General features: G+C 27.3%; 6 protein-coding genes across 8 annotated transcripts in view; 4 read left to right on the top strand and 2 right to left on the bottom strand.

The window, feature by feature from the left end:
* The window catches only part of LOC112692097 (cytoplasmic polyadenylation element-binding protein 1), a 2,854-nt gene extending 1,773 nt beyond the window's left edge, over positions 1-1,081 (bottom strand). Inside the window, exons 1-4 of the mRNA XM_025566649.1 lie at positions 895-1,081; positions 622-751; positions 438-553; positions 1-238 (exon numbers count right to left, since the gene is read on the bottom strand). The exon at positions 1-238 is cut by the window's left edge and continues 89 nt beyond it. Of these exons, the coding sequence (XP_025422434.1) occupies positions 1-238; positions 438-553; positions 622-751; positions 895-912 (502 nt within the window). The 5' untranslated portion in view covers positions 913-1,081. The remainder of the gene's footprint in view (positions 239-437; positions 554-621; positions 752-894) is intronic.
* A 2,272-nt stretch (positions 1,082-3,353) lies between these two features.
* Positions 3,354-8,705, top strand: LOC112692144 (ras suppressor protein 1). Its single transcript, XM_025566709.1, has 7 exons — positions 3,354-3,548; positions 5,230-5,280; positions 5,699-5,819; positions 6,309-6,427; positions 6,531-6,613; positions 7,286-7,533; positions 8,126-8,705. Exons 1-7 carry the CDS (start codon positions 3,380-3,382, stop codon positions 8,217-8,219), a joined length of 885 nt encoding a protein of 294 aa, XP_025422494.1. The 5' UTR covers positions 3,354-3,379; the 3' UTR covers positions 8,220-8,705.
* Positions 8,706-14,409: 5,704 nt separating this feature from the next.
* Positions 14,410-14,776, top strand: LOC112692112 (SRA stem-loop-interacting RNA-binding protein, mitochondrial-like). Its single transcript, XM_025566667.1, has one exon. The coding sequence runs from the start codon at positions 14,515-14,517 to the stop codon at positions 14,764-14,766; it is 252 nt and encodes an 83-aa protein (XP_025422452.1). The 5' UTR covers positions 14,410-14,514; the 3' UTR covers positions 14,767-14,776.
* Positions 14,777-14,818: 42 nt separating this feature from the next.
* On the top strand, positions 14,819-15,552 carry LOC112692111 (acyl-CoA-binding domain-containing protein 4). The gene has a single exon (XM_025566666.1). The coding sequence runs from the start codon at positions 14,843-14,845 to the stop codon at positions 15,524-15,526; it is 684 nt and encodes a 227-aa protein (XP_025422451.1). The 5' UTR covers positions 14,819-14,842; the 3' UTR covers positions 15,527-15,552.
* Positions 15,553-51,306: 35,754 nt separating this feature from the next.
* Positions 51,307-72,089, bottom strand: part of LOC112692088 (prominin-like protein) — a 21,727-nt gene continuing 944 nt past the window's right edge. Inside the window, exons 2-19 of one of the 2 annotated variants that reach the window (XM_025566634.1) lie at positions 58,693-58,963; positions 58,157-58,277; positions 58,024-58,090; positions 57,671-57,835; positions 57,443-57,567; positions 57,327-57,350; positions 56,723-57,015; positions 56,494-56,646; positions 56,178-56,420; positions 55,865-56,102; positions 55,706-55,795; positions 55,408-55,635; positions 54,813-54,971; positions 52,723-52,844; positions 52,603-52,653; positions 52,078-52,335; positions 51,666-51,776; positions 51,307-51,604 (exon numbers count right to left, since the gene is read on the bottom strand). In XM_025566634.1, the coding sequence (XP_025422419.1) occupies positions 51,577-51,604; positions 51,666-51,776; positions 52,078-52,335; positions 52,603-52,653; positions 52,723-52,844; positions 54,813-54,971; positions 55,408-55,635; positions 55,706-55,795; positions 55,865-56,102; positions 56,178-56,420; positions 56,494-56,646; positions 56,723-57,015; positions 57,327-57,350; positions 57,443-57,567; positions 57,671-57,835; positions 58,024-58,090; positions 58,157-58,277; positions 58,693-58,963 (2,747 nt within the window). In that variant the 3' untranslated portion in view covers positions 51,307-51,576. The remainder of the gene's footprint in view (positions 51,605-51,665; positions 51,777-52,077; positions 52,336-52,602; positions 52,654-52,722; positions 52,845-54,812; positions 54,972-55,407; positions 55,636-55,705; positions 55,796-55,864; positions 56,103-56,177; positions 56,421-56,493; positions 56,647-56,722; positions 57,016-57,326; positions 57,351-57,442; positions 57,568-57,670; positions 57,836-58,023; positions 58,091-58,156; positions 58,278-58,692; positions 58,964-72,089) is intronic. The other variant, XM_025566635.1, reaches the window with a different exon arrangement.
* Positions 66,927-68,879, top strand: LOC112692089 (glycerol kinase 3-like). 2 transcript variants are annotated; one of them, XM_025566638.1, is made up of 2 exons: positions 67,342-67,434; positions 67,506-68,879. In XM_025566638.1, exons 1-2 carry the CDS (start codon positions 67,391-67,393, stop codon positions 68,854-68,856), a joined length of 1,395 nt encoding a protein of 464 aa, XP_025422423.1. In that variant the 5' UTR covers positions 67,342-67,390; the 3' UTR covers positions 68,857-68,879. The 2 variants fall into 2 exon arrangements, with proteins under 2 accessions (XP_025422421.1, XP_025422423.1); XM_025566636.1 differs by having other exon boundaries at positions 66,927-68,879.

Below are 72,089 nucleotides of genomic sequence, written 5' to 3' on the forward strand. Positions count from 1 at the left end.
TTAAAGGATCACTACCATCACTGTATGTAGGAGATACACGATACTGTTGTTGTGGGCTCTGATAACCATAAGACGTAAATGACAAATCTAATTTAGGTCGTCGCAAATTTTTATTCCCAATGTCACTAGCACCATCTTTGGTTTGACTTAAGTTTCCAAAATCAGTCATATTAGTAATGTTTCGGTCCGCGAGGTATGGAAAATGGAGAGAATTTCGTCTTATATTACCTAATTGTTCCTAGAAAAATGTCAATGACATATTTATAAACAAATATGGTAAATCAAAAATTACAAAACAATGTATAGATCAGAAAATTTCGAGAAAAAATGAATGTACGTTGTTAACATAGCAATTATCAGATTAAAATTAATGTCAGAGAGAATAATGAACCATACATTTGCCATAGATAGAAAGTATTACAATTTCAAACACTCACTTGAACAGTATATTGTCTTAATGGTGTAGAAAAATTAGGAACAGATTGTCGACTCATCATTGAATTTCGCGGTTTATTTAAGGCATATAATTCTGAAATAGAACTAAAGTAATCTCCTACAAAATATATATATTTTTTTAGCAATATGTATTTATTATAATAAAATGTATTAAATATTATTTACCAGAATTTCTCGTCGGACTTAAAATCAGATCAGGTGAAGAAAAGAAGCTGTTGTAGTCTCTAGTGCTTCTATCTTGACCCACTGAAGGAGAAGTTATTTCCGGAATGTCTTGGTTTTGGAAAATTGAACCCTAATAATAATTATTTAATTTATAATACAAAACATTTAGTTATTAAATGAAAAAATAAAAATGAAATCGAACAGTATAATTATTGAAGAACAATTTTAAAATAATTAATAGTTAAAAATAAAAAATAATAATAATGTACTTACTCTTCTAAATGTAGACATAATTGTTGCTTTGAGAAGTTGAAATAATTAATAAAGAAAAATTAAAGGAGAAGCGAATAAAACTTATAAGACTGAAAATTAAAATCTAGAAAATATAAAATCGTTAATCACCAGTCGACTTGTGGCAGAGAACTAATCGTTGTTAGTTAACGGTGGAGGTCTATTCGAACTTAAAGTTACCGCACATATTGGATGCGCATTATCGTGGGTAGCCGTCTCTGATTGGTTGATCATATTATATTGCGACCAATAAAAATATATTAAAGAGTACAATACGCCCTTTACATATGAGCCCATGCAATACCTATTGTTCACTCCTGAAATTCCCAAGCAACAATTTTCCAATAAAAAATGTATATTTTTACCTTTAGAAATAAAAATCCCCGAAAATTTACTTACAAAACTTTCTTTTCTTTATCAGATTTGATTTATATTTTTGTACAATATTAATAAAATTATTAAAAACTCACCTGATGATTAATTTTACTACATTGACACTAGTTAATGTTTTAAATGTATGATAATATTTTCTGTAATAATATTTTATAGGTATAGTGCACTAAATGGTATCCCCGATAGCCATTGGGTATTATAAATACACATCTACTTATTATAATATATAGCGTTGTACAATCAAGATTTTTTACGGAAACTTAAAAAAATGTTCGATCATCGTTAAATATAGACGTATTCATACAGTATATTTCATATAATGGGTGTATGAAGGGGTGAGGGAGGACTATCGCCCCGGGTGGCAAATTTTTTTAGGATTAAGGGATGATAGCATTTTTGGTAACCATAATAACCATAATCGATCATCCATTTTCATTCTTCAATCAAAAAAATGTAATATTTTAAGATTTTGCATAGTGACCACGCTGCAATTTTTATTTTCATGATAATATTTTCAAAAGTTGACCACGTAAAATCCATAAATAATAAATATGATCTTCCTTGAAATGTGTGTATAAAATATGTGTAGAAGTAACAATATCATTTTTCCTGGGGCGTCAAAACTCTAAATACGTGTCTGCATACAGTACAAAAAAATATCAAATGATTATTGATGAATGAAAAAAGTATATTATCACAACAAAAAAAATTACCATTTTAATTATTACACTTAATTAAAATAATTAAACTTATCACTACAAAAAATAATTAGCTTCATCATTAATACTTAAACTAAACAATTTTAATTTTATTTAGTGATACTAAAATCAATAAAAAAAATTTCAAATAATTATGAACATTTGGTTGATATACTCCTTAAGCTTATTATTCAGATCTTAATATATTTGTTAATAATTAACTAGAAAATATGATAGTTATTATCCTGTGTATTATTACGTGTACCTAATAATATAATATACAATAACAAGATAATTGATTATTTAAACATTGTATAACAAATTCCACGACACCCTCACTTTCGTTTTATTATGGGGGCTTAATCTAATACAAGGAAAATTGTTCTTTTTGTTTTATATTGAAATGTTGATTATTTTCAATCTTACTACATTCGATTAAAATAGTTATGAATTTTTTAAGTCGTGAAAATCACAAAAACAAAAAAGCGGAGCCAACAGTTCCCTTTCAAATTTCGTGGTGTACTTAATTATTTTTAGTTATAGCAATTTTTATCTTATATATGTATCATATAACAGAGTAGATAGTCATTAGATTAATTGTTTACAACTCTATTCATGGGGATCAGTAAAAAGTCTTATCAAATTCGTGGTACTAACTCTGACTATATTTCGTATATTTCTAGATTTTCTTATACTAAGAAATCTATCATGTAAAACGGTGTCGTAAAGCGATTTCTATAGTATACACATATTATTTATAAATTAATTTATTGGTAAAATATTTTAGCCTCTCCCCCTTGGATACTTTTTTCTATCCAGGACATTGGTGATATTCCTATAGATAATTCCATAGTAAGAGTGGAAATGAGTGTATAAAAATTTAATAAAAGTATGTGCGATTCATAAACGTGTAAACGTCTAGAGTGGCTGGGGCATGTATGGAGAGCTGATGGAGATGTATTAAAAAATGTTCTGATCAGAAAAATAAATAAAAAACGCCCACTTGGAAGACAGAACAAGATGGAAAGACACCGTAGAAAAGGATATGAGACTAATAGATGAGCATGCAACGTTAGACTAGACTTTGGACAGAAAAAAATGGAAAGGCTTACTAGTGGCAGCGCAGGTCCTTAATGTTATATTTAACAGCGTTGCTAAAATTAACAAACAATACAGAATATACAAAGTAACGGCGTTTTAAATATGCAATTCTGATACAATCATTAATATTTAAAGTTGTATCTTTGAAAAAGAGATAATGTCTATGAATAATTATTAGCCCACAAAAAATTTAAATTATTTGAACACATAGATATGGCCACACTGACAATAACTTTTGATAATATTATCAGTTTTTATTAATTTCGATTTTACGCATGCACCACTCCCCGCCGATCATGGAAAATGGACCAGTTTCTTGTTTACCAACTACTCCGAAAATGTCGAAGGCTAAAAAAGTTATCGATGAAGCTCAGGAAAATCAAAATCCTGAGTTGGATTTGGCTGATAAAGGGGTAGTCTCTTTCGAAGAAATGCCAGGGCTCAGTGAGTGTACTAAATTTAAACATTTCCTTTTAAGGAAACTTGTTTCTTATTTACATTTACCTTATAAGGATATCTCTATACTTATTGGCTAAATGCCATAACGTTTCCAGTCTATAAGATTAGGCCTACATTTAATCAAAATAATATAATATGATATTCTTATGATGTTTGAGTTTACTATATTTTGTTTTAACAATTCTACGATTGACTTGTTAATGAGTCCAATTTTAACAAAATCTTTGTTAGTCAAATGCCTGGTGAGAAATTGACTGTCTTCATTCTAACGTTTAATTAAAAAATTACAAAATGATGTTATTCCTTAATGCATATCTTTATTTGCAAATAAATACTCATTAACAAATCATGTTTTTATATTATTTAATGAATATTAAGATATGGAATTTATCATATTTTGTTTTTAGTCTTGGAATACTATTTTTATATTCTTTTCGATTGTTGTTTAAAATGTATACAACCAGTGCTCGAAATGGGGGGGGGGCGGACGGAGTCCGCTTTTAGTTTTCCATAGATTTCAGTGCCCCTTTCATTTAATTAAGCGAGGATCGCTAAAAACAATTCCTCCTGGGTATGTTTACTTTTGAACGGTGTATTTGGGTTTTATTTTCATTTATTTCTATTTTCTATAGCAAACTGCAAATTAATAATTATTTTTTCCCAGAGAACAGTTATTGTTGACGACAATCATGAACTAAGATAATAATTAATGGCATAGGTGTTTCTACTTTCTACTTTTAACAACCTTTTGAGAACATTTTGCTTAATTTTCCACCAATTGACAAGATTAACACAACAAAATGGATTGAATCATGGGTTAAGAAAGGCTAACAAACAGGAGAGAAAGAAAATTGTCCTAAAAGGATATAAATTATTGAAGAAAATGCATACAAGTCACTGTGGAATTTAATTAAAGAATAATATTTATTTATGTAATTAATATTATTATTTCGTTATAAAATAATGATATAGTAATAAGCAAATAAATATTGTATAATAATACTACCTTTATAGTGCCATATTATATGTGCAGGGGGTGCAGGGATTGAAGTCCACAACAGATTACTTTACAATTTATCAGTTATGGAACAGTGTTTTTTGAACTAAAACCAGCGTCCGTCCTCAAAAAGTCCAATATATCAATAAACTATGGAAATGCAAATATTCTTAATTATTTACTAATTTATGATAAACAAAGACTTCTAAGATGGCATGAAAAATATATTTCCCTGATAATAATTTTCTTCAACAATTGAAAATATGTAGTTTATTTAAAATGATAAAGTACTTCATTAAAGCTGAAATAAATAGTTATAACTATGAATTTGATTTAATTTAAGTTTGTTTTTATGGTACCTCCCAAACTAGGAATAAACTCGTTATTTATAAAGTTATTAAGTTATATCCTATAATATATTGATTAATTTGGAATGATATGTACAACTCATAATATGTATACTGAAAATAAATGTATTGTTCTTTTCTCATCCTGCATTCCTCAAATGTTTGTATTATATTAAGTTATATGAGTTCTCTTATATATATTTATATAAAAAATATTCATAGTTTTATAAATATTTTCTGAATTCTATATAAAAATAACTATTTTTAATAAAATTATATATTAATTATTAATTAAATAAAATATTAACATGTTTGATTTCAGTTGATATGCATAATATTACCCGAATAACATTGAGTCATAATAAAATACAAAGTAAGTATTAAATTTACTAAAAATATTTTGAAATTAATTGAATTTGAAATAATTTTTAACAATGCTATTTTACATGACATTATTAGTATGACCAATTTCCTTGATAAATTATATTATATTAGTTCTACAGTTTATATCTCCTAATACAGATTTCTTAAATGATTCCCACTGTTATTAAGTATAGTAAACAATATTGTTGTAATGAACAACAAATATACATTGACAAAACAAATTTTAATAAAATAATACTAATTTTTCTTAACATTGTTTTTTTTTTATTCATTTTAATAAAAGAGATCTTGAAAGAATATTTTAACATAATAAAAATCCTGTACAGTAAGAGGTATTAAAAATTATAAATTATAGTTGTATAATACTATTGTAACTATTACAATTGAAATTAATTTTTAATTTTCAGAAGTGCCTCCTGGAATTGCAAACTTAACTCAATTAGAAATGTTAAATTTGTTTAATAATCATATTGAAGAATTGCCCGTTTCTCTTTCTTCAATGCCAAAGTTACGGATCTTAAATGTTGGGTAAGTTGATATTACTTTTTATATTAAGAAGACGCCACATCCGTATGTGTTGCCTCAGTCTGACATACATACAACATAGCAAATTTACGTTCTGTAATTCAAATGTAGTGATGTTTGTTTTAATATTAGAGTAAACTGACTTATAATCAAAGTTTAAGGAAGAACAATATCTATGTTTGATTGGTCGTCTTTTTCCGATATTTTAATATTTAAGCAAGTTATGAATATGTAAAATATTACAGTTAAAAAAAATCAATAATTATCTTAAAATATCAGAAAAATCTGACCAGCAGAACATAGATAATGTCCTTCCTTTATTGTTTGATTATAGATCAGTTTACTCTAATATTAAGGCTAACATCACTACATTTGAATTACTGAACGCAAATTTGCTATATTATATATGTAACAGATGGAGATAACATATCCGGGTTTTGCATTTTCTTAAAAGTGAAGCATAACATTATTTATGTTATAATATTTATACAGAATGAATCGGTTGGACTCATTACCTAGAGGTTTTGGAGCTTTTGCTGTTCTGGAAGTTTTGGATTTAACCTATAACAATTTGAATGAATCTAGTTTACCAGGAAATTTTTTTATGTTAGGTAATTTTAAAATATTATACTTATAACTATATTGATTCTGTAATTATTAAATATTAATTGATTGAGTAAATATACGTATTACTAAATATTGTCATTGTTTCAGAAACTTTACGAGCATTATACTTAGGTGATAACGATTTTGAGACTATACCACCTGAGATTGGGAATTTAAAAAACCTCCAGATTGTAAGTAAATTATATTTTTAAAGAGAGCGTATTTTTAAGAATTTACTTAAGTGTATTAATAAATTTCAATCTAAATCACTGATTAATTTTATAAAGTTATAATTAATCAATCTAATATTTAACTTTTACATATGATGATTGCATTTATATCATAGTTATATAAACAAATATATCATTATTTAATATGATTTTATAATATTAAATATAAATAAGTTAACAACATCAGTGGCGTACATTCAATCTTTCTCTTAGGGGAGGGGGGGTTAACATAAATAATCGTTATCTTTTTTTTTTTCGTTTCACAGATAAATAAGATAAATAACTACAATAAATAGATATTATTTTATACAACTTTTTTACCAATTTACAGTTTACTTTTACATTACAGTAAATTAATAGCTATTGGAATATAAAAACAGCATAGTTAACAAAACTTTTCAAACACCTATCAATATAATTATTTAATTATCATAATATTTGTATAGTTGTATATTTTAAGTTTAAAGCGTAATACTGAAACTATGAATATATTACACGTCATCAATAATAAAACAATTTTCTTTTTCTTTTTTTTTTAGCCCTGGGGGGTTTGAACCCGGACCCCCCCTCCACGGTATGTACACCACTGATCAACATGCATAACTAATTGTTGATTTTTTTTTTTTGTTATAGTTGGTTTTACGAGAAAATGATTTAATTGACATACCAAAAGAAATTGGTTATTTACCTAGATTACGTGAGTTACACATTCAAGCTAATCGACTTACAGTTTTACCACCTGAATTGGGTAATTTAGATTTATTTGGTAACAAATCTGTATTAAGAATGGATTTTAATCCTTGGGTTGCTCCAATTGCTGATCAACTTCAAGTTGGTGTATCTCATGTAATTGATTATATTAGATCAGAAACCTACAGATAGTAAGTACATAAGTTATTCAAGTTCTTTTTCAAAATGAGTATTCTACATAACTACAAAAATTTTTTTGAATACTTGATCAATTGTTAAATTTCTGTGTAAAATAAAGAATGTAATGATTTAAAAAAAGTTGAATAACCGTGGTACGATTTTTTTCATAAAAGGGTGCTGCCATAAGTGTCATTTATTTCATTAACATTTTAATCAGTTGTAAATTTTAAATTCATAATTTCTAGGAATAATTCTTAAAAGATCCCTACTGTGCTATTTATTTTTATTTATTATTATAGTTTTTAAAATGTTTACTTAAATTGCTTAGGTATAATTTTTTTATTTAAAAGATAATCAAGTAATTTGTCAATAGAGAATAAAAATAAATATATTTTTTTTTATATTTAGGAATTAATTTTATAATTATGGACTAAACTATTATATATTAAGGTGATATATAATAATATATTATAGTTTACAATTATTGTTAAAACTAAATTTTTACAGCTTAAAATATAATTGATGTATATTTTTATATAATATGATTAACTGCATACTTGTTATTATTTTTAAAATAATATAACTTTTTCTATTTTTTTTTAGTTTATACAACCGTCATATTGCTGCTAGAGGTCCACCTCCACCAAAACTTAATGATAAAACTCGGAAGATATCAAGGAATCGTCAATATAGCTAACTTTAATCTAAAAAAATGTATAAATAAATAAAATTAACACTTAAGACATCGGAATTATGGGAACAATTAATATAATCTATTCTATAAACTGAATACTAAAATCCATTTTAGAAATTATTTAAATAAAAAAAATTAAATTATAATTTTACGAAATTATTAAAGTTAAATAAATGTATATTAAAGCGTTAATGATATTATTTCTGAAATATACATTTATAATAGTTAAGTTTTATCCAATTTACTAATAATGTTATCATTCTCAATTATCTTTGAGTACTATTAGAAATTGTTATTACATGTCTCAAAAATATGTCAAATATTCACTATAAATTTTACAGAGGGGTTAATCATTATAATCTATTAAGATTTCTAATTTCATATTAAAGTCCCAAAGCATATATTAAAGGTACCTGCACTTATTTACAATATTCCGATGTCCCTGCTAATGTATCTAAAAAGTATTTTTGGTTTCAATTTGTTTAAATTAACATTGTTATTTAAATATTATATTTATATAGATTTAAAATAATAAATACTATAGTAATATTAATTTATTTTTTTAATAAATAAGTAATAATCCATTGCTTGTTTTATACTAATTTATTTTTATACTAACTTTGTTAATAGAGTTTTAATTATTATTGTGTTAAATAAATTAATATATTTATAAAAACAGTGATTTGCTATATAATTTTTTTATTATTTGATATTTATTTCTATATTTGATGAACACTCTAAATTATTGTTGTAAAATTAAAATAAAAATAAACTAATTGGTCTTAAGTTACTTATCATGTACAGGAACATTGTTGTATAATATTAAAAAAAGTCAAATACGTAGAACGGTGATTTATATCCTAAGCACCTTCTCTAAACTGAAGAGACCACAGGTATGTTTCCCAAATCACTGCATCAATTAAATTTACGATTTACTACCAGACTTGGGTAAAATATTTTTTAAATGTATTAGAATAAATACTCGAATACTTACAAAAAATAGTTCCGAATATGTATTCAAATACTTTATATAAATTGTGTTCCGAATACATTATTTAGAATACTTCAAAAGTATTTTGAATACTTTTAAAATACTTCTAGTTTTCATACTATAAAAATAATAGTTGTCCATTCAACAGAAATGTTTGAAATTGTAGGCTTAATATATGTTATTTTATTGTATTTTTTTTATTACATAACTGTTATAGTTTATGGTTTATAACATTAATAAATACTTGATATTAGCTTATATAAGATACGACGGAGAAGTAATAAAATCATTTAAAAAACAGATGATTTAACGGCATTCGAAATACAGTATTCAAAATACTTTATTGAATACTTTCAAAAAAAGTATTTAAAAAGTATTTCGAAAATTGTATTCGGAGTACTATCCAAGTCTCTTTACTACACATATACATCTTTCAAAAATATAATTATGTACATTATAAGCCGTCATTCATAGCGTTATTAGTAGATTAGTCTATTCTGGACAATAATACATGAATTTATGATTGCTACTTTGTAGTAGAGGTAAAAGCTTTTGATATGTCAACGAAAATTAAAAGTTAATTTTGATTGGTGAAAAATATGTTTATCCGACGCCTACTTTGGACAATTCAGTTAATCGGAGTAAAAATCATAAGAATAATTTTCTTATTGCTCTGTGGGTTTTTTTTTTATTTTTTTTTTATTGAGCATATTATAATATCTCGACAATTGACAATTATTGGAACTACTCTGTGGGTTGCAGGGCATTTCAAAAGCATTTGATATAATTATCTCATTTTGTGGAAAAAGCAGATAAAGACGTGTACACACCCGCACATATTGAAACCAAAAATGAGTTTTATGCGAACGCGTTTTGACAAAACTATAATCAATCTATAGGTTTAGAATCCTAGAGATTCAACATTTTCACGAAATATGAAAGGAAAGTTTAGTTGACAAACAAAACATTTCCTCGCGGCACGTGTCGAAAACCGTAACCAGATGAAAGTGTGCACCGAAATAGAGTGTCCAATGCGGTGAGTATCCGAACACCAGGTGCGATTGTGTAAATTTCTCACGAACCCGCGACACGATCGTCATCCCCCCGCCACCTGCCCGTCGGTTATCGTTCACCATATATGCACGTGTCGGCCGACGGGGCAGTTGACACGTGCGATAATCCTTAACACGTGTCTCAAAACTCAGACAGATATAAAAATACATATTATATTAAATTTTAACTTCGTGTCTTCCGCATCTGACTTGCCGGTGCACGGGATTTTCCGAACACTGTCTGAGGTCGTCATTCGCGGAAACCTTATGCTTACACGTGTATGTGTGTCTGTATGAGATGACCCCTTCAATTCTGAACTTTATGTACTAAAAAAACAACGAAATTAAAAAAAAAAAGCTTAAAGATGCAATATTATAATATATATATGTATGACTTGGTTTATGATAAGGGGACTTAGGTATGAAAAATCATGTTTTCTCTCTTTTTTATTTATTTTGATGGAATTTGAGATACTCTTTGATATGGTGAAAACAAAAAAAGTCATTATGTGTTTAAGTCGTTTGAAAAATGTAAAGAAAAGTAAAAATACAACAAAAAAAAACATATTTTTATTTTTTTATTGTTTTTTACATTATATCGTCATATTTTTCGCTTAAAATGTTTTTTGACGTTGATTACATATTTTCAAAAAATTCTGTTTTTTTTTTGGTTGTATTTTTACTCTTCTTTCTCTTTCTTCTTTTGATACTACTTGACAATTTATTGACATACTCTATAGATTGACAGTTACACACAGTCTTATTAAAGACAAATTTTATTTATTTGCATTTTACATTTTTAAATAATATTATTTTAAGATTCTAAATTATTTTAATTTTTAATTAAATGCAACAATAACCTTTTTTCCCGTGTCTTGCCAGAGAATATTTTACTAGGAATGTTTTTTTCAAGACTTTTCCTAATATCGATTTATATTTCGAAAAGTGATGCGAACCCCATAAACCCTCTCTATTGAAATGTTTTATCTTCGTTAGTTGTTAATAATGGTAAAATAAAGTTATTATATTTAATTTAATTCATTTATAGATTTTCCGACTGTCGAAAGTCTGCATTTCTTTTATTTTAAACCAGATAATTCTATTACTATAGCAATAGTGTATTTAAATATTTCTCGCCCCCATATATATACAATTTACCGACTTCTATCCAATTTTATTATAAAATATTATTATTGTTATTATCAGGGGTGGGCAACTGGCGGCTCGTGAGCCTTTTTTATCTGGCCCGTGCTATATTTTAAAATTACATCATACAATTTTAAAGCTTATCGTCTATACTCGAACTTATCGATATAATAATTTTTATCAGATATTAAACATCGTTAAATGTTTAAATGTCATATGTATGTATATGTGTAGCTTTCAACCATAGCTGTTTGTACCGAACTGTTTAACTACACCTATCAGTTTCTTCGTATTGTGCTGTCGTGTGTGTTGAATTTATTATTTCCGTGTGTATAAATGTTAATTAAAATTCATATTTTGAATGACCTTTTTTTTTTCTATGCTCTGACCCGCTAGATTTTAACTCTCTAAAAATTGGCCTTCCAGTAACTTTGAGTTGTCCATCCCTGTTTATTATTAATATAATTTAATTTACAGTACAACGCGGCGATAGATGATAACGCCAAGGACAATATAATATCGTACATAAATACGAGTATTAGTTGCGTTCACTGTAAAATATAATACATTGAAAAAATACATTTCGGAAAACACCTACTCAACTGTCTGTACTAGAGCTCTTAAAACACGTGTCACGGAATTCACGTGTACACGTGAAATACATGTTTATCCAAAATATATATCCATTTTTACAATGGTAAAATTAGTAATTTTATGTTATACACTTGAAGTTTTAATAAAATATTAACAGTACAGTATTAAGTTTAGGATATACGTTTTTATTTTGAATTTTATACGTGACACGTGACACGTGAATTCCGTGAATTCACGTGTATTAAGAGCTCTAGTCTGTACTAGAATATTTTTTTACTATTATTATGAAAACCTATTTTATGATAAATTATTTCCTTTAAAAACAACCCAAAGAGGGACAAATTATCCATAGCCTCTCGGTTTTTCCTCAAATATGCCAATGCAGTTTTTAAGTATATAATTTAAATATAAAAAAAAATAGTTTTAAAAATGTTTTGATAATTATATTATACCATAACGGTGAACTTAAAAATGTTCTTCCGACTAATAATAACCGATTAATAATATGTTAATAATTAGAATAAGCTATATATTTTCATTTTTATTAGTGCTATAAAATAGTTTAAGGAGATTAAATCAAATTTAAAAGCTTGTAGTATTGGCTTTAGTATTTGTTAAACAAATAAATGTTGTTTCACTTATGTAGCCGTTAGGTATGTAACCGTGTAGGTATCTAACTAAGAAAAATATAAATGCCTGAGCTGTATTTAAAAAAACTCCTTAACAGGATTCTTTTTTTATAATGAAGTAGCAATTTTGTCTGTGATATGTGAATTTGATGTATTACTAAGAGCTGAAATCTTTTTTTCGAGAAAATCAATAAATTAAAATAAGTGTTATTATATTTTTTTAGTTAATAATAAATGTTTAGAAATCCTGAATACGTCATTACATTAGGGTTTCTTTTTATATAATATTGTATATTTACTAGAGTGGTTGAATCATCAATGTTTAATGTAAGTAATCTAAGAATTTAATGGAATAACTCCATCTTGGTCTTTTTAAGCACATCTATAAATTTATACTTATTTATGTTGAACTAAAATATTATGATTTTGATATAGAATCTATCGTATACTTGCTAAATCCTTTTCCTGAAACCCCTGTTTCTATAATATCTTCTTTGTTGAAGTGATTATGACAAACTCGAGAGATTTTTACAATTTCAATCCTAAAAACCTCCCGTATTGTGATCGTACAGTCATGTTAACAGGAGCATAAAATGCACTAATTTTTGAAAAACTTGTTCGTGCGACGGGCAATTTGGTACACAGTACATGTTATTAATTTGAACACAATGTATACACTATATACAAACTTTAAATTGATTTAATTCATTTTGGTGGTGCACTGGTACTGATGTGTGTAATCGAAGATTTAAATCTTAAATATAATTTCAATAAATAGATCTTAAATCGAGTAGTAATACTGTATTGTATTGTTTAAATTAGTTGTATTAATGAAATAATAAACCAAACTTTTACATACCATGATCTTAACCTAGGGCAATTACTAGTAATAGGTGTAGTGTGTTAATATGCTATTACTAGAGCGCGAATTTTTATGCAATCGCATATTTTTTTTCTTTCAATATTTTCGGAATTTTGTCAGTTATCTCCACGAATCATCATAATTTGAAACTAATAATGAAATTTTTTTTTGCATATTTTTGCATATTTTGGCAAAATTCAAAATTTATTGCATATTGAAGTGAAAATTTAAAAAAAAATGTATAAAATAATATTTTGTCCAATAGAAAAATTAAAAATAAATTTCATAGTCACTAAATAATAATTTATATATATATATTTAGTTATAAAATAAATAATCGATAACGACGTAAAATTAATTGCTCTTATTGTGTCAGTCGATTATCGACATACCACTTGCTTCAAATATGCCCCAATAACTTCGGTTGACATCGAGGGTTCGTTTTCAGTCTTAAAAAATATGTTAACCGATAAACGACACAGCTTCACAGAAAATAAACTTGAAATGTATATGATTATTTATTTTAATAATAAATAAAATTTTAAAAATAAATTAAGTTCATAAAATTCCCTAAATTTTTTTGTATTAAGTATTTAAGTAATTAATTTTTATAAGTTGAATTATAAATTTTAAATAAATAAAAACTTCTTGCATATTTTTTGCATATTTTCATAATTTTGACTGCATACTTTTTACATATTTTCATGATTTTGACTGCATATTTTTTGCATATTTTCATGATTTTTACTGCATATTATATGGCATATTTCGATACTTTTAAGTGCATACAAATCCGCACTCTAGTTATTACCTATTATAGGTATATTACCTATTATATAGGAATATAACATGATTTTGATTATATTTTGTACAACCTCCTTGAGAAAAGAAATCTGTTATCAGTTTTATATTAATCGATATCGGCAAATGATAAATTCATAACTCAAAGTTAAAAACGTGTTCTAAATTTTATATTTAGTTTTTACGGCGTGTTTCAAATTGTTAATTAACTCTTGTATATAAAATGCCCAAATTGACCAAAATCTTCGTTGGAAATCTTCCATGGACAGTTAGTAGTCGAGAACTTCGTAAATATTTTACTTCATTCGGTCACGTAGCGACAGCAGACGTATTGTTCGATCATACTACTGGTTTGTCAAAAGGATACGGCTTTGTTCAGTTTACAACTACTGGTGGATATGAAAGTGTTTTAAAAAATCCCAGACATGAACTAGAAGGACAAACATTAGTTCTTCAACCTTCTGATAGACAATAATTGTCTATTCTTACAAAAAAAAATCCTAATTTTTGATACATTTGTTAAGAACTCATTTATAGTAAAGTTTTAAGTTATGGATTCTAAACATTTATCTGTTCAGTTTGAAAAAGCGGTCTCATTTATTTCTGGCTCCAGTTTAACTGACGTTAAATTGCAACTAAAATTATATGGTTTATATAAGCAAGCACTTGAAGGTAAATGTAATCAACCAAAACCTCCAATATTCGACATAAAAGGACGTAAAAAATGGTTTGCCTGGTCTGAAATGGGTTTAATGTCTAAAGAAGAAGCTATGGCAAAATACATAAATTTAGTTAAAGATATAAATCCAAACATTGAAGCAGAAAAAACTGGTTGGGTTACCGTAAGTACTTTTGCCAATGATGAACAGCCCCTAATGGAAAACGAAAAAACCATTAGTGACTGGGTAAAAGAAGGAAACTTAGATAAAATAAAGGAATTCGCTGGTAACATCAATGTTAATGATTCTATGGGAATGGCACCAATACACTGGGCTTCAGATCGTGGAGATTTTAAAATTTTAACATTTTTGGTTGAAAGCTGTTCAGCTAATGTCAATTTTCAAGATAGTTCAGGTCAAACAGCTTTACACTATGCTATATCCTGTGGTCATGAAGATATTTGCAAATATCTAGTTAGTATGGGTGCTCATACCAACATTCAAGATAATGATGGAGTCACTGCACAAGATTTATGTTCAGATGAATTATTTAAATCAATATTATCAAGAAACTAAATGATTAAATGTAGTGTATGTATTATTTTATTGTATTGAAAGATTAATAAATAAAAAAACATTCTCTAGATATCAAAATTTTTAATTTTATTCAATAAATAACAATTTATGATAAATAAATAAAAGACCTTTATGTGTGTTTACAATAAATTAAATAATCTACTTTTATATGAGAAATTGTAAAATGGTCGATATTAGAAACCAATTCATATAATACTTAATTAACATTATTCAAATATAGAATATTGATATAAATTACATCATTACATTACAGATAAGAGTTAATGTACTTAAACTTAACAAATTAATTAGGTATTTTATATTATATAATTATGATAACATTAATTTAAGTGTTAACCATAATACCTTGAAAGACTAAGATGTGAATATTTATAAAATTCACTTGGTTTACAATGATAAAAATGTTACTTATAGACCTGCAGTTTTTTTTTTTAATATAAATGTAAATAATTGATTAATACACATAACTTAACAAGTATAAATTATAAAAACAATAAATTCATTGATTTTTAAAATTAATTGTTGAAATGTGCACACAAAATCAAACAATTTAAAGAAGTATTACTTAATATTTTATGAAATTAGTTTAACCATCTGGTTAATATTTTTAAAATAGTAACTCACAATTAAAATATTGGTATGAGAAAAAATGTTATTTACAAAACAAAGAATAGTTCATATAAAAAAAAAAATCATAACATCAACTGGTCAGTTGTTCTGCATTATATTTATTATCATCACTTAACTAAATAGCCACAGAATAAATGTATTCTATTATATATATTATATATTCTATGTATACATCTATTCTGTGATATAGCATCTACACATAAATATCTTAATTAAATTGAGTTCATTATTTTGAATAGTTATAATGTAAAGTTTAGTTACATCAAAAGTTATTTTAATATCAGTTTATGCCATATTCATATACCTACTACTAGTCAGTAAAAATTCAAGTTATTTGGTTGTCATAATGAATCTGTTTAAAAATTGTGTTTTAATTTTGTGGTTACATCAGTCTAAATTAATCATATTACAATATGTACTGTAAGTAGGTAATCATTTAGATAGTTTCTTCAGTGTTGAGTATTGTACAGTATATTACGATAGTAAATGTTGGATTTTTTTCCACTTAATTATATAGTATAGTAATAATAAGTATATAGTAATTATATATATTAGTCTATTTAAGTCAATTGTATTATTTGTGCATACATTTATACAGATTGACTTCATTTAAATTTATATAACAACTATTTTTTTTTCTATATAAATATTGTATTGTAGTAGCTATGTAATGGGATACCTAGTTTGAGAAAAATAAAAATTTTACACTTTTAAAGTTATAAACTACCTATTTAAGTAAATTATTGTTATGATCATACATGATGAACTTATCCAAACTACTATTCAATATTAGTTTATTTCAATAAAAGTCACTTTAATATTTCAATATACGTCCCAAGAATCTGAATATAAAATTAACATTTAATTCTAAATTAATAAAAGGCTGAGGCTTGTTATATAGTTATTTGTCATAGTTAAAGTCAATGTTAAAGTTAGTAGTTGTAACTTTTAAAAAAACATAGAAGTCAATTGTATAGTTTGGCTTTGTGATTATAATTATATATGATGATATAAAACTGTTATAGCCTTACAAGTTACAGGTCTAATCTGTAGGTCAGGTTGGTAATTTAGTGCTTAAAGTGTGATGTATTAAAATAGAATTTATGTCTTTAGTCCATGGTCATAATGTCAGATGTAAATTTAGTACCTGGTCGGTTTGTTATTAGTTTATAAAAAGCATGTTATGAATAAGTAGGTGGTACCAAACTAATATGAATTTCATATGGTCAATAGTTTTCTGTTTTTCATCGTTCAAATTAAAATAAATATGTTTTTATGGTATTATACCTTACAGGTAGAAAGAATACAATTAGGTAGGTAGGTGAATATTTATTAAAATTGGAAACTAATGTTTCCACTTAAATCGTATAATTTCCAATGTCTGAGAGAAAATTGATATGAAATAACCATTTTAATATTAGATTTATATAAAAAAAAAAATTATTAATATTAAATAATTTTTTTATTTAAGTACATTTAAATACTTATTAACTATAATTTAAACATTAAATTAAAATTTTTTGTTTTAATTAGTCGGTTCAATATTGTACTGTCAGATATTGGAGTTATATCTCAAGGAATACGATACAAGGGCAAGAGCTGAGAGCTCCAACAGGTAGGAAATCAAGGAGGGGACAAACAATGTAGTTATGCATGAAGATAAAATAAAAAACAAGTTTTAATCATAACATTAAAATCAGGAAGAAGTGGTCGCCCCTGGAGATGTCCTTGATTATGTTTTAGACTATTCGACAATTGTGAAACTTTGAAAAGAAATTTAGAATTCTTGTTATTTTTAATTAATTTTTTAAAACATTATAAAACAAAAATAAATCGAGAATTATTTTTTAAATTTGTACTTCAAAATAGTTTAGCTTAGGTTTCTGAAATTATGGAAATTAGAAAGTTCTTCTTGGAAATGTATTAATATTTTGATTAAAAAGGATAATAGTATTGGAATTTTATGTGAAATAAGTGCATTTGGAAAATCTTAGATTACCATTGGAGAAAATTAAATGGTTAATTTAAACGATTTATCAAAAATAGCAATTACATTTAAAATCTATGAATGTATGTATAGCTTATGTATAATATATGCATGTATTTATACAAGACGTATCAAGTGTTTCATGAGTTGTTACTAGTTGAATCGTTAGGTATACTTAGTTATGTATGTTATGATTACAATTTATAAATAAGTAATTAATTGTAAATTAAGTTGTTTAAATAGTATTGTGTTTTATATTTTTTATTATTTATTCTAGGAAAATATACAAAAATTAAATTATAATACTTATTATTTGGTGTGCGTTGTAAAAAAATGTTTATTAAAATTAAAATAATGTAATTGTTATTAGCAGTAGAATTAAAAGGTATGTCTTGTTTGTTTTATTTTTATTATGTATACTTACTTAGTTTAATTTGTCTACGTGTACTAGTGAGTGGTGTTTACAGTAATGGGAAATTTAATATTACAATTTATGTGATATATAGTATAAAATGTTATTTATATGTATTGGAAGTAAAGTGCATCGTAAATTGTAAGTTTAGTCATTGTATTCCGTTACAAGTATAAAGTTTTATGTTTGAGCAGGTCAGTCGATTAGTGGTTTGATAATATGGTGTAACGTTGCGTGAATCATTTAGAGAATTATGTTTGTGTTCGGTTTGTCAAAAGAGTAGGTAATAATAATTAAATAATTATTTTATCTTTGATAAGTACCTCTACCGAAGTTAGCAAATTTGTCAAGTCTTAGTTTAGTCGAACGTAAGTATGTGGTTTAAGTATTAGGTAATTTTTAGTTTGGAATTGTAATATATATATATAAGTTATAGATGGTACTAGTTTGTTTATAGTTTTTTCTACTTGTTAAGTAGGTACCGCAAGACTTCGATATCTCGACATTCTCAATGCATCTACGAATTATAAAAAGTATAGAATAAAATCTTTTTTTTATATCTCGTAACTTCACTTTAATGAAAAAACCTAATCAGTTTTCTTGATCAGTTGTGAAATAGTTTTTTATTCGTTGAACAATAAAAGTAATCTACTAATTAATGTTTTATTGGTTACCATTTTTACAATTTGAACCATTATAATGGTATAGATATAGATGTCTTTATTAGGTGTACTAGATATTTATACTTTTTTGTTTGATTTATAACTCTGCTTATAAATTATTTATGTGATCTGTATAGTTATAAAAGTTGTATACAATTAATGGACAATAATTATTAAGAAAAGTACAACAAGTAATGTTTAGTTTTGTATGATAATCATTCTTCGTGTATGTTGGGTAATAGAGTCATGTAATTCAAGGATGCGTCCAGGATTTTTTTTTAGGGGGGGGGGGGCTAAATTCAAATAATTTTAATATTAATTGGTAGTATTTATTTTGAAATATGTACAGAAATCTTAAAGCTGCACACAATGCTGTTCTTCAGAGTTTTCCACAGTGTAAAATAGTTTGCTGTAAATTCCATTTAGAACAAAGTTGGTTCAGACGTTTGCAGAAAAATAAAAGTTTATTTAAAGAATAACTACTCAAATGATTCTTAAGTAGGGAGGTGGCTTAAATAAAATAATTGATATACTATAGTTGATAATTTTTTTTATAATAATTTAAAGTCAAATGTCAATTGTCAATAAACCTAATAAAATTATCAAAATGTTTGGGGCTACCCATTATGGGGGGGGGGGGCTAAAGCCCGTTAGCCACCCCCTTGGGTGCGCCCTTGATGTAATTATAAATGTTATATATAATATAGTTTTGTATAGTTAACAGAATAATTAACTTTTAAGTAATATAAATAACGTAGATTGAAGTTAAGTTGTTGCGTAGTGTTGTTGTATTGTTTTTTAAAGGGCGCAATGGTTAATGTAGATTTTATATATATAGTTAAGTAAATAAATATGTTGTTTGATTTCAGTTGGTAAGTATAGTTTTAATTTATTCGGTTAAAAAAATCAAAAAATAAAAATCTTTCTTTAATCGTCATATATATTTTGTCAATATATTTTTCTAACTGTTGTGATTATTGAGTTACGCCATATTAATATAATTAATATATATATATATATATATATATATATTATAGTATTGAAGGTTCATTCACAATTAATTAAATATTTAAACAATTTATAAGTATTAATCACAGATTTTAAAAAATAATGTGAACTAAAATGATATTGCTATTTTTAATTCATTTTTAGGAACATGTAAATTAGGACCAGTAATACAAAGACATAGGGTTTTGAGGGAAATGTGAAGAACAGAATTTAATTTGAATGGATGAAGTGGAGAAAAGTTTCAGGAATGTAATAGGATAAGGGAATCTCAATAAGATTTAAAGGAATATTTAAAAGATAGTGGAAAGTGAGGACGGGCAGTATAATATATGGATCAAGATTCAGAATGTGGTACAGTAGAAAAACAACGGAACATCTAATATGAGTATAGTGGAGAGGGACATAAGTTTAAAAAAGAAAATAATTATTATATAATTAATAAAACAGTGCAAACAATATATTAATTGTAATTTGTATTGCATAGTTTATAATTACTTTATTGTTATTGGTACTTGTCGATAAATATTTTTTAATATTTATTTAGATACATAAAAAGTGATTTACTGCTACTATGAATATTAATTGATTTACTTTGTATGTTTCTAAGTTGTTGATTTTACAATAAAAGTTAAAAAATATCGACAAATATTAGTTTTCGGTTTAAAATTTTTATTCGTAGTTCAAGATTTATTTGTAAAATATTGTTGGTAACTTATAAATGAAAATAATAAAAGTAAGAAGTTTTATTTATAGTTGAGTACGTTTTGTTGAATTGCCGAGTAATTCAAAAAATAGTTATAAATTATTGTAACACGTATAAATGAAGAAATAATGGGCGTAATAAGTTTTGTTCAATGGTCGTATACCAAAATAACCTAAGTGTTATATTTATTAATAGTACGCAGTTATTGGTAAAAATGTTTGGAATAAAATTTGAGAGTGTAAAAAAATGAAATATAAATAATCAACATTAATAAATTTAAAATATAATAGTGAATGAATCGAGTAAAAGTTTAGTTAAAATAATGGTAAAAATGGCTTAAATGGAAATCAACTTGCACATGTTAATGACCTTGCGACCTACTTTCTATCATAAGTTTTTATTATTACGTTCTATGGTTGATACAGGGAACTGGGATCTAAGTGAAAGCCCAAAGTGAAATTATAAAGTCTTTAAATGAATATCAACATGTAGACAAACTACCAAATCTATGATAGCTGCACATATTATTATTATTCTATGTGTATTGTGACGTCTAGATAAAATTTACGTACGTGCGTGTATGTATATTGAATACGATTTAATAATTAATTTACAATTCATCATGGCCATTCTACCCTACTTATCAAGTGGTCGGCTATCCGATACCAATTTGAGTATTAGCAACATTTAAAGTGGTTGTGTGGAGTGGGCTCAGTTGAAATAAAAATGTTCGTCATGAAGTTTTAAAAACCCTGAGTTCACTTGTATACACATCGTATAGACGACGATGTATATATAGTATGAGTCATTAGTAGATACATTGTTAGGTACCGTGCGTTAAGTCGTATTTGTGTATACAAAGATTATATGTCTAAATTAAATTTAAACTTGTGTTTTTTTGGGTGGAATGCGATTAATGTTTATTTAAATTTGAATCGCATAATAAATGTAACGGTCACTGAGACACTGAGTAAAGGAATAAAATATAATAGTATAATTATAGTCACGTAGTCATATATGTATTAAGTTTATTTGTATACTTATTAATATATAATAAACATAAACATTTAATGTAATAAGTTAACACAATTAGTTTAAAATAATATTTATTCATACAATATAAATTGTATATTTTATGTGTGTAAACCGTAAAATATAAGTTATCGATACTATACACTGTTCAGTTATGTAAATGTTAGGTAAGTTAACAGTCTTAAAAATTCGTATGATACATATTGGTTAGTAATGTATATTTATGTATATAAATGTAAAGTTGAATTTTGTAATATTATATTAAAAGTACACGATACTCTTTCCATAAAAATTAGTCATTGTTATTATAGTAGGTAAATGTTTACATCTGTATAGTGTAGTATAATAGTAGGTAGTATAGAGTATTAAGTGTGGTTCATCATTCAACAATATGTGTTTCATGAACAAATTTTGATTTGCTAGCTATTTTAAATGTCTTAGAATCATTATTCTCATCAAATAAACATTTTAAATCAAAATCGGTGGGTATAAAAAGTATAGAAATTGAAAAAAATTATTTTATCACAGCCATATTTAAAAAAAAAAAAAAACAATAATTTATTTTTAAACTTAGCAATAATAATTTATAATTTAAATAAGATAATTTTTCATATAAATAGTTCTTTTATAGAAATATTTCGTTAAAAATGATACAAAAAATAAAAGTATTTTTTTTTATATGATAATTAATTAATACATAAAAACTGTATTAACTGCAAATGTCATAACAAAGATATATTTACAATGGTAAAATTGTTTACCGAAATTATATTTTATAATTGTTTGTGATTGTCCTTTACAATAAATCGATGTTATCGAAGTATTACTACATACCTTTGTTTTGTCCATACCACTTGTTTATACATTTTTATTACTAAGAATTTAGTTTAAAAAAATTATTTACTTTTGTTTTTGAAAGTAAATAAAAAGTCCAATTTCATCCATGATTGGGTTTGCGTTGATTTGGCGTTATGGGTTCAATTTTCGGAGCATTTCAAAAACTGTAAAATAAAAATAAAATTTACAAACACTTTACTCAAAGCACTTTTATTAATAATTAAAATTAAAATTCACAATGCGCGTTCATGATTTTTGTCATTGGACAGTTGTCATTGATAATTATTTTTGTTCACAAATTGTAATTATAATTAGGACACTCTTGATTGAACTCTCCTGTCGCCGCATCGTCAATGAATGGTGTCGACTGAATGCGACGATAAACCCACCCGCTGGTGTTTTATACATGCTAATTTGGTATATTTTTTTTGTCATTTTCTTCCTTCGTCTCTCATGTTAACGTACGATGACGGAAGAAAGCAGAGAAATCGTGAAACGTCGAATTTCACACCCGTCAAGAAGGAGAGGAGAAAGAACGAAAATGAATGTAGGTACCTTATTTATAATATATAAACACACTAATACACAAACAATCAAAAGCGTGCGCTTCTGATTTCACTATAGTGTATGAACCTATTGGACCTTAAACAAACATTACATTTTATATTGTATAGATAGACCACGCAAATTGTGTGTGGGATTAGTGCTCGACAGAGAAAGTCAAAAACGCACAACAATGAGAATTGAATACTTCTTTTTTGTTTGTTTTCTATTGCTAAATACATCGGAATATTATATGCTAATGTAAAAGATTTATGGAAATTTATGCTGACGGTTTGAAACGGTTTTATAGCATTAGAATGGAGTTAACAAATAAAACAAATTCGTGAAATAAATATATTTATTATATATTTTTTGTAGCAATGAGGAAAAATGTTTGCCGTTCATTTTATTGAATTTATATTAAAACGATATTAAATCTTTTAACTAGTATATTTTCAAAAAAGGAAACAAAACTTATATTATGATAAACAGTGTTTGAATTTGAAATAAAATAGTAGGGGGTTTATATATCAACTAACAGATTATTATAACTTCTATACACTCAACGACCACTCATGTATGGGGAAAATGCACATCACGTTTAAAGTAGAAAAACATCTTTTAATTTAAAAAATCAAAATCATTATAAATTAATATTATCATATAAGATGGAGAGTGGTATTTCCGTTAAAACACAGTTATTTTAAGGATCAATGTAATTTTCAAGTCAATCATGTACTCGTAATAAGAAATTACATTATACATCCAACAAATAATATAACGAAATTGTCAATGCCACAAAAATACTTTACTATACCCTATAAAATAATTTTATTAAATAATAAAATTCATAATTCTTTTTAAACCCTCCAGATTATAAAATATAAAATGATATTAATTTTTTTTTATATAGTATTATTATTAACGAGTATTGAAAAAGTTTAAATTCTGCTAGTTCTATTCTCGTCGTTAGGGAAAAGATTAGAGAAGAGATATTCTGAAATATTTGTAATGTGAGAAAAGGTATTGCTATAGGTCGTATTAAAAAAACAGTAGGTAGTAGTAGTAAGTGGGAGAAATGCTAAATGAAAAAATAAAATTAATTTTTAATTCTAAAAATATATAGTTAAATAACCATGTATTCTAATGATTATTAAGCGATGGTGTTTTACTTTAATCTATCAACTAAACTGAATAAGTTTAAATTTTTAACTAGTGAATTTGTAAAACTATAAATTTTAACTTTAATATACAGTCGAGTCGCGATAACTCGTAGTTGAAGGAGGATAAAAATTTACTTCGAGATATCTAACTAATTTATAGGGGAAGAATTTTCTAGAGGAATAAAATACAATTCGAGTTGTCAAATTTTTCGAGTTATCGAGGTTTGAATTATCGCAACTCGACTGTACTAGTACCTATACGTAGTACATAATACAAAATATGTGTAATTCGAGTGAATTCTAAAAATATTAATACTTTTTAGGAAATTTAATGTAAAATTCATGGGTGAATAACGATTTTTATTAAATGTATATGTTGCCAAAAATATATAGGATGTATTTGAATGCATACCAGTGTACTTTATGAATAGGTACATAGTATATTACATATATATATATATATATATATAACTTTATTAGATAAGATATAAAGTGGATTGCTTACCATGTGAGTCACCAATGGACACAGTTTACTGTTCAGTACAATGTGTATATAGTTATTTTTAAGATAATACAAAGAGAAACGTTTTCTTTTCTAAATACACAAAAGTATTGCACGGTTTCTGCGTAAACCTTCAATTGATTATATCACCATGGGAGCGTTTTTCCCGTATAAACTTCCTCGGTGACGACGTGGACTTTCTCTGGCAATGTTTACGTGCGTACGCTCCAGATGACGAATAGTAAATATAAGATCTATTTATGTGTAACCAACTATTTAACCGTAAATTAAATGGAGCACGTGCACGTTGCTCTCTAGGCGTGAAATTCGCGACATTTTAATTATTATTCCAATGAGCCGTGAAAGCTAGCTCGGCACCGGTGTTTATTAAAATATAATATAACCGACGCGCGATCAGTCGTTGTAACGCTACGACCAGGACCACGTCGGCGGGCGGTGGCGAACGCGTGAAATAAATGATCTAAAAATCATCAGACAGTGACATTATTAAAACTTTCTACTATACTATTATACACATCTACAGATGGTCATCCGATTGTTCGGATATGTAAACATAACAGATGATGGCGTTTTTCGTCGTTTTTCCTCTCGAGATTTTCATAACAACAAGAACACTATCATAATTGCCTTTCACTTGTAATTCCATAGAAAGCAATTTTTAATGATTGTTCTTATAATTTATCTCATATATACCTATACATTTATAACTTTCAAATTCATATTTAATGATAAATCACAATTATTGTAATGCGGAAAAGAATATCACCGAATTAAATAATGTCTAATAGTATTTAGATAGTTTAAAATAAACAACGTTTTTTTCATAATATTTTTATTTATGATGAAGTAAATAAGTTAAAATTGTTATTCGTCGATTACAAATAACTGTAGCATAAATTAAGACATTGACTACATCACATGTAGATGGTGGATTTATAGAATTTTAACATATTTATAATGAAACTTATCTATAATTGCTGAATACTGCTATTTATTTAAAAATAAAATATTCATACTTCAAAAGAATAAAGAAATCATAAAACATAGGTGTTTAAAAATGTAACATGAATTATTGATAAATAAAAAAAAATATTAATGTAAAATATTATTTTATTTTTGATCTGCCTTTTTTTTTTATTGTATGGAAAATAGAAGATAACGCTCTTTGATTATCTTCACTAAAGAAAAGGAATATTTAACAATTCTCTATTTTACGTGTATTTAAGAACATAAATGTACGTGTTTTTATTAAACGGTGTTAAGGTTTGTGTAATTAAAATACACTCATACTTGTACATTTATTAGCAATAATGAGAACTGTATTGTTTATAAAATAATCAACATTTCGAAGTTCATTAAATTTCATTACATTGTCGAATAAAAATTTGAATACATTTATCTAAAAGCAATCTACGAGTAAAACAAAACGATTTCTCCGAAAAATATAACAAAACCTAAATAATTGTTTTTATAACAAATTAATAAGAACATTAGAACAAATATGAATTATGAGAATTTTTATATTTAACTTTTCATTAAATATAAATAATTATATAAGATTAAGATTTAGATAATCTTGTCACATGAGTTTACATATATCTATAACCAGTAGTAGACTTGCAAAATTAAAGAAGGGAGACTGTTTACTTTTAAAAAAATAGCATCCCCAAGACTTGTTAAGCGTTATAATTATAACGTATTATTCGTAGGGGTACGCTAAAGTTTTCGAAAATTAGTTGGGGTACTCCGTCTCCCTGCGCCCCTTCAAGTCACTGTCTATAACTCAATAACAAAAAAAAAAAAAATCAAGAATATTTTATAATGTTCTTTCGTCAGAATTACATGATGATGTATAAATGCTTAAAAATACATCTTAAAAAAACTTTAAATACACGAACAGATTCATTTTTTATACACTTGTATACGAAAAATGTGTAATGTGTAAAAATATGTAAAACACATGGAATTAAATATATGGTTATTAATACATTTTATAATTTAAGGAACGAACTACGCGTACACGTGTATATCAATTCGCGTACCGAACAGAGGGCCTTAATATTGACAGAGTAACTTACACATTTCCACCCCCCTCTCCCCTATAATTAAAAAAAACATCTGCTAAAATTAATGAACGTTTCTAAAATTTTTTCTTTCCATAGTTATCTAGTACGAAAATGTGTAAAAAAATAATAAGTACATCAATATACTAGTAAGTGTACGGTACCTATTCATTCTTGAATCGAACATACGTGTAATGGTCAAAAAACACGTTTCGGTCGAACGCATGGATGAACATAAAATGCCTATACAAAACGCCGTCTCATTACTTTTACAGTTGTTTCCTGTTCATCTGCAGATGAACTTAAGCGCTCAGAACAAGCATCACATGGACGGTAATGTTTATGTAAATGCTGTACGTGTTTCGTTCGAATGTCGGGTCCGTTAGAATTTAACCGTAATGGATCGTACGCGAACGAAATGCAGAGGCACATGGTAAAAATCGTCCGGACGTTATGATTTCAGTGGCGGCGACAGGAATTATTTTTTTCAGGGCAGGCCGAAGAGAAGCCTACATGTATTATGGCAGGCATAGTAGCACGTTAATTAAATAAATGGAAGGAGTGACAGGGAGCGGAGTGCCCTTAATTCGGACTCCCCAGCTTTGACTCTCCGCACAATAACTTTGTAATAAAAATTGTTTGTTTAATCTTTTAAGGTCTTTGACCTTCCCCCTTTGAAAAATGTTACGGTCTCAGAACCAAGAGTTTCTGAAATTTAAATTTTAAGTGTTAAGTACTTTATGCTTTAGACATTTTAATATTGTACTAAGAAATAAAAATAGTTAATATATTATAAAATATTTAGCTACCCGATGGTTGATATCGCACTTGGGACATTAAATAATTCATGAGAAACTTTTTTTTTTATTGGCCACGTCAAAAAAATTGTTTATGATTCGTATAATCATATTGAGTAAACAGTAATAGTATTTTATGAATAAAAATAATAAAAAACCATAAAACATGACAGTACGCGATCAAATAGAAAAAAATTGTGCATAGACATCAATAAAGATTATCAGTGTTCATTACTTTCTAGCTGTTAGATAGCCGTAACTGCATGCTTTCATACGGGTGATGCCGCGTGTGCGCAGGACACGCTAGTGGGGCGTTTAGGGATGCCGCCCGGTCGTACCCGCACGACGACCGCAGCGTCCTAGCGCGATAAGGGGTGGTGCGTGTTCCGCGAGCGAATGGCGGTGCGCGTGCAACGTGCATAGATCACTGGTAAGCAATATTAACCTTGTGCGTGTGCCGCGTGTGATCGGTGTACGCGTTGTTCCTTGCCGGCAGCGAGGTGCCGCCGCGTCCGCTGCGACGGCCGACTTCCGCGTCACGGTCATTGCGACTTTTTCCTGTTCAGCTTGTCGTTCTGCTTCATCGTGGATATGGCGTTTACCGAGCCGAACAATATCTTCGCGGTGACCTGGACGCGCCGCGGCGGCGTGGCCGGCCTGTCGCCGACGCCGCCGCCACCGCCGCCAGTCGACGACGGCCCGTATCCGCCACACGCGCCGTTCAGACACTTGGTCGGCCCGTTGTTGTTCACGTCGCCACCCGCGGACCGGGTCGGCGAACCGTCCGGCACTCGGGTCTTCGACGAACCTTTCGATATCTGAAACGGTAAGCAAACATTGTACACATCTTCATGTCCGCGTAATAGTAACGGCGCAAAGCGGCAGTGATGTTCGACCTACGTGGCACCTAATTGTACCAAACCTTACCCCCTACCGTGCACCTCTTCCGTCGGGATACTCCGCCGTCGCGTAATGTTTCGACAATGTATACGGATTTTGAGCGGTCACAAGTGTGCATTTTAGGGGTCCAAGATTATGGTGAATACGTATGCCAGTGCGTTTTAAGAAAATGTCGTATCGCTATAAAAATTGTATGGAATTTCAGTCACGATGCAAACTACGACTGCCGTCGGAACTACCGTAGGGTTCACACATTTAAAACCCGCGAGCACACGTTAAAATTTTTTTTTTTTGTAACACGTGTGTTGTGCTTTGCGGCTTATTGCCGGCGTTCCCGTTATACAATTAATGAAAAATGTAAAACGAACAACTTTTGTGATGCAAATAATCGTGAGCGCATCATGGCCTGTCTACGTTTTTTAATCGGATACGCGTGCGCGAACGTTCGAAAGCCAAGCGTCCGTCTTTGCTTAAATACTAAACAATGTTTTTGACCCCGCGACGGAGAAAGCCGCACGCGTATGAGCGATCGCCCCTGGGCTGTTTATAAATCTTGTCGTTCAGCTATATAATACGTACACACTTTTATATATACACACGCACGTGCAAGTGTATGTTCGTACTATGTATATATATACTCAAACCGGAAAAGCATTTTAATCCGTCGCCATGACCTATAGGTACACAAAATATAATAACACTTGAACATCGTGGATAATGTATTTTTAAATTGTTGCGCTATCGATACAATTATATTACAGCTGTTTCCCCGCGGAAACCGCAAATCGTTTATGTATTGCACAACGTGATATTGGTGTTCACGTGCGTTTTACACATTATTATTATCGCGCAACGTTTAAAAGTGGTTTCTAGAACGTTTTTGTAAAGCATTGTCCGATGTCTGAGCTTATGTATGATTTGTATAAAAAATTTCACTATGGTACATATTTTATTATAACTACTGAGCCTAACGGCAAAGAAAAAAAATCTACTTAAGTTCAGTGTGAAGTTGGTTTTCCGCAACTCCTATTCAAATTTTTACGTTATATTATAATTCTGTTTCTAGCAATACATGAATTATGATTATTGTATTTTATATTTGCTGAGGTTTTAATTCAACAAATGTTTTAATAATAATAATAATTTTACTGTAAAAAGAAACAATTTACAATAAATAATGACGCCCTTAAGGCAAAGAGTACTGATATTTAATATACCTAACATTAATAAGATATGTAGATAAATAATCACGATTAAGTACATACTAAGTTGAAATATTTTTAAACCAATAGAGTTGAACATATAAATTACCAACGTAAATGATTATAAGTGATTAATTAGTACATTTTTTTACTCATTTGGATGGTCAAAAAAAAAGTCAAAGTTTTTAATGGAATTACCATCTAAGAGAATTCTATTTAAGGGAGCTTAGCGGAGAGTAGGAGGGAGCGGATAGTGTGGAGTGGTACAGTCAGTGGAATTTTTTCTAAGAACTCGGGACAATCAATTTTATTATTTAATAATTTGTAAAGGAAAAAAATATTATTAAACCACCTATCCACTAGGGATTTAAGCTTAAGTTCCTTAGCTAATTCAATAGATGGAGTATTGGTCTTTCTAAGCTTATACCGCATCATATGGAGAAAGCGTTTCTGTATCATCTCAATTTTATCCACAAGACCAGATTGGTAGGGACTCCATATAATTGAACCATATTCAACTAATGAACGGACTAAGGAACAATATAATGATTTCAAATAAATCGGATCATTAAATTCGCTACAGTTTCGCTTTAAATCGTTTTATTTATCATCTAGTCGTATACACTTTGTTCAACGTTAAACGTATACATAATAATTTTTATGCGAATTGTTAACCGGGACACGTTTTCTTAAGTTTGGTGCATCGATACCTAATTGAGTCTTTCACGCGAAAATCCGTAACAGGAAATCGAGAAATTTAGTTGAGCCGATGTTCGTGGTAAGCCGAATAGTTTTTATTGCAAAACATCGAAACACGTACGACGGAGTGTATTTATTTACCGGGACTCTGAAAACGTGTACTAATAATTTTTGAATTATAATAATAATTAATTTTAATTAAAAATGTAATTAAAAGCGGATTGACTGCATCGACAATACAAATAAATAGTACACCGTACGTAGGTACGACGAGTTAGCTGTTGTAGGCTAAATATATCGTTCGCCCGTCATAATATAAAACACATAGGTACATTGCAATGTTGTACTCACCATTTGTGTTGGACGTAGACGGGAACCGACGACGATGTATGTTGGACGATGTAGTCAAATCGTTATCATTGATAACGAACCGGACCCGAATCGCGAACAACGTTCGAAGGGAATCCGTCAACCGATGCGCAGGTGTGCCGAAGAGTTGGAAAACCGAAAGGAAAAGGAAATCCCGTCAAAAATGTAACCGTCGGGAACGCGTGTGCGTGCAGAGTGACGGCGTCGTGCGGGAGGCTCGTAGGCTTTACGTGACCCAGTTATTAAGACGTGCACGCCGTCGCGTTTATGTTAATGTCTTGACGCCGTCGGTATTACCGCGGTTATAAATCCGTTCTTCTGCACCGTCCACCTTCACGGTTTTCCCGGTACACGGCGTTATTATTAATACGAGTTACGGTTGTGTGTGTTATATCGTTAACTAGGCAAACGTACGCGATGAACTGCTCAGAGAAATATGTATATGTATATGTAAAAACAGAACGAGAGAGAGATAAAGAGAAAGAGAGTGAGAAAGAGAGAAAGAGATCAGCAGCTGTACCAAAAATAATGACGTCGGAGCTGTTGCGGTCGCGAGTGTACGTGGTCGACGGCGGCTGATGAACGCGACAATATTGTTATCATGTCTCGCGGGTGTCGCGGTCTCGCGTACGATGCGACACGACGACGCGCGGTGCTGCAGTGGTGTTCGAGGGCGAGCGAGCGGTGTGCAGTGTGGTGCTGGCGCGTTCGCTGGCGCGCGTGTAATGCGTGTGCGAGCGGCGGACGCGGACCACGAAAACAAATCTTGTCTCTCGGTGCGCGGCGGCGGCGGCGGTATAGAGTGGGACGAAGCGGCGGGTCGGTCCGGGACGATGGACGCGTGCGTGTACATTTTACGAGTGCGCGTACACCGGCGGCGGCGATATAGCGCACAGGACGGCGCGCCGCGGGCGCCTGTACGTACAACGCGCCGGGTGGGGGCGGGCGTCCAGCGCGGGGGCCGTCCGCTACCGAAATCGCGAAAACGTATCGAGGCCCTGCCCCGCGGCGGCGACGGCGGCTCCGCGCGATATGTGTGCTAATGAGAAAGAGAGAGGACACCGCCGCCGCCGTACGACCAACAGTCACGCGCGCGATGACGACCGTGCGATGACGACCGCGCGGTGACGGTGACGGCGACTCGCGTACGGGTATTAAAATACGTACACTGCACCGCGTACGCAGATTATTATCATCTCACCGCCCGTCCGCGTGAACGTGCGACTCATGAGGCCACCCACTCCACCGCCACCTCATCGTCCTTCAACTCCTACGCATCCTGGAGAGATTTCACCGCAATAATACACACGTCGCGAAACGAAATAGATAGTGCGTCGAGATATCGGAAGTCCGCCAGTGCGCTGCACACACGTAACGTGTAGCGTATGTAGTTGTGCGTACGGTTGCGCGTACCAACTATCTTCATAGAAATATACATTTAAATTTATTTATGAATATTTATATGTGTACCGTCACTTACGGAACGTGCGCGGTCGTAAAAATCGAGACGACCGTCGTCCCGCGGGACACGCTGTGCTGCATACGGTTTCGTTCGCGCGTCCATGCCGTCCCACATAACAACGTCGGCCATAACAGTTCCCATAAACTATAGTACCTAAATGCCTGCTACTACATCCTCGTCCCGCCCGCCAAATCGTGTACGCAAGCGAGTACCCGTCAACGCGTACGTGCACAACGGTATTGTCCGCCGTCGCGCTAATCCGTTCGCTATACACAGTGACCGTCATCACGCACTAACCGTTACACTATAAACTATACCTGGTGCGCGTGTAGAGTTTTCGATAACCACATGCTGCGCGCAAGAGGGATTTGTTATTCCGGTTTCGAATTGATCCGGAGGGGTAAAGTGAGAATCCTGTGGTCAAAATACCGAAAGACAACGCGTCCAAAAATATTTGCTTTTTTTCTCGCCACTGTGTACAGTCGGGTGGTTAGCTAACACAATGTAGTACATGTAATGTACGGAAGAATTCTATTTCTAAACGGGGTCAATTATATTTATCTTGTATGACCCGCTGAAAAGTGAATTTAGTTCTAGCGGTGTATACGAATCGCTTTCCAAATCTAGGTAGGCGAATTTATCCCCGAATCGCCTCCCACGTTGCATATCGTCTAAAAAAAAAGTGTCCTGATTTGAAAAACAAAATTTTATATTTCCATAAGATACTCCTTAAAAAACAATAAAAGTGTGTCTGCTAGAAAATGCAATCTTATTGTACACACATTTTCCATAAATTAGAATTTGAAAAAATATATACCATCTTGTGAGTACAGTACTGTTTCAACAACGAATGATGAAAACAGAATAAATGTTTAACCTCAATAAAACAAGGCACATCATCGGTATTGTTTCAATATTATGAAAGACTATATAATCGTCATAAAATTTAGTAAAAAATTATCATTTTGCATCTATACAATACATTCAACACATTTGTATACGTGTAAGTAAACATTAAATTACGTAATTTAAATACTAAAAAAGTATTTTGTATATTGAGTGTGTCCGTATTAAATTATACATATTAACCTTAACCTGAAGTAATTGTTTATTGTTCTGTATACAAATATCAAACAATTACTATCTGGCGTATTTTCTCAAGAAATGGTTGTTTAATTTAAAATTTAGGAAGTTGCGTTACGCGTCTTACAACATTTTCATTATTTTATGTAATTTTGGTTAATTAATTGAATTATTTGGTAAGAAAATAAGTCGTCCTTCAAAGTATAATCAGTGAAAATACGCAACAGTGAATCTTGAAATAATCATGCTAGCCTTGTTTAAACAAAAAAACCGTAGATATATTTTATAAAACCTTTAAAGAACATTATTATAATTTTACTATGCATTGTCCTTATTTAGAATTTAAATTATTACACATATGTATATATTATTTTCGTTTGTTAAAAAAAATTGTATACCTATATATATGACCTCTACTGTAACTCGTGAAGTAGTTATATTTAAAGATATTTCAACTGTAAGCAAACGTCGGCATACTATTAGATATTCATTCGACTGTTTTTCAAATAAATCAAAATAAATATTTTTTACATAAACTTCTTATACATTGTAAACATGTAGTTATAAAGCACAAACTGTATTCCCGCGCAGTTGATCGGAACACCCGAACGAAATACAGATCCACTCATAAAATGTTCGACGGTTGCCATTTTATCACTGCATAGTTTTCGATTTTTCCGTCTAAAACCATATCGGTAAAAAGTTTTGCTGCGCAAAGAGAAGGGTCGCAGCAGATCTACGAAGGCAGATCGTTTCATCGGTGGTACAATTCATTCTCGGGTGATCCGCGTACAAACGTTTAACGAACTCGTCGGGTGTGCAACCGTATAACTAATATTCGTTATACGACTACGTGTATAGGTGCACGATGGGTTGTTGCTAATCACCAAATGCTTTTTGCGACTAAACGTACAGCTGTGTAAGCAGTATATACACATATTATATATATGGTATATGTTTATATACAATCATATATAATCATTTTACGGGTTTCAAGAGTAAAAGTGAAGTTGGTGACACGATTCCATCATATAACACTCGTTTGATTCTACCTATACATCATATGTTATTACTGACTATGTGTATATACTTTACATACACGAGCGCGCGCGCAAACACACACACCTAGTTCCAGGCTATTATAAGATTTATGTACGAATTTTCACTTTTGTTCGTCGCCAGCGTATATGGTGTTTTTATTTCTTCCCGTGTCCTCAAGCAGCGCTTGTTTGAATGACGCGTTCGAGTGCAATAATGTCGCACAATCGTAGTGTATACTGCACACGTATGCTATTTTATCGATTTATCGATTTGTTTTCACCATAGTTTTACCGAAACGGACACGACGCGTGATTCGAATTTCATCGGAAAACCTATATTCGTACATTACCCGCATTGATCCTATTTATTATTGCTATTATTTTCGATACAATCGTCGTGGCCTCCTCGCGAACCGTATCAGTATGCGTGTACAGTATGGGCACGGAGAAAGAGAGAGGAAGAACGACGGACAGAATCATCATGTTCTAAATAAATTGCGTTATTCGTATGGTTTAAGTTCGGGCCGATATGTAAGTCCGAGTCATTAGGTAAGTGGATCAGTGGGCCAGTGGGCCAAACTAGACGCGGTCCATTAGAATATAACACTGCCACGCGGTACCACTCGTCCGGAATACAATATTATATTATAATGTGCGTGTGTACTGATAATATATATATATATATTTATAATAATGTTAGACGATGACGAGTTAGAAAGAAAGAAACATTCACGAATTATTTTGGCCGAGTCGGGAGGAAAAAAAATAAAATAAAAAAAGTAAAACACGTAGGAAATTAATTTTGAAGAAAACGAAGAAAACGATGAGAAAAGAAACCTGAACAATATACCGAGGACGTTCGCGCACAAGCATCTGTAGCGTTTAGGCACAGTAGATTGGACGAGTTCAGCAACCTATCTTAATACACTCACACACACTACACGTATACAACATGGAAACTGCGTGTATACGTGCGGTTCGTATCTTTAGTGTATTTATGTAAATAAATTAACAATAACTATACTTGGTACACTGAAAATTCTAAAAAAAATATTTTACGTACGTTCGCTAAAAATATATTGGAATATAATATAATTATATTGACATCTTAAATGCATGTCCCATGGTAATTTACTAATAATTTCAGTATTGTATGATATTTAAATCATTAGTTAAAAAAGATAAATACCCTTATTGGCCCAATGAATTGTACGAAGGAACCCGAGTAATAAACCAATATTCAAATATATATTATATAGTGAGAAGCAATAGAAGATATATTATAAACAGAAAATCCTTTCAGGACTCCCTATGTATTTATAGACAACATTTTATACACCACAGCATTGTACTATGCAGGAGTACCCGAGTATGTTACATGTATATGTTTAAGTATATAACATTGTTTATATATATATATATATATATATATATACTATATTTACATGTAATTAAATATACCTCAAGAAGTGTGCGTTGTGTCCACTATTCTGTATTGCGAGTAAACCAGTTCGGATAGATCAGAGAGAGGAGTCAAGGTTAGGCCACGGATGTATGTATATGAGAGAAACGGTGTCCGGGGAATGGGTCGAGAGGTGAAAGGGAGGATACGGCCGTTATTGAAAAATAAAAAATTATATACACATACATATACGATCGGGCTGTACAAGTCGTCTCGAGGAAAATGTTTTCCTAAAAACGCGTACGGAATAATTTCAGGATAATATATATATATATATGTGTGTGTGTGTGTGTGTATATTATCGTTATTATCATTTGTTCTACTCCTTTTACACACACATACATACATACCTCTCTTCGTCCATATATCCACATTAATCGACAATCTCGAGTCTGCACATTTTCGGTGTAACATGAACTTAAACGGGTGTCGGGCTGCAGCGGTCCGGAAGTGGGCCAAGCCCGCTCAGTAAACGGGTTTTGAAGTAAAAAAAAAAAAACATATGTTTAAAACCTAACCCATACACGTTACATGTATATGTGTTTTAAACGAGAACGAAAAGTATATATAAAGTGCTGGGTACGTTTGTTTTCTGTTTGTGGTAGGTGATTGCGGTTTTGAAACCGATGGCGAAGAAAAACCTCATCACTGTAATACACAGTCGACAAGGAAGAAAAAGCAAAATAGTTACATACAACGGAAAACACAACGTTAAATATTAAAACAACCAAGTAAAACTTGTATGTTTGTTCTGTGTTTTTGATTTATGTATCGCTTTAAAACATTAAGGCGTTTTTATTTTTCAATTTATGATAAACTGTATTACATTTTCAAATTCAAACTATAAAATAATATCAAACGATTATATCAAGTCACCTAGTTTCTATTGTTCGTTAAAAAAAAAAAAAAAGATTAAATAATTTACTATTTTAGATTAAAATTGTTAAAAATTATTTAAAATAAAATTATTTATGAAATTAATTTCCATTTGACTATAAATCGACATTATTATAAGCACCAGTTTTTTTTATGAGTGATTTATGAATTCTATAGTTACCGTTCCACTCTGTGAATTTATTACACTCTAGTATTTTTAAATTATTGTTATTCTAGTAATTTAATACTTTATTTCACCTACATTCCATTTTCTACGTTATTTTGTAGTAAAGTAAAATTAGATTTGATTTTTTTTTTTTATATTAATATCTAAGTTAAAAGAAATCATTATACTTTATCTTTTATTCATTTTTTTTTATATTCACTTCTTAAAATCAAACGAGGTAACTAAATTAACTAGCACGAAATCATTTTTTTATAAAAAGAGAAACCCGAATAAAAAATTATCCTTGTCGAGTAAAAAATATTTGAAAATAGTTAGTAAAAATAAGTACAAATATATTTGCGTAAATTCATGAAATATATGTGTTAGCAAAAAAAGAAAACACCGAATTGATCTTGAACGAACAATAATAATGCTGTTTAGAAATACTAAGAAATAAAATAATGATATATTTTCTGTAAATAATTGAACTATTTTTGTTTATTTGTACGTATTAAAATTTCTACATTTAAGTATTAATTAATTTTATTTTTAATTAAATTGATTGTAAAAATGTATTTATCTTAAAAAATATATAACATTGATATAAAAATAAGCTTATTTAAATGAAATATTAAAATTTAAAAGTGATCAAATTTTGATTTCTGTAATTTGCATATGCGTCTATAAACTATTTTTAACAGTTGTGTTCAGAACTGCTATTTAAATTCAATGATTTATAATAATTATTAAATTTAAAAACATTTACAGTAGTGAGCTGTCACTCCTATTTCATACGTTATATTCACAAAAATCTTGTATCTCCTCATTTTTTCGATCTTTCGGCTTAACTTAGGTTTACATTTGTGTTTAATTGTTAGTTGTAATTACATATATATAATATTAAAAACCCTAGAGAGATGTTAGTAAAATGGCATGTTTTTAAATATAGACAGAAAAATAATGTGCTTTACAAAGTTTAAACTTTGAAAAACGGATTGGCTCAGAGATGGTTTGAACATTTAAATCTTACCGGGGCAGTATAATTTCAATCATACCACCTACCCCGAAAAAATTGTGCTGGCTTCCCTCGTATCACATTAAAACTACTTAAACGCTAAAACGTGATATATCTAAATATGTTCATAAATGTAATGGTATGCCTGTTAAAATTAAATTTATTAAACCAAAATGTACATAAAAATGTTTTTACCGGGGTTCCGCCCCGGTAGTAAGTGCTTACAAGCCATCTCTGGATTGGCTCAAATTTTATCTTAAAAAAAACGTCAACTTTATATTACCATTTAATCGAGCCCGAAAAATAATATTCAAGTATAATAGTATCTACTAAATAATTTTACTATAATACATGCGTATTGTCCACATTGAATTTTTATGAATAATATTATTTTAAACTACACTTAAATGAATTAATGTTACTTGCATTTTTGGAAATCGATAAAAATCATACTTTTATATTATAAATATTTATTTCTCCGAAATAAAAATCGTCCATCCCCAAATTACTATAAACGTTATAGCTTCGCACTAAAATTATTATTTTCAACTCGATGACGAATGATTTTAACTACATAAAAAATATGACACAAAGAAAAAAAATTAATAACAGACCACTATTAGAGTAAGTTTGACGAATAGTATTTGATCATGTTCAACACCCTTATAGAAGTATATAAAATTAATATTTTTTACGTACATTTTGTTAACATACCACGTTTAACGACCATCATATCGTCTGTTTCTACCTATATCTACCGACCTATACTGGTAATATATTTGCAGTTGTTGTCTGTTGGGCGTTTTTCATCCGAAAGTATTTCGTGGATCCAGCAGTATTTTGAGTACAATAACCCCAATGCATTTTACCCATCTAGTACAGTCTAGACGGTTTTTTTTCCGTGGTTAACAATTTTATTGCAACATGAAATTTTCAGAAATGACCTTAGGTCGAGGTGTATGCAATGACTGGTATATATGAAAAAATGTTCGAGATTGATTTAAAAATAGCCGTTATATTGGAGATACACCGTCTGCAGTTTTTCGTACTGCTAGCTTGTACAATGCATATATATATATATATATATTGCATGCATCAGTAGTACATGTGAGTATGAGTACATCGAATGTACAAATAATACGCAGTTTTCCAAGCAAAAATTTTAAAATCTAAGAAGTAATTTTACTAAAAACATTCGATGAATTATTGTATTACTATTAAGGTCTACAAATCGCCGTTATGGCGGTTATAATCTCAGCTACGCTATATATTACAAGCTTCTATAATACTAAAGAAATACATACACATTTTAAACTTAGGTCGGAATTTGGGTATCCGGGATAATTATCAAAACTTAATTATTAAGAACATTTACGTATTTTCGAAGGTTGTGGCTTATTGAATTTTCACATTCCTAAAGATCCGTACAAAAACTAGTCTCGACAACTCTTACTTTTGGAGTCATGTACTTTAATTAACCGGACCTAGCCACATGTTTTGTTCTCGTATACGATTTGAAGAGGTCAGCGCCCTCAACTGATATATAGGATTTTCTAAAAAGATAACATTATGTATACAGTTTCACTAGAAACTATTTTACGTAAACACATCATCGACAAATATACTTTATTACCATGCAGACCAACATAGATTATAATGTTAACTTATCAATAAACTTAAACTAATATTTTACAAATAAAAAATGCTTTTGTTCGGTATACTTAAGTTTTTGTATACTAATTTTTGGTAGTAAACCAACTAGTAACTACAATGACCTAGTGATCAGTAAATTGTTTTTCTTACATTTTTACTTGTGAATAATGTATATTTTTTTAAAACCAAAAGCGAAAAAAATTGTAACACAGAACTCCGAAAGAACAATAGTTAGCAATTTTTTTTTTTTTTTATGTAATAAATTTATAATTAAATACTTATCCAAATTCATATTTTCAAAGTTATTATGAATAAGTATCAACAGTGAGTTTTATACATGAATGCATATAACATTTTTCATTAAAAACATATGAAATATAATAAAAATATATGAAATAACCCAACAAAAATGAATTAATAACTTTTTGAAATTTAGGAGTACCTACTATTAAACGTTAATTCTACGCATTTTATCATCCATTATATAAATGTTAGTGTACTATTCGTGGAATATATAAATACATATATTGTATTAATTAACAACGTCAATAAACATCATTAATTTTATTCTCAACGCAGGTTTTCAAATTTAAATTATTTTAATTTATTTATATTTATTGTAAAATATCCACCATTGTTATGCAACAACAATTATTTTTAATCACTGTATTTTCTCAAAAACAAAATTTTCAAGGTATGAATAAAAAAAAAATATAAAAATTAATAAAATATCATAAACGTATCAATTTGGAATATAAATTATATGTGTATATATGGGTATTGGATATCGATAAAGTATTTAATACAGTGTAAGACTATTTTTTACTTATTTTTCACCAAAAAGTTAAAAATATTAATTTGCTTATCAAACTATCTCTTTTTTAGAAAATATGTATTTATAGAATTTTCCACGGGTTTTAAAGACATTTTAAACAATTGGTAATTTGTATTTTATTTTTATTTCAATTGATATTTTATACATTATATATTCGAGGAACTCTAAGTAAATTACATAAGTATGAAAACAGTTAAATAATTATATAAAAAATTGATTACATTTTTTTAAATTAAAATACATTTAAAAATTATAAATTATAAGTAATTTTGTGTCAAGTCACATACATGTCCCTCATTTGAACTTAACGTTAAGTGATTAACTGATGGTCCTGCCGTCCATTAAATATAATATAATTATTATATATTGACTTTTACATAAATTTATTAAATTGTTATGCAATCCAGAATTATGCTACAAATAATAAAATGTCCTATAAAATACATGTTTTCAATTTCATAACACCGATTTCAGTGGTTGTATAGTTGTATAATTAACCAAGTAGATTATATAGTTCAGACAAACCGATTAACTGTTTCGATTAGAATTTAATTAGAACACCAATGGACTGCAAAAACAAGAACGGATGTACTCGGGACTGTGTATAATATTTTTGACGAAATGCACAGAACACTGCACAAAATCTTATGTAAAACGCGTCAAACGGAATAAGTAGGAAAAACCATCGAGACTCAATTAATAAAATAATATCACGGCTAAAATTGTTGCAGTACATATGCGTGTGAGGAGACAGTCCGGATCAGACAAAGATGCGTAATGCGGTGGCACTAGCCGTCGATTTGAAATTTGTGTTATTCTTTGTGTTGTATTTGTCCTCCGGGAACTATTACGGGGCGTGGACCACGTAACATACGAAAACAATATCGCGATTACGCGTGAAAATATGATGATAACAATAAAACGTTATGTAAATAAGATGTGTTTTTTCGATCCTAATGGAAATTGTGTCGCGCGTATTACAGTGGTGCGCAATATCTTATCTTTTTTTTTTTTTTTTTGATCCATGACCCTACAAATTAATTTATTCCGATGAGACGATCCGCTATAGTAAAAATTAATACGTAGCATGTAATTTGTTCATTCGGTGTTAAACTGCTGACGGATCCTTTATTAAAATTTCGTGACTTCCAGTTTCATCATCACTGTTATTGTACGACCACAAACCATTATGATATACAGACGAAACGTATAGGTACGTGCGTCTGCAGATAAATGTCACGCGAGATGTTTTTCCGTGTATTTGTAATATAATTGTTTTCCTTGTTTTTGTTATTGATGCGTGCACGTGTGTGTGAGACGGATATTTTATTTTTTATTTTTTTTTGGCAGAAGACGTGTTTGTTGTGGGTCAAGGCCGCAGCGGCGTCGATGACGACGACGGACTGTATATGGACGGCAAAAAAACCAGTCGGACGGTGGATCCAGTAGAAGAATTAATGTCGAACGAGAATGTGTTAGCGAAGTCACGTGGCCCCCTGGTAATTCGGTCAGATTATGAAAACGTTTTTCGGTAAATTCGCACGCGTCCGGAATGAACGCTACGCGCGTAAATGATAAACCTAAGGTAAAAATATATGAGCACATTGGTAGTGAGTATAATTCTTACGGTCGCGGGTAGCTAATAGCGCATTACAAACGATTTGGTTTCTTATTCGGTGCTGGTCACGTGATCGGAAGGATTTATAAGATACTTTTTCCTTTTGTTTCGTCTCCTCTTCTCTCGGGTCGGTCGATTCGCGGTTCAGAACCTTGGCATGCTTTTGTTCGTGCTTGTACACTTCGCGCGACTTTTACACCGCTGAAACTAATCCGTGCGATTGGAAGTGTTAATATATAACTTTTTTAAATTCCTCCTCGTTTACCATTTGGCTATTAAAGTATTCAATCCGAATTTTGCTAACAGTATACACGAGGAGTAAACTATACAGGCGTACCCTGCAGCGAGAGACCTCCGCCGGCCCTTATGGATCTTAAATGTGCAACAATGATGTTCATAATAATATATGTACGATTAGTTGCGTGTTTTGGAGAGAGGGTCGAGCCTCCAGAAGAATAAAAATGGTTCATAAGTCACAAATGGTTAGTACAGTGAAAGAGAACATTAATTTATATCACATGGTTGTAATGATTGTATAAAAATAAATGACTTGTACATATGTACAATATATGTAAATATATGTACATGTTATATATATATACTATTATAGGTATTATTAAATGGTATTATTTTGTAGAAACATTTTAACCCTCCTCATCATAAAAAATTTGAGAATACACTATTTTCAAATGTTTTTTTCTTATTCCTTTGTAAAATGTAAATGGACCGCAATAATCCATACATCACATATGGTGCACAAAGATCCACGAGAGACAGAGCCGACGTAAAGCTAAATGATTTCCCAGGCCAAAATGCCAATTGACCTCTTTTCATAAAACATGTAATATCATATTACTTAGAAAAAAATGTTTTCATGGACAGAAATATGGAAAAATGATACAATATGCTAAACTTATACATATTTTACTATCGTCTAATTTTTTAATTCCGAGTTATAATGGTTTGACGCGATCCCGATTAAACGATAACAAATATTAGGGAATTTTTATATTTATAGAGCAACATATATGATAAAAACTTTTATGCTAAACCATAGTAAATATACTTAAAATATACTTATATTATTTTAATACATGGCTAAAAGAAATGACCATTATAATAATTATAATGAAAAAAATATTATATATTATTGAAATATTGATAATTATTAAATATTTCAATACAAAGTAATAATAATAATAGGTATTTTATACTAAAAAAAAAAAAAAATAATAATAAGAATATTACCCATACATGTGCAAAATTGTAAAAATCAATTTCACCGTCCCTCTAAAAATGGCGCCCTAGGCGACCACCCGAGTCGCCTTGCCCTCACGCCGGCTCTGACGAGAGATAATAATAACTTATTATTATAATTATTATAATTATTTTTTTAATTCTTATTATTAATAAAAATTAAAAAAATAATTTCACAACAATTTACTGGTATTGCATTTATTATATACGTTTTCACGTAATCGTCACGAAAAAATGGCAGATTAAAGATTACCAACTACTTTCATTATTTTCCACATCAAATTGTTTTTATTGCTCGTTAAAACTGCAGATTCAGTCTGGTATGTAAGTGTAATTATATTCAGTCACAGAAATATATTTCGTTAAACATATACATATATTATACACTTTTTATAAATATTACTCTCCATACATGTGTATGTACTGTAGAAATGTAGATGCATTTAAAGAATGTATAGCTGAGGGTGCATATCCGGGTGTGTTCAACATTCAACACGGTCACCAGGTCAACAACAGTCACAACATCATGGTCAGTTTTTAACCGTTCCGGTATATCTATTACAGCTTTTTTTCCTCTCCACATATATATATTAATATTAGTAAATTTATATGTATTATGATATGTATTTAATAACATACCTCAAAGGTATTACGATACGCGATAGTTATTTCTCGTGTTCGAAGGACTTTCTTCATCAAATAATCATGTGAAAATAAGAACCAATTTTTTCATAGTAAAAATCTATTTGAATTAATCGTAATTAATGTCTTTAGATCCATTTATTTCGTATTTATAATTAGGCACTTCTAGAATTTGGATATTTGGTTAGATGTTGAATTTATTATGTGTATATATCATTATACGAGCACACAGACGTATTCTCTGCATTTTACATTATTTTACTTAGTCACATACAATTCATATATTATTATAAAAATGAAAAATAAATATCTATATATTCAATAACTAAAAATTAAAGAAATGGAAAGAGAATGATATAGGGAAAGATAACAGTGTAAGCTTATTAGATGATGATATACCTTCCTCCTTGTTTTCGGGAGAGTATTCGAGATTACAAAGATTTGAAAGCAAATCAGTGCAACTGAATAGTCGAGTAGTTTTGGAAGCTAAATTAACTAGCACTTATCTGGTTTATTATCGTTTGTCGATAATACCAAAAACGTATGTTAGTTCTAAAAACAGTGTAAAGTTGAAATTAAATGAAACAAATACAGGATTTATTGAACTGATACTGGACACTTATTGTCACTCGCATAGAATTTGTGTTTAAGTATAGTAATTTTGTTACACTTAAGAAATGAAATCGGCTAAATCTGTGTACGCAGCAAAGCTTCTTTATTTTAAACAGTAAAAAATGGGGTGGTTGACAGCCAGTGCATGCAGTCACGACTTGGAAAAAGCGCTTTGAAGAGTTTCATGCACGTATTATGTAAGAAAGTATAGCAGGATAATGACTAAAGGTGGCCTTTTTTGAAGGTTGATCTATTTAAAATTATTGAAACGTTAGATTGGTCCTTTTTTATTTGAATTGTGTTTTCTGTGCGCGTACCGAAAACGCCGTTATTTATTAATTTCTAAAGTATGACATTCTCAAATGTTGCATATCATTACGAGTAATTGATATTCATATAAATTATATTGATTAATTAAAATTAGAGTTAAACTTTTCCAATTTTTGCAATCATATTTTCCGTAATTTATTTTAGTTTATCATTATTGGGTTTTTGTGTGACATGATTTTCATATATATATATTTCATTAAATTATATTAAAAACATTTTATCTAATATACTTCAAACTTAGAAGTTTAAATTTAATTTCAAATAAAAAACTGAAAAGATAATTTAAGGACTTCAGCACAGGAAAATTTGAAAAATATTTAAGGTTAATATGCTCGCAAAAAACTACTTAAATGGCAATCCTAATCTCTATCAACATTTTATATTTTATGGTAATAATTTATAAAAAAACAATTGTCCCAATAACGATGTTAGAAAGCGAATAGTTTCTGGGATCAACAGGGTTTATGATTTTAAAATTCGCATACATTACTTTAATAATTCATTAAAGTAATACATTCGAAGAATATTATTCGTTGAGTTTGGATTGTACTGGGAAGTATCATTAAACAATAAACACTTAAAAATATTACAGTTGAATATTGTGTAGATGCTCAAACAGTGGATTAAGTGGATAACCCATAAGGAAATCATATTTATAATTTATATTCACATGAGCATCATATTATAGTAATAAAAGCAGGATGATGACAATAACGCCCATAGATTTTATTCGTAGAAAGTCTTAATAATAAAGAATAATATTTAGTTTAACTGAAGTTACATAATTAATGAAATCGAAATAAATAATCATTTGTATATAATATGATCGTTATGAAATAGATCATGTAATAATTTGACTAAACAGTGATAAAAAAATGTCATGGGTGACATACAGTGGAGTATAATTATGAACCATGAACTGCACTATCCTCATGTTATTATGTATTATAATAAACAAGTATTGGATTAATATTAATTATATTTATTTTTGAGTACATTTTCTCAGTAGAAAATATAAAAATTGTTTAGTTTTTATGTTATATTTGCAACCGCAATGGTGGTATGTAATAAATATTATCGAATTCGATATTTGATATAAATATATCGTATTAATTCAAGAATACGAATTTTATATCATATTCGACATAACTTTATCACAGGCTATATAAAATTATTGAATTCGACAAGTTTGTCGCATAATTCAAGAATCGGCTTCCAGGAACATTTAAAGCAGCTAAAGAGTATCGTTGAAAAATCTGTTTTCCCAAATTTATACAAAATGCTACATTTAACGCTTGCAGCTCCAACAAGTTCTGCATCTTGTGAAAGAACATTCTCAGCAATGCGTCGAATAAACATCTACATAAGGTCAACTATATTACCAAATGAATTTTCCAAGTTAGCAATCATAGCAATTGAAAAAAATTTGTCAAACATTCTAAACAAAGAAGACATTTTAAATTAATTTGCGCTAATACTGAGCGGAGGCTTAAGCTGTAATAGCTATAAAATTCCTTAAATTTTTTAATTTTTAAGAAAATTTAACTTGTATCTAAAATAATACTTAATAAATATGATAATATTTTAATGTTTATCTCAATATCACCTTTTTTTATTATCTGTCTAATACATTGTATATTAATAAAATAATATTATACTTTAATAATGAATATTATTTGAGGGACGAGTTTGAGTGGTGTGGGGGGTTGAGTCCCCCACATTTTTTACTTATTTTAAACATGTTAGGGCTGAAGCCTCCCTAACTTTAGGATATAGTTACGCCTATGAGCGATTCTCAAACTGGGAGTCGCCAATATATAAAATAACTAGTAAAGTATTATTGTAAATATCATCAAGTTAATCTTAGTGGTGGATTAAAATTGATAAAAGTTTAGGATTTTCAATAAAAACGTTATATTAATTAATTACTACCTACTTAATAATGTTATTATAATAAAATGGTCGCCATAGGCGCCACTAGGGAGGCCCTATAGGGTTTTTAGCACCCCTGAGTACAAATGTAACACTCCTGTTTTTTTCAGATCTATATAATCTATAGTATTTACAGTTAAATCACATTTAGTATTATTTTCAGCAATTTCAGCACCTCCAATATTTGAGCTCTAGTTGAGCCCATGATGGTCGCTCAATGTCTTAGTGACATTATAAGGGGTCGCGGCATCACAATGATTAGGAACCGTTGCTGTTGTGGCCAATAAGTCGATCACGACATGAATTCCCTTAATTTTTTTTTTCATTTTTGCAGACAATAAATTATGTTTTTATGTTTGTTCAACCCACGCATAAAAATTAGTTTACTAACAATAAATAAATAAAAAAAAAATATATAGTTATGAATAACTATGAAAAATGAAATTATACACTTCATCAATATCAGTATTCATCAATATTAAAATATATCGAGAATTATGTCACAAATTATTTGAAAAACGAACAAAATTTAAATCCAAAAAAATTCATGTTAAAATAGTTGTGACAATGCTATTTTCTTTGAATCTGTATTTCTTATAAAACTTATTTTAAAATATAATACATAAAGATACAATTGAAATGACTATTATTATAAAATATTAGGGTAAAGGTGTGGGGGAGTAAGTTTTTTAAATCTTTTCAATTTGTTCAACTCCAAAAGTATAATTCTAGTTTCACCTATTTGGTGGAAAAGAGAGTGCCATTAATGATTATTATTTTTTATTATATATTTTTTAACGGTTAGGCAAGTACTCCTTAAGTAACTGGATATGTAACATTTTTTGAGTCGTGTTTGAGTATTTGACTTGACAAAAAAATGTTAAACACGTAAATACGAGTAGTCGATTTTACTCAACTTGAATCAAGTACTATTAAGAATTTATTTCACTATTTCATTGAAAAATAAATATTATAACTATAAATAACTGAGATTCAAAGATTTTCGGTAGAAAACATCGGGAAAATTGATGGTTTTAATTATTAACAATAGAATCAACATTGAATAGGTAGTTAATGATTTTGATATTTTATTATCACGATAACTACATTTTAAATAGATCGGTTCAATTCATCGGAAAACCATACTCGTCTAACTCTAAAATTCTTATTAGGCCTGATTCACACTATAGGACCTATAGTATAGGTAATGCAACGGTCCGATCACGCTACAGTCTGGGTTCGATCAAATATTATTTAATTGATTTTAAATTGAAATGTTCACATTACCGATAACGCTCACAATGTGAACATTTCAATTTCAAATAAGTTAACTATTTGACCGAACTGAGACTGCACCGTGATCGGACCGTTGCGTTACCTATGGTGTGAATCAAGCCTTAATCTATCATTTTATATTTTGTTTAATTTTATTTTTTTATATTGCTATAATTCAAAAAATATTACAGAGTGACAATTATGTTTTGTGTAAAAATACAGTTACTAAAAATTATTTATGTTACAATATACAATTGGTGTGTTATTTGCATTATACACTATATAATTACAGTAATATAAATACGGAAATCTGCGTTGAGAATGTAATTAATGATGAGTGAGATGACAGAAGAATGAGAATTGAAAAGAAGGATCTCATTAAGGGATTCAAAATTAGAACAGGGAAGGGCGGATTATTGATTTTGGAACGAAATTAGGAATTGTGAGTTATTGTTGAAAAAGCAGAAAGAATTTTAATGACTGTGATTAGAATGGTGAGATTTTAAAATATATTTCCAGGAATTTTAAAGTCTTCAAAAATCTGAAAATAGTGAAAAACTGGGAGTGGTCATATTTAAGAATTAATTTACCTGCGATTCATCTATTGCGGATTTTATCCTTGCCTTTTATCCGATGAAATAATATGGATTGGTATATAATAATATATAATAATAATAAATAATAATATTTTATAATAACTTAGGAATCGAAGGAAAATATTTGTAAATTCAAAACCTAACCTAACCTATTTCATTTCACTTTCAGGTAATATAATAATAAGTATAGATTTATATATTTTCCTAGTACTAGACAAATGACTTAATAATTATGAACATTTAAGTCCGATGTTTTCTGAAAAGGGAATTTAAGAATTAATATGAAATTTAACTTTTTTCGTATACCTAACAGTCGACAATTTAAATATTTACTAATATAACTCATTAAAACTATTAACCACTAGTCCAACATTATAAATTAAACATATATTTTGTACATCATAATATAAAATGGATAACATGTCTTTATAAATACGAGTACATACACAATATTATTAATTAGCACACCTATACTAAAAATTAACTAAAAGTGAAATTTATTGTCTATTTGTCTGTATCATATTTTTAACAATAATATTGTTAATATTGTTTTGAAATCAATGTCAAACTTTTCCGGAGTAGGTTCATTTTCATATAACATTAGTATGAATCAACGGAGTGTTAAACTAACTTTTGGCTAGAAGCAAAAATGTATATAAGGTATCCCTAACTCCAACTAGTGGTTATATATATATATCCCAACAAAACATAAAATTTAATACTCGTATTTACAAAATATGTCTGTATTTGTACGAATATTTGTATTTTGTATTTGCTTCATACATATTTGCATGGGTTAATTTATTATTATTACACTCCGATGATGCGGTCTTGCATGTTACAATATTGAATATATTATTATAAAGCTCAATATGGCAGTACCCACCGACTTACCACGAAAATACGTGGGTGAAAGTATGGGTTATGTTCTTGGCGTTTTTTTATTTTTCATAAACCTTATATCAAGAACGCATGTGGCAATCATACCTACTTCCCCCTTAGATTTCGCACTTTGTATATAAGTCATTTTAATTTTCATTTATTTATGAATGGGGTTACAACACTTTTATCTAAACATTGTCGGTTTTGTATTTTATCACCAATCAATTACACACTTAAAAATTTCATCAACTTTTGTCGAATATAATTTATACTATTGTTAAATAAAAATTGTTACGTATACGTGTTTTTTAATTGAAGAACAAATTATTACTCGATAAAACTAAACATAGTTAATATCTAAAAAAAAAAAATTATCAATTTGCACTTTAAATATTCATACAACACAATAATAGTAAATTTTAATATCTAATGACTAATATGTACTCAATTGATATCAGAATAACAGAATTTGAAATAAAAACATGTAATTTAATTCAGACATAAAGATTCACGTTTATTAGTTAATTACATGATAATTAATGCTCATCAGAGTCAATGGATAAGTAGATACACATTAATAGAGGGAACAATACATACAATAAAATAATAAAATACATAAAATATTACGTATATTTTTAGCAAATACTACTACCAAATAATTTATAAAATCAGGCTTTTCAAAGGAATAAAAAAAAAATTCACACAATGTATTATTAAGGTAAAATAACTCTTTATAGAAGAGAAGAATGACTAACATATTCATTTAAATATAACTGTGCTTGTTAATTTTTATAATACATATATGAATCAAAAAGATTCTGGGTAGTTTACTTTTAGTCTAAAATAATGAATATAATGTAATATTTATAACTTACCAAAAAAATAATATACAGATGAAATAATATTATTTTTAAATATAATTGCTTTTAGCACAATTACTGTTTAGTTTAAAATAGCAAAATAAATAATAATATTTGCACCAGTTTGTGTACAATTAAACAGTCTACATCATAATCTATTATTTGTCTGTCACAAAATGACTAGTCTAACATTAAATTGCCACAGAAAAAAAAATATATATATAATGAATAATGAACAGTTTTTGGATAAAACTAATACTTAGATTTATGCTAAATATTATTCTTTGACCAATAATTTTTACAAATTGCATTAATTCTATTTTTTCTTCATTTTATTGGTTAATGAATAAAACATTACTTTATATTTACAAAAAATAAAAAAAAATAAAAAAAAATATCTAATTTTGTTTAATTTATATTATTTACAAAGAATATGAGGAGAATTATATATATATGATGCATTCAATTATCATTATCATTATCATCTAGTCTTTAAATAACAATTGGAAAAAGTGGACTACTTAATTGGAATTATAAAATTATACAAAAAAATATATACTAATGATAATAATAATAATAATAATAATAATAATAATTGATCACAAATGAATACATAAGGCAATATTATAAAGGAATGATACAATAGAAAATAGAGATTTTTTTGAGCGCATTAGCGACATGAATTATTTATTTTTATTTTTATTTATATGTGTATTTATTTCTAATAAGAAAACTTACAAGAAAAAGAGAGCAATCATGCAGATGAATTAAAAATACACTTATAAGTCAACTATGTATTTTTAGATCTACATTAAACAAAAATAGGGGTCACAACTTTTGAATTTTAGTCAGTTCTCCATTTATAAGGTTATAATTATAATGAATAAAGAAGTTTTAGATCATTTACGATGATTGAGATTCAGGCGGAGCTCTGAAAAAAACATCAATTTTTATAAATATTATATGTAATAATTTTCAATAATGATACTCACCCTGGTGGTCCAGAAGGACCAGGATAATAATATGGCGGTGGGCGTTCATATTCAGATGAGATTGGATTTTGATAATGAGGTGGTCCACCATTTGGGAAATCCCAAGTTGGCCTTAAAATATTAAATATAAATAATCAATAAAATTATGGTTTTTTTTTTTTTTAAAAATTATTATTTAAAATATAAATTTTAATTTTTAAAATCCTATTATATTAAAAGTAATTTTATAATTAAAATACTAAGACAACATTACATAAGTGAAAGTATCAATTTTTTTCATTAGTTCTGTATTTATAAATATTTTAAAAATAAGTTTTATTGACATAATATATATTTATTTAATTTATATATAAATATAATATTTAATAAATTACCTAAAATAAAATTTAATATTAATGGCTTTAAAGCTTACTTTGGAGGGGCTTCAGGTAATCCTCCTGAAGGGCTTGTTGAAGGTACTACAATATTAGCTCGTCCAAGATGTGCACTATAATCTACAGATCCACCATGTCCAGGATGACGACTCTCGTTTGCTGATGAATTTCCAGTTATTTCTGGGTTAGACATATTTTCATAACCTGTAGGTATATTTGATGATCGATTCCCACATGGAGTAGTAGTAACTTTTTTACGAGGCTTGTTTCGTACATTTTTTTTCTTGTGATTTGCACTAAAATTTTTTTAAATTTTTTAAATTTATATTTACACCAAACGACAATTTACAGGGTAACACAGTACATGGAACATACATAAATTAGATACATTGATAACAGCATACAGTATTAAGTATAATAAGAAAAACTATGATAAAATATTTATAACAGAGCTGTAAATAGTATCACTACTGTAGATCAATAAAAGTTACTTAAAAGTTGTGTGTACTAGATGATAGCAATATATATAAAATAACTAAAATAACTAAAAATGTTAAATTTACCTTGCTAATGGAATATTCTCACGGTCTGCATAAGCATCATACAGGTATTCTCTATAACATGAAAATAATTATAGATTATAATTTAATTAATTAGTTTATGCAATAAACATTGTTACATACGCTTCAACTAATGGCCCTGGATATGGATCAGATTTCTGATAAAGAGAAGCTAATTTTACACAAAGAATTATAATTGGCATGAAAAGTATTGAACAAACACCGACACTCATCCAAAAACCGTTCTAAAATAATAAAAATAATTTTGTGAACACATAATATTAAGATATATTAGAATTAGGGCTCAGATGTTTATGAAATTGCATATATTTTTATATTGATCCAGTTTAATGTGGATCTGGATACAAATTTAATTTATATTCTATAATAACAAATAATACTATTTTTACTTTGTATACTTTTGCATATTTTATGATTTAATATTTTAAATGCATATTTTAATACATTTTTCAATTTTTTTAAAAATAATTTAAATTAATGGTTAGATAAATAATAAATTATTGTTCTGTATAACTACGGGTTGAATAATAGAAACATGGACATCCGGAGGAGAGTGCAAAACGGAGAATTTGTCCTCCCCTCTTTTAAAATCTATTATATGAAATAATGATAATATGTTAAATTTAACTTAATAACATGCTTACATAAGACTAATTTAATGATAAAATATTATGTTTACAAGTATATTATTATCTTCACAATTTAATGTATATAATATATTTAGTAATATTTTCTTGTTATCTAGTCAATTTCATCACATATGTAATGATATAGTTAGAGAAAACATTAATGACGTTAAAAAAGATATTATTTTTTTTCTGTAATTTTTGATGAGTCATGTGACATATCTAGTACGGAACCACTATCTATAGGTATTTGACACCACTTTATTTTATTTTTTTTTTTTGAGATCATTTAAAAACTGTTATTTATGTGAACTCATCAATTAACCTACAGCATTTAAAACAAAAAATCTCCGAAGTATGGACAACACTGACCATGGAACAAATAGACAATTTCTCATGACAAAGTCATGTGCCATTTACAATTATATTTACTCAACAATAGCAAAAACTTTGAATAATTTTTTAGGTGATTTGTAAATTTATAGTAAATTTATTGAAAATAATTTAAATTCAATTTAAACTTAAAATAAATGTTTGAATTTTATTTAATTAACCTTTAAAATCATCTCTTTTCATATACCCTACTTTCAATTAATAATAAAATGAAAATAATAAAATACGGAAAATTGAAAAATTTAGCAAAAAAATATTTTGTTTAAACTTCAGGTTTCTATAATTCAGTAAATTCTTGAGATAAGAAGAAAGATTATTTATCAAAGTTGCTTAAAAAAAATAGTTCTATTGAAATCTGATGTTAAAAATAGGTGTTGCCATAAAAAAAAAAAAAAAAATGGAAGTTTTATTACACATGCTCACAATAAATGGAACAATTTGAAAATGATCATAAAATGTGTATTTTTATAATCCCTAGCTCCTTGAAGAAAAACCCTATTTCAATCCAAGGTCACAGGAAGGAAATATTTTGTGTTCCCATTTGAGTGAAACATATTGTATAATATATATAACCATTACTATATGTTTTATATAATATAATATATTATATATTATATAGCTTGGTTACATATATAAATGTTGTATACTATAATATGTTTATAAAATTTACTTAATTTATTCATATATAAAACAAATTAGAACATTAAGTATTCAGTAAATTCTTTTATTTCGGTACTTAAATTTAAAGAAATACAATTTTATGCAGACAGTTTTACTAAGATTATTTTGTCATACTATTTTCTATTTCAATAAAAATACATATTTTTTTCCAAACAACTCATGAGGCTAAACACTAAATATAGTATTTTTTTAAATAAACATTTGAACATCAACAAATTTAAATTTTTCTAATTTTTTTTATACACATCATGATTATAAATATTATTTTAAGTTAAAAGAAAAAATTTATGAGGCGAATGTATGTAAAGAAAGAAATTTCTTATTATTTGTGGGACAATAAAACCAACACTGTAATTATATTTTTCTATACATTAAAAAAAAATATAATTAAAATTGATAAGTTTATAAAATAAAGTAGTTGTACTTGAAAAATTTAGGAAATAATATCTCTTTACAATTTCATAAAATAATAAAAGAAATATTCATACTTACATAAGGATTTAGTATTTTTTTGCATCCAGCAACAATAGTGGCATTGTATGCCTGGGACATAGGCCAACATTTTCCAATATCTTCTCTTACTTGATTCACAATTCTTTCTAAATATTGATCAATATGTTTATTAAATTCTTGTCCAAATTCTTTTGCTAACTGTAAAATAAAAATTTAAAAATGTACTATTAATAACAAATAAAACTTACAAGAATATAAAGGAGTATATAAGAGAAATCCTCAAATTTATTATATTTTGGATATAAATCCACAATTTAAATATATTATTGATGCTTAAGTAAATTTAAGGCTATAATAGAATTTGTTTTACAATATAGATACAAAAAATTAATGATAAAAGTATTTTTGTATTGTAAAATTCATATTTTCTCTTTTAAGCAACCAAGTTTGTTACTTAATACTAATTAATTAATTAATTTATTATTCATTTATTTTGCCTAAATTTTTTTAAATTATTTTTATTTGCAGTAAATTAATTTTATAAATGAAAACATACATAAAATTCATCAATTATAACAAAAATATTTCTGTAAGAAATTTACTGAGATTGGAGTATAGATTAAATTAATATTACTTTAGTAACTATTGTTGGTCCTTCAGTATATAAAAAATGTTGAGCTTGTTCAACTTCTACTAAGAGATGTTCAACTGCATGACGTAGTGAAGAATGATTAAATCGCAAATGTTCTTGAAGTTGAATAGCAGTAGATTCTAATCGTTGACTAATATCCAGCATGCCAGCTACATGTTGATTCTGATGTACTTTTAAATATAATGCTTGGTTTGTTAAAGAAAATTTAATCTATAACACAATATAATAATTAATACTAAAACATGTCTTAATTTAAGTTTCATTCAAAAAATGTACATACATCAGCTTTAGATGGTGGCAATTGTGATGCTGTTTGATTTAGTGCATCAGCAAGCTGAATCAAATCAATTGATGTTATTTTTTCACCAAGCTAAATTAAAAAAAAAAAAAAAAAATTATAAAATTAAAAGATAAAAACCCTTTTCAAATTATAACTTACAACATGAGTGTAAGCAGGAAAATTTATACTAGATAAAGGGGATTTAGATAATCTCATAAGTTGTTTCTTAGCTTCAGATGTTAAAATTACTATTTCTCCTTCCAATTTTATTTTTGATACTAATTTATCAATATGTTCATCTATACTAAAAGATTTCGGATATTCTAGAATTTTGTTGAGATCAATAAGTCGTTCCATTTTTAAAACTTGGAATAAGCTCATGTTACGATGACAGTCTCTATAAATTAAGAGATTATTTAATATTATATTTTTTTCTAAAGTGTATATTTCAAAATTATTTAGTATAATTTACCGAATTATAGAACTAATATTAAAATCGGTATTGCTTGGAGGTAGTCTTGTACGAGGTTGTTGGTTTTCTGAATCATGAATTGTAGATACATCATATAAGCGATTGACTATATTTAAAACCCTTGAAGGTGTAGGATTTTGCAATGGTTCACATATGATACGATCCGTGGTAACACCAGTGACAAAATAAAATAAAGCAATAATCATCAAAAATGCTGATGACAAAAACATTAACCATACAGCCCTAAAATATAATATAAATATAATTTTAAATTAATTTTGATCTCAAAATACAATAAATATAATATTTAAAGTACATCATTAAATATGAAGCTCCTGTTCCTTTATTGCAACAATCATCATGGTATCCACCTTCTGGTCGGCTACCACAAAAGCCACAAAATAGTCCAAGAGTTAAACAAATCAAAATCAAAAATAATGTAATCGCAACACCCAAACAAACATAATATCTAAATAAAGAGAAAATATATATGTTAATTGATTATTCATACAATTTGTCAGAATAAATTCTTATAAATTAATTACCTATATGGAGAAAATTCTTTCAATAAACCTTCTCCTTGTTGCATAGGAGAATATGAATTAGCAATAGTGGTATCTACTTGATTTAGAACTTTATCAACTTTTTCACAATTTGCTTTGATTGCATTTCCAACTTGTCTTATATTTTGTTTTATTTCAGGTATATTATCATTAACAGCATTCTGTATTATTGTTTTCACCTTTTCAAATTGTTGTTGTCCCTTCATTACTTCTTCTTTAATGTCACCAGTAATAAAATCAGATATATTTTTCAAGGTAGCAGCTACATCTGGCAACTAAAAAACCAAAAACAGAATTTGCAAATTAAACAATTTTAATTAAGAAAACTCTTTGAAACATTAAGGTAAATTCAAAAATTAAGTCAATAGTATAAGTAAAATAACTGATAATAATATTTATTTTTAATAAATAATAAAAAATGACCAAAAAATATTTATATTAGGTAAATGTAAAAATGAACCTTTGAAATTTTTAAATAAAATAGCTTAATTATTCTAAAAATATAACACAAGAATTTATAGATAGTAAATTTAAAATATAGAACATCTAGTACATTTAAAAAGGCCAAAATTATACCATAGCCTACCTTTGGAATATCATTGTCTAATATCTATCCATGGTAAGCAAAAAAAGTGAATACATTTTAAAATATAATCATCAAAAATAATAAAAATAATTTGTAAATAAATTATTTTTGCTTACTTGACTAAAGTTTGCTTCTAAAGAAAGTTCTTGGATGTTAAACCGTTTTAAAATTTCACGGCACGTACGTTCATATCTACATGAATCTAATTTATTCATTATAGTTATTCGGGATTCTTTTAAAGCTAAAACAATTACATAATAATTATGATAAACTACTGTTATTTACAAATAAGTGATAATTACAATGAAAATAGTTAAGATGGTGAAGGATTAATAATATATTACCAATATCTAATTGTAGTGCAGTTTGCTGTAATTGTCGAGTTAAAGAATCCACATTAGAAAGATCTTCTTTAATAAGATCTAGTCCGTTGACAACAGCAGTCAAATTAGTTAAAACTGATGCTTTAGAAACATCTCCAAGTTTTTTTTTTACTATTTCACCACTAGCTGAAAAACATTTTTAAAAAAATATTCAGTATAGTTATACTACAAAATTATATATCTACAATACAATGTATTTTTAATATTTAGATAACAAAAACTAGGAACATATATTTAATTTTATAAAAACCAAAAATAATTTAATATAATATAATAATTATAATGATTAATATTTGATTAAAAATTGTGCGTACCTTCTAATATATTTGTCAATGTTTCTTCCAACTCATCAAAATTCACAACTAATAGATTATCCACCTCCTTAAAATATAAATAATATTAAAAATATTTTTATTAAATAACAAATAATAATAATATATTTCTCACTTTCTTTGTATTGTTTATGAATAACCTTGTGTCATTTAAAGATTTCTTAACATTTGATGGTAATTCTTTGACACCGTCTTCTAAATATTCATTACTCACAAAAGTACAAACAACACCAAATCTAAAATAAAGCACATTAACAATAAAATACAAATTATATATTTATTAAGAGATACATTTATCATATATTATAAAGTATAAAATTGGTAAAGTATTAGAAAAAACTGTTAGTGAAAAATTGATTGTTAAAATGTTAAAACTATTTTGAAAAAAGGTTGAATCTAAAGTGAAAATATAAATTAAAATTATTAAAAATTTAAAGAATTAATTAAAAAGTTATTACTATTTTACAAACTTTAATTTTAAATAGAAAAAATTATTATAGATCAAAATTCTCACAATAAAACTAAGAAGTATAAATGTATTCTCAAGAAATATGTTATAGATCATAAAATATTATTTTATTTTCAATAAAAAAATAATAATCATACTTAATACACTATATACATCTTAAATAATTTTAAAAAAAAACTTACGATATTAATATTGTAAGTCCAGCTAGTATAATCCCATAAAATTGTCTTTTGCATGAGTCATATTTAGCATCAAATGGTTGAGATCGAGAACCACAACCTCCAGTACAGCGACAACAGCATAACGTCAAACCAATGAGAGGCATTAAAACAGCAAATACTAATCCAGCAACTAATACAGAAGCACTTGCCCAATAATGGCTTACTAACGTTGGCCATTGTTGAGATAAATAATCTACTTGGATTGTATTACCACCTTCAACATCCACAAACCCTGAAAATAAAAATAAATATTTATTATTAAAATATTTTATAATAACTGTTATTATGTTCATTAATGTTATTATTTACACATTAGTTCAAAAATTTAAATATATCTAAATAACAGTTTTTGAAAATAAATATTCTACATGATAAATATCTGTTACTAAACATAAAAATATATACTCCCTATATATAACCTAATTTATCTAGAGTGAATTTTATATATCTTAAAATTAAAACTAAAATAATAAATACAGTAACATTAAAATAACCACCAACATAAATTAAATTTATATTAACCTTACAAACACTTAAACCTTATTAACTTTTTTTATCCTGTTTTGTCACACAACATAAATGTAAAAAAAAGGATGTATGCTCTAATGCATAATTTATCAATATATATACTTACAATACATAAATACTTGCATGATTTGCTATTTTTTTAGTTCGCACTACATACATTCAATGGCATTTCTAATGTTGAGCAATTTAAACAGTAAACACATAGCTGTAGTAATTATAATTAATAAAATTTAACTAATATTATTTTTGTATTTAATAAGTTATAAATTATAAGCATCAGATTATAATAACTTAATATTCTACAAAATATAAAAATTATATAAATTATTTTATAAGTCATACATATATAAATTTATAAGAAATTAAAATACTACAACATTAATTATATTATTATTCAAATGAGCTATTTTATAAATTAAAATGTTTAGATTTATGATGAGATTTATGACTTTCATATGTCACAATACAACAATTAATACTGAACATGTTATAGGTATAGACATATTCCAGAAAGTAAATAATACATATATAATAAAACCAATTTATTTAGGGAATACTAATTTTATTAATTCTAAATTGTTAAAAGTTTTCCCATTGTTTACAGACTATAGTTGTAAATAAACAATCAAACCTAACCTGTGTAGTGCATATCCATTTACAACAACAAAAAACATGGCAATTAACTGAATTATCCATTAGAAAACTACGTTATTTTGTCATGCAAAGTAGTCATGGCTAAATTGGCAACGCACGTTTAAACGTCACGAGAAAAAAAAAAAATTAACACTACCGCTACCACGAGTGAGAAAATTATCTTACCCAGAAAGGTGTTTGAACTCAACATTCACTATCTCACAACTTTAACTATTTTATATGAAGAAATAATACGTATGTAATATTTAGTTTACAGTTTACTGGTATAATAAATAACTTAATGGGGTACCACCTCTAACATTATTTCTCAATTAAGCTCTAAATAATAAATTGTGAATTCAATAGTTATTTTAGTATTAGGTATTGGATTAAAAAATTATTCTGCTTTATTGTAAAAACACCAAAAAAAATTAAAATTCAGCCATTAAAAAGGTATAAAAATGAAATACAAGAAATTCTTTAAATTATATTAAAAATTTTAAAATTTCTGTATCTACAGAATATAGGTATAGTTTAAAAAAATAATGTACATAATGTATTACATGTTACATAATATGCATACACTTGATAAGTAATTATTCTATCAATAAATAGCATGTAAATATTTAATAGTCAAATGAAATAATATGTATGAAGGATTAAAACACAACTAAATTGAAGTTATGAAATTATTCTTAAAAATAATATAGTTCTCCCAATTGAACTATAAATTCCAATTTAATCAATTGAATCATTCACTATTTACATTCATTTTTTATTTAGTATGTATTTATAACTTATCATGTGAATGGTATGAAAGTGAATTGATATTCAAAATAATTAATTGGAAAAGAAAAATAAAGGTCTAGAAAGTTATTTCAAAAACAAAATAAAACAGACATTTTTCAATTTAAAATATCTAATTTTTATAATTCTAATAAATATTTAAATACAAAAAAAGAAAAATAATGAAAATTATAAAAATAATAAAAAGAATCTAACTTTATTTTTATTTTATTTAAAAACAAATATTATTTTGACAAAAAGTTCATCAAGAAAATAATGTTTTTATAAATTAAATTAAAACGAAATACATAGTTTAACTTCTATGTTAATCCACCTTTTATTTTTTTTTTAAGTGAGTATTGTGTTAATAAATTCATTAAAATGAATATCATAGCAATATTGATTATGACATTAACTTTTAGTTTATTATTAAAAAAAAAAAAAAGATATCTCAAAGAAAAGTTACGAATTAAATGTAATATACAAATTTCATTAAAACTGTATTAAAGAAGCTAACATTTTCATACAATTCCCATGGTATTTACAATAATCCGTTACTTAATATCATTATCATATTATAGTTTAGTTTCATATTACACGCCATGAGTTGAAAACACAATGGATATTATAATATATAATACAATATCTAGGTAGTACGGTATTTTTATAATTTATATACCATGAGTGTCCAACATGAGTTGGTTCGAGAGCCATACGGATAAATACAATAATTCCAATAGCTAAAATGTTTATAGATAAATTTTAAATAATTTAATATTTTATAAATTTAAACCTATAAAATTTAAATCCAAATTATGATATAAAAATATAAGTAAAATTTAATTTTATAAATAACCCGCATCTAACAATAACAAGAGCCACATGTGGTTCGAGAGCCGCAAATTGGCCACACCCGATTTATACCACATACATTTCCGACTGATTATTATATCAATTAAATTACAAACAGCCATATAATAAAATAAAAAATATCAATTTATGGCCTCTACTTACATTTATCAGCTTGATTTATACTTCGCGAAATTAATTCTAATCAAATAATTAACTATTCGTCGAAAGTTTGATGATTTACTATAGTTGGTAAATAATCTGCTGTATACAAATATTTAAATAACTTGTAAATTCAATATGTACATACGTAAGTATCACACGTAAATTATAATATACCTATATGAATAATCAATGTATAATATTTATCTAATTTGAAAAAATGTAATAAACCAAAGTTATACACTAACAAAAATAAGAATAACAAAAGATGTCAATAAAATATGTTTGTTACATATGGTTTAAAATTTAGTTTCTGAACTTTAGTCGTTGAAATTTACATGGACATGAGCAGAGGTGGACAGGCCAGGGAGATAAAAGAGTAATCGCCTTTCGGTAGTGTCATATTAATACAAATTATATATACTCGTATACAAAATTACAATTTTGTACAATTACAATTCATGTTTCTGTTTTTATTTATTAATTTGTATAAAACATTATTGTACACAAAAATATAAAAAATATGAATTGAGCACTATTAACTAAAAATATTTATTAGTTGAAATATAATAATTAGATCCAGTTGATTAACCCCTCTGGCCCCTTAATACCCAGTCCACTCCTCGAAATGAGTCATAGAATTTCATTTTATTGAAACACGAATAGCTGTTTTGAGTTTTGACCTTAATCTGAGTCAGCCGAATTCCAGATAGATTTCATTTTACAATTACCTTTTATTTCAATTTACGATATGTAAAATGTACATACAAATTATTATTACTATATCATATTAATTATAATAATTATTATAGGAATAATTCGTTTTAAAATTCAATTTGCATTAAAAATATGTATAATGTGAGTAGAATAATTGATATTAACTGTTTAATAATATAATATTAATCTCATATAAGTATAATTCTATATTATAATTAATAATTATTTATAAAAATCTCATCAACATTTTACACGGATAACTTTATTTAATCATAATAAATTTAATAGGTTTAATTAGGTTAAGGAAAGTAAGTATAAAAACAAAAATCTCAACAATTTATATAGGTACGTTCTATATTTTTTCACATGAATATCCCCCTTTCACAGCAGTGTAAAAAAAAAAAAAATTACATAATATTTTTCTTATTACATGTTTGAGGAAGGGAATTCAGAATCCCTTTTTTAAGAATATATAAACACTTGGCTTGGGATTGGACGGGTGGTTAAACAAATGAGGTTTATTTATTGTTATAAAAAATTAAACTATGACATAAATTTATATACATATATCATATTTGGTACTTTAATGGACTATATTTTTATAATAATTCATAATGATTACTAGGTATTAATAGAAAATAATATTACACAATTTATTGATATGAAATATTTAAAACAATTGTAATTATTTTAGATAATAACGTATGTCTAAAATGCAAATATAAATATTAGTTATAATAATACCACATTACGATTGTCCGATGGTATACAAAAAATAGGAGTTCGTTATACCCGATGAGTCATTTGATAACTCCAACGACCCGTAACAACTATCGCTATATATTATAGTAATAGTCGCTTCAGTTCTATATAGTACATTGTATGTACTTAAAAATAACATTACTTCAGTTTTAAAAGTATTTTGTTTTACTGATCAAAAGTCATATATATTTTCACAAAATTCCATTGCATAATTAAGGCCGAAATAAGATCAACTGAACATAATTTTTTTGTTGTATAAATGTGCAAGATTTTCATACAAATACCAAACATCCAAATCAATATTATTAAATATTTATAACGTTATTATACTATAAAAGTAATTGGTTTCAATAATACCAATAAAGGAAAAAAAATAGAAAATAGCATGTTAGATTATTTTTTGTTCAATATACACGGAAGAAATCATGCGAATAGACGGTAGCTAACAGGTACCGTACGTGCATTTATTTTATAAATTACCTCAACCAATAAACGAGACAAAATAAAACGTCATGTGTATACCGTTATAAATTGGTTATGTTAAACTATATCCTATTTCCTCAACATATAACCAATACTAAGTATACAGCATAATACTTGATAATTACAGCATAAAATAAGAGTAATGAAATAATAATTCAAAAAGAAATTATTAAAAGAAATTAAATAAAATACATAGAACACATAGAGTAAATAAAATTCATAAATAACGTCAGAACGCATAATAAACTGAATTATCAAGAATAATTAATCTTAACAGATGATAAATTATGAGAAAAATTATAGATATTTAATAAGAAATTAGAATTTATGTATATTTTTATTTTTAAATAACTAAGAACGAAATAATAATCGAAAGCAGTGGCATCATTTGGGAGAGGGAAGAGGAGCAACTAATGTATTTTTCACAGTCTAAAGTTTAGCAGTTCCAAAGTCGGCATAACATCAAAATACGAATATGTTTTTTATAAAGCCATTAACATACATTGTTGTAAATAAGAATAATGAGATGTGTACTATACGAGTACTTAAGTACAAAGTATAAATCATTATATTTTTGGACTGATTTGACGTCCCTCTTTCCCCACGTTAATCACACTTTGGTAAAATGAGCAGCCGAGTCAGCAATTTAATAAGAGCATGCTGACTGCCCTAATCTAGAAAATACTGAAATGATGCCGGTGATATGGATATTACAAGTGTAAATAAATAATAAATATAGTATACCTATATAAGCTAGTTCTAGAAAGTTTTGGTTGAGATTTTAAAAAATATTTAAAAATATAAGATATTTGACGTAAAAAATATTCTAATTTTACCTAAATCTGTGACAATGCAATCTTGCTGTTTTATTTCTACATCATTAACAGATTGGAACAAAAGTATAACCATTAGTCATTCTTCGCATTGTTTATAATCGCTGTTAACGGCATGTGAAAAAACGAAATAATAGAAAAATCTTGAAAATTTCACTAGCAGAATTTACGTTTTTGATTAAAAATTTAAAATTCTAGGAATATTTAATTGAGAAATAGGTAATAAAATAATTTCTAGACTACTTGACACAGCGGTACAGCTGCAATGCCGAATCACCATTATTAATCAATAAGTAAACATAATATAAATTTTATAATAGTATTATTGCCTTAGCTTCTCTTAAGTCATTAACGCTAATCTGCTTGTCATCAAATATGCGTGTAGCACTAAGCTTAGTACAGATTTTACAAATTAACAAAAATTATGAAAATTATTAACTATAATTTTAAAGAACAAAAATGTGTTTGTTATAATGTTATAAATAATCATTATGATTAAAATCAAAACCAATAATTGTAAATAAGTACCTACACAAACATTTTAAGACAATATTAATAAAACTTATTAAGTAATTATTTAAGTGCTCAAAGAATGAATGTAAAATCAATTCATAATACCTATATTATATACTTATTTTTATTGCACTTATCGATAGGTTTTCTGAAAACAAATTTACACTAAATAAATTTAACTAAATTTAAAAAAAAATATGAGATATGTAATATTACAAATAAAAAATAATTGTATAAGAAACAAGAAAATCAGAATTTTTTTAGTAAGGAAACAATTCGTTGGTTCCATAATTTAATAGGCAATTGCCCAGGGTTTCGCAACGAAAATAAATTCGGGGGCCCACAATTTGTCAACTAAGAATAATTAAATATATTTAGGAATAAGGAAATTATACCGTTTTTCCTTGAGCTTCGCAAAAGCTTGTTATGGTACTGACCTACATACTTATACAAAGATAATAAATTATATTCCGACGTTTGTATTATCACGGATTTAAAACATAAAATAATTGCATTACAAATATTAATTACAAATATCGATTATGATAGGATCATTTATAGATACAAAATATATAAATTATGATTAGTAATTCAAAAAAACAAGTTAAATTGTTCGTATCAATAAGAAATGTCAAATATATTGACAACACTATTTCAGCAATCTTGTAAATATTTTGGATTAATTTGTTAAAAACACATAATTTGTAACAACAATTAATAGACATCAAAATTACGATCTGGTTTCCAATCTAGACGAATGATAATAATTTTTTTATATTTTTATATATACCAAATTATAGCACAGACTAAATAAAATATTTAAAAATCAGTATAAAATACCTAACCTTTTGTTCACAACACCGTTACTGTTCCTAACGGGTACGAAAAATATTATCTACACTTGATAATAATGATAACAGTTTAGTGTTCAGGATCATTACATAGTTCCAAATTTCATACATTCGTGAGTAGTGAATAACGTGTATTGTTTAAGCAATATATTTTCGAATTAATGAGACTAATATAATAATATAATAAGAAAAACCTAAAAATTTGATTACACTTTAATTAACATCTATAATAATATTTATTTTTTAATTTTTTATTAACTATCCATGATGTGTTCAATAATTTGTAAGAACTTTCTTTCGCAATTGATAATGTAATAGGTATTCTCAATTAAAATAGTAATCATATTTCTAAACGTTAATAAAATTAAGTAATTATAATATTCAGTAGATTATAAACTACTTTGTTTATCATGTTATTTATTGTAATTGTATCTTATACATAATATATACAAAAAAATCAATAAAAGTAGAAAAATTTACCGAAAAAATTTAAAAAAAATCACCGAAAAAATCTACTTAGATTTTATATACATCCAAAATAGATATTGAGATTGTAATATTATAAATTATGATAAATATTGATAATAGTGATATAAATATACTATAATATCAGAACCTGCTAACACAGAATTGTAAACAATGAAGTAATTATAATAATGTATGATACTACATACATAATACCGAAGGCTGAAATCAGAAATACGATAAAAGTAAAAAAACCTTAAGCAGTAGCACCACTAAACAAGTGTGGTACGTAGGTATATCATTTAGGATTTGAAAAAATATTGTATTTCCTTGCGTTTATTAAACATTGATGATTTATATGCAATTACATTACATCTAACATTTGTACAGTTATCAATACAAATTACCTAGTTAAATTTTAAAATTTAAATTTCTGAATGAATAATATAATTTCTATATTTCAACAATGTAATTGATAACATAATAGTGATAAGTAAGTTTACATATGATACGCAAAGTCAAAAATGATATCTTCCATGAAACGGACGCTTTTCAAGGTCGATTATTTTGGATTCAGGAAATAAAAGGAGATTTGTCGTATCTACTATTACTATTACTATTACTACTACTACTACTACTACTACTTGTAAGAAGTACCATCCTTCGTTTTGGAAAATGTTGACACCGTTGACCTTAGTTCTGATAATTACAAAGTAAATCATTTTGAACCGATATAATTAGAACTGTACCTATATTTATTGCACAATCGATTTACATACGTCAGTAATTCTTTGTATAACACTATCAGTTGCTTTATTTCATAATTCATGAACGTTTATATATAATAATGCTAAATTATATAGTGTACTAGTGTAGTAAAATACTCCAAGTTAGAAGTTAAGCGAAAACTGTCACCTCGAGTGATCAACATGAACAATGAACAATTAATTGGTGTAATAAATGTTGAATCTCACATAGTAAAATTTTCTGTACTCAGCAATACAAATGGACATAATTTATTGGAATCATCTAGACCAATTGATCTTATTAAACCAAATCCAGGATGGGTTGAAGTAAATGCTGAAAATATTTGGGATGCTTTATGTACTACAATTGATGAGGTAATAGAAAAATTAAAATCTATAAATTTATCAAAAGATAATATTAAAATAATTGGAATTATAAATGAAAGGGAAACTGTATTAGCATGGAATTCAGAAACACATAAACCACTTTACAATGCAATTCATTACACTGATACACGTACAGACACTATTATTCAAGAAAACGAATCAAAAAATCTAAACATCGTTAAAGAAATTGAAGACATAACTGGTTTAAGAGTAACATCATTATTCAGTGGAGCTAAACTAAAATGGATCATTGACAATACAAGTAATATAACACAACTTTTAACTATGAAAACTATTAAACTTGGAACATTAGATACTTGGTTAGTTTGGAAACTTACAAAAGGTAAATTGTATGTAACAGATATTACAAATGCTTCTCGTACATTATTAATGGATATAAAATCATGTGAATGGTCTTTAAAGGCCTGTCAGTTTTTTAATATTCCAATTTCAATACTACCTACAATTAAAAGTTCTTCTGAACAATATGGAATAATAGAAGAAACATGTTTAAAAGGTTTATTAATTGGATCTATATTTGCTAATCATCATGCTGCTTTGTATGGATTGAACTATACAAGAATCGGTCAAATAATGAGCCGATATTGTGATAGTTGTATAGTGTCTTGTATAATAGGAACAGAATTTACAAAATCTAAGAATGGCTTAATAACAACAGTAGCATATAAAATTGATAATGAACCAGCTGTTTATGCTTTAGAAGGTTGGACATCAATTGGTGGTAAAGCAATAGAATGGCTAAGAAATAATATGAAAATTATGGCTACTGATGAAGAAATAAAATTGTTAAATATAAATGCTAGCGATGTATATTTTGTTCCGGCTTTTAATGGATTAGCAGCACCACATTGGAAACCAGATGCCAAAGGTATAATCTGTGGTATAACTCATTATACCAACAAAAACCATTTAATCAGGGCTGCATTGGAATCATTATGTTTTCACACTAAAGATGTATGTGTTGCGTTTGAAAGAGATACAGGTATAACTCCGTATCAATTAACTGTTGACGGTCCATACTCTGTTTACAGTAATTTATTAAATTATCAAGCAGATATTTTGGGAATAGAAGTAGAAAGGTCACAAATGACTGACATGGCTATATATGGCTCAGCCAAGGCAGCAGCACATGCCATAAATATTGAATTAGGAAATTATCAATCTCCACTAAAAATATCAGAACCTACAACAACAGAAATGGAACGGAAAAATCGATACTTAAAATGGTTAAAAGCTATAAGGCGAAGTAGTGGGTTGTCAAAATCTCAATTACAAGTGAATCAAAAAAGTGAAAAATTAGATAAGTATAGTATTTTAAGAACAAAAATACTGTCTACAGCATACCTAATGGTAATGATGGTTATGATGGTTTTATCTGATAAAAATTAATTAAAATATTTATTTTATATGTACATTCATGTAATATAAGTGTTTATTATTTACTTTTTATTCAGAGAAATTTTAGTATTGAAATAATTTAAGTTTTTTAAGTGTTATTTTTTTTGATGAATTATATAATGATTTGTTATATCAAGTACTTAAATCAATTATTTTTTAAAAAAATGTATCAAATAATAATATTATACCCAAATAATTTTTAAAAACAATTTTAAAATGTCATGTTATTATGTAATCCTCTATCTTACATTAATAATTAATAATAATAAACTTGCATACTGCATAAAAAGGATCATTACTATTTTAATCACTAGTAATTTTTGTTGTTCTAGTCTACACTAATTACATTTGCTCTCTGTATCAATTGACAAATTTAATACTATGGCAATTATTTTACTTTTTAATATTATAATACAAATATATTATTTTACAGAAAATTGAAATATTTATAAATGTAAAAATATTTTTTTCTTAGTTAAACTCCATTAGATAATTAGTTTAATAAACAAAAAATGTTTGGATACTGATATAAGAATATAAATTGTACCACTAATTTATCTTGGCTCACTTAACAACTTCTAGAAAAATACGAAGGCATGACATTTGGATAAGAACAAAATAATATCCACCTACCCGACTTTGCTCGAGAGTAAAATAAATGTTGATATATTTTTATGTAATGAACACATGAGTTTGTCTGTTGATTTAATCTTAGTATATTAATAGTTAAATAGTTAAATACACATAGTATTTATTTTCCTTCAATAAAGAAATAAAAATCAAAGTTGAATAGCTTAAGGTGTATGTTTAGAATGTTTTTTTAAAAAAAAAAATACAAATGTCCTATGTACTATATAGTGTTGCTAGATAATTGATACATTATAAGGTAAATCAAAATTTTATTTTGCTTATTAGAAATAAGCGAGGGAATACAGATAAATATTTTGTATAAATAAAATAGAGTTTTTATAATGGAAAATGTATGATTTATACCATATTTCAACTAAAAAGAAAACATAGTCAAAGTTATTAAATTACCTAACCTAATTTAATTCTGATTTATCAAAATATATTAAAAACAATTAAATTATTAATACTCAAATAAATTTGCTTATTCATATTTTACTCAAATTTAATCTTTTAAAAATATCTATGTACATATTTATCTTAACCGAGATCTTATTGTAAATAATTACAGTAAAAACAATTTTGGTACATAAGACAAGACATTTTTACTGTAATAAAATAAAATAAAGAATATTAAGACTAATATTCCTAGATTAATATCTATTTTTTTTTTAACAAAAAAAGGGTATCACAAATACTTACCTAAGACTTATTTTATTTTATTACCTAATTAATACATTTTTTTAAGGTTATTACTTATAGATAAAGAGCAGATTTTTAAGTTTTTATATATAGGCTTTATGTAGTACAACAATTATGAACAATTTAGACAATTTATTTTTAATAGAGTTCATAAAAAAAAAAAAATTATTTTACATATTAATGTATATTTTAGAGATTGGAGCTAATTTTTTATGTTTTTGAATGTATTATTTGTGTATTGTGTATATTATGTATTATTTTTCTTAAAAATTACTTGTATTCTATTGATTTATCATTGTAGGAAAACATTTCAATGTGATTTAAGAATGATCATTTTTTTTATATATATTTAATTTTAACTGTATAGTATAAAGCACAAATGCATTTTATTTTGCCATAAGGTTTAATAATATCTTGATTTTATTAAATACCCATTTACCTTTTATTTAATTTTGAGATAAATTGTTTTAAACAGTACTATATATATTTAATCTTTTACCCAAGAAATTGTGTACACCAGATGTTTATTTATTTTATTTTATTAAATATGTATTGCTTACATATTATATTTTCATGTATAATTTTTCTTAATTATACCACTATTTATATTATTTAATAAGTTTCTATCAACTAGTATTTTTCCAGACAAATGGAAAATCAGCTAAGTGTTGTCCATATCCAAGGATGGCGATATTGTTAATTAATAAATTATTGTCGATTTCAATAGTTTCAGTTATCCCAAATATTTTTGAGTGTATTATAACTAAAATAATGAGTCCACTATTTAAAAAGATTATTATTGAAGAACAACAAGGCTTTATATGAGGTAGACCTACAGCTACAAATCTTCAAACATTTCAACATTATATTCTAGATGCATTTAAATTAGGAAACCAATTTACAATATACAAACCATGTTTAAAATTTTACCTTAACTGTAATATCATTTTTTTTCTTATGTAAATTGTATACTATAAATAAAATTATATAGAAACTGGGTAATTTTCCCTTCTAAATAATAATAAATAAATAAATGTAAAATTTTTAATAATTTACCAAAGACAATATACATGTACCTAAATGTATATTTGGAGGTTTAAGGTCAATGTTCATGTTTTCGTATATTTTAAATTTATAACATGAGGTGCAACACTAATGATAAATGTAAATATTGTAAAATATAATATAGGCATATAGAAATAAACAATACATATTATTTATTATAACATGTGTTTAAATCTATAAGCTATTTAAATTTAAAAATAAAATCATATTTTTAGCAAATTAGCATCAGAATTTAATCTTTCAAGAACCTCAAAATCTTTATAACCACCTATTGATTTACCTATATATAAAATTATAAACAGAATAAAAATAAGTAATAATAACAAAATAAAAAATAGTTTCATTATTCAATGTTATAAAAATAATATAAATGCCAAGGTCTGGTTCAGATAGCTACAGTAACTTCTCAACCATAAAATTAATGTTATGTAAACTAATGGAAGATTAAATCTATCTCAATTACTTCTGTTTGGAATTATAAATAAAAATAAAAATAGAATCTACCTATGCAATATTTAATGTTTGTTAATATTTATTAATAACTAAATGATTAAATCAGTGGTAAAAACGTATCAAACACTAGGTATGTATAAATTGTGAAGTATTATATTTAATATAGTGCAATCGTTCTTAATAAAATCAATAATTATCTTAAGAATATCAATCAGAAACAAAATCATGGTTTTACACAGCTCAAATGGCTTAATTCACTCCATTCATTTAAAGCATTTTTATTTATTTATTTTTTGAGGTATTTATTAGAAAAATAGTGTATCAGTTGACATTATTAGTTAATAGAATTCGAATTAATGTAATTATAAAAATCTTAC

Source organism: Sipha flava, unplaced genomic scaffold (genome assembly GCF_003268045.1).
Source record: "Sipha flava isolate LNK unplaced genomic scaffold, YSA_version1 70_pilon_pilon, whole genome shotgun sequence".
Classification (NCBI taxonomy): Eukaryota; Metazoa; Arthropoda; class Insecta; order Hemiptera; family Aphididae; genus Sipha; species Sipha flava.

Excerpts from the sequence above, each read along its gene's own strand:
- LOC112692144 (XM_025566709.1), top strand. The coding sequence starts at position 3,380 with ATGCACCACTCCCCGCCGATCATGGAAAATGGACCAGTTTCTTGTTTA. Across the intron at positions 5,281-5,698 it reads GAGTCATAATAAAATACAAA|AAGTGCCTCCTGGAATTGCA; the intron begins GTAAGTATTAAA and ends TTTAATTTTCAG. Across the intron at positions 6,614-7,285 it reads ATTTAAAAAACCTCCAGATT|TTGGTTTTACGAGAAAATGA; the intron begins GTAAGTAAATTA and ends TTTTTGTTATAG.
- LOC112692112 (XM_025566667.1), top strand. The coding sequence starts at position 14,515 with ATGCCCAAATTGACCAAAATCTTCGTTGGAAATCTTCCATGGACAGTT.
- LOC112692111 (XM_025566666.1), top strand. The coding sequence starts at position 14,843 with ATGGATTCTAAACATTTATCTGTTCAGTTTGAAAAAGCGGTCTCATTT.
- LOC112692089 (XM_025566636.1), top strand. The coding sequence starts at position 67,243 with ATGAACAATGAACAATTAATTGGTGTAATAAATGTTGAATCTCACATA.